Raw genomic sequence first — 58498 nt, 5'->3', positions numbered from 1 at the left:
ACATGGGTTCTGATGAATGTTTCTGTCACTCTGCCCCTGCTGTTACCTCAGGTCAGTTTTTCAGAGTGGAATAGGCTTTGGTTTCTAAAGATGTTTTGAAGTAAGCAGGCCTAAGTAGGCCTGATTTGGGAAACAATAACTTGGAAATGGTTTTTGGATGGCCATGGAGGGAACTGATGGTGATGCACTTGAATGAGGATGTCCCCAGCAAATTCCACTTGAGATACACCTTTAGGTTTCAGAACCACAGTATTTCCAAAGATCTGTTCGAGGAAGCTGACTTAGACTCAAAGACAGACCTGGGAGCCCTCTCACTTCACTCCTAGTTATGTGATGAAACGAGGAGAGGTGCAGCCCTAGTGGGTGTTCAGACAGGGTTGCAAAAAAGGCCTGTTGTGGCCCATGTCTTTCTGCCCCAGTCCTTCAGTTCTTCCTAGAAAGAATCTCAGAGTGGTGGGGAAAAAAGTTGAACACTTGAAGTTCAGGAGAGTTTAATATTCTAGCATACAAAGGCATTTGTGTTACTTTCTTTCTTATCTACCTATCTATATATAAGTATAAAAGCTTTATATGTATTTATAAAAGTTCATAAAAACTCAGAGCTATTACTTTTGTCTCCTACTCTTACACAACAGATGCTGGAAGTCTAAGCATATGGAAATGAAACCTCGAATAGTAAAACAGGCCAATGAATCACTGATGCACAAGACTTCCAACCACTCCTGCAACAAAAAGACACAAAAGTTCTCATTTCTCCTTTTATACTAAATTAGGATATTACCCAAAGTAATACCCTCTCTCTACAGCTCACCTCAATTATTCCTTGTATGATTGCCTCTAAACATCCACTATTTTTTTTCACTTTTTTTTTCATGTTTCCACTGGGAAATCACAACAGACTTGAGTAGTCATCACTCTATTCATAGAATAAACTCAGGATGGGTTTGAACAGTGCAGATGAATGTATTTCCCTAAATAAGAGGAACTCCATGCTTTAATAAGGTAAACATTGTTAACTGGTGTGTTAAGCAGCAACATGAAAGCACCAAATACTGTAACAATTCTTAAAAGTTAAAGGTAAATTAAAATCCCCTCAAATGAGGTGGTTAAAAATAAAACCACCACAAACAACATGGCCCAAATCACTAGGAAGTTCCGAGAGCCAGTGTCCAACAATGTCCAAACTCACGAGCACACATTCTGTATACAAAATGTTTAACAATTGCAAAAATGAAGAGGAACCATGTCTGTATCTTTCTCTTTACAGGGAATCTTTACTGTTAATTACAAGAATGCAGAATTTCTATATTGATGCAACCTGTTTACTGACACAGCTTCCCAGGTGGCCCAGTGGTAAAGAATCTGTCTGCCAATTAGGAGATGCAGATTCGATCCCTGGGTCAGGATGGTCCCCTGGGGAAGGAGATGCAATCCACTCCAGTATTCTTGCCTGAAAAATCCCTTGGACAGAGGGGCCTGGTGGCCTACAGTCCATGGGGTTGCAAGAGTTGGACATGACTTGGTGGCTAAACATTTACTTACACAGCCAAGGAGTTCCTGAAAAAGTATTAAAGATGTATTACATCGTAGAAACTCTGTGATCAATAATGACATCACCATTCGCTGAGGCGCCTACCCTCAGTGAAAAGATATATATACACCCCAGTTTCCCTATTATCTCACATTATTTTACGTTCCATCAAAGCCTTCATTTCCTAACCATGTCTCTTTTCCCACAAAAATATCATCGGGGCTGCAAGAACTTGTCTCATGCTGCTGTACCCAAGCCCTACAGTGCCTTATTACCTCTGCTAATGGGGCACCTGGGCTCCAAAGTGCACAGCAATATGTGTGTGTGTGTGCTTAGTCGCTCAGTCGTGTCCAACTCTTGGCGACCCCATGGACTGTAGCCTGCCAGGTTCCTCTGTCCATGGGGATTCTCCAGGCAAGAATACTGGAGTATGTTGCATGCCCTCCTCCAGGGAATCTTCCCAACCCAGGGATCAAAACCAGGTCTCCCACACTGCAGGCGGATTCTTTACCATCTGAGCCACCAGGGAAGCTGAGGGATGTTGAAACATTAGCATCAAGAGTATGGTCTCTTTACTGGAACAGTGTCTTGTCTTTCTGTCTTGCTAGGTCTGTGTTCTCTCATAAGTTATTGAAACTTTGCCAAAATAAATGAAGCAAAAGAGAGATGAAGGGAAAAACAAGTAACAGTAATTGGAAACTCCAGCATCTCACTTCAATATTATGTTCACAAGTAGGCAAAATATCGACATGAAAATAAAAGACGTGTGAAACACTATAAGTACATCTAATGTGATTACAGAACACTGCCCCTTGTGTCAAAGAAATCCATAGAGAAGTGCTAAAAGATCTCAAATCAATAATCTTACCTTGTACCTTATCACACTTGAAAGGATGGGCAACCAACACCACCATTCCCAAGGAGATGAAGGAAATAAAAAAAGATAGAGCAGAAAATAGAGAATAGAAACAGCATGCAGAAAATCAAGAAAATAAAAAGTGGGATGTTTGAAAAAAAATTGACAAACCTTTAGCTAGACTGACAGTGAGAAGACTCAAATTCCTAAAATCAGACACAGACTTTCACCAACCTTACAGCAATAAAAAGGATTATAAAGAAATTTAGGGGAATTCCAGTGGTTAGGACTCTGTACTTCCACCGCAGGGGTCGGGGCTTGATCCCCGGTCAGGGAACAAAGATCTCAAATGTCTTGCATTGCAGCCAGTAAAACAAAAACATTATAAAGGAATTCAATGAACAACAGTATCACAACAAATTAGATAACTTAGATGAGATGGACAAACCTCTGAAAAATAATACATTTTACAGAAAATAAGGAAAAAAAGGGATTTTCTGATTGTAAGTGTAACAAGTGACCTGGTTGAATTACTAACAAAAAAACTACTCAAAAAGAAAACCCAGACCTAAATGGCTTTACCATAGAATTCCCCAAAACATTCAAAGTTTTAACGAGTTTTCAGAAACCCTCCCCCCAAGTAGAATCAACACAACACTTGAGATTCATTTTATAGGACCAGTATTACTCTGATTCTAAAACCAGACAAAAATGTTGCCAAAAAATCAAGAAACCAGTTTTCCATGTGAAAATGGATACCATCCAAAAATCGACAATACTAAAAAATACAGTTCAGCATCTTTAACCACAACATGATTAAGTTGGATTTACTTCAGGGATGCTACTGCCCACCAGCCTCCTCTGTCCACGAAATTCTTCAGGCAAGAATACTGGAGTGGGTTGCTCTGTGCTCCTCCAGGGGACTTTCCCTACCCAGGGTTCAAACCTGCGTCTCCTGTGTCTCCTGCGTTGGCAGGGAGATTCTCTACCATTGAGCCAGCTAAGAAGCACTTCAGGGATGCTAGGATAGGTTTACACCTCAAGTTCAACTTATGCAATAAAATGTATTAATACAGTAGAAAGCAAAAATGGCATGATCATCTCAGTAGACTTATATAAAGTATAATTCACCCTCAAACAACATGGGTTTGAACTACACATGTCCACTTGTATGCAGATTTTTTCCAAAGAATATACTGGAAAAAACTTTGGAGATTTACAACAATTTGAAAAAAACTTGCAGATAAACCTTGTAGCCCAAAAATACTGAAAAAATTAAGGAAAAGCTAGTTATGTTGTGAATGTATTAAATGTAGATACTAGTTATTTTGTCATTTGCTACCATGAAATATACATATATTTATTATAAAAAGTTAAAACTTATCAAATCTCATATACATGTGGACCATACATGGCACCATTCACAGTTGAGAGAAGTGTAAACATATAGTATCAATCATAACTGCATAAAAATAACTATAGTATATACTTTAGAATTGTAATAAGTTCTTTTTTGGCTGTGCTGGGTCTTCGTTGGTGCCTGCCAACTTTCTGTAGTTGTGGTGAGTGGAGGCTACTCTCTAGTTGCAGTGCACAGGTTTCTCTTTGTTGTAGCTTCTCTTATTGCAGAACACAGGCTCTAGAGCACAGGTTTCATTAGTTGTGGGACCAAGGATGGAATAGTGACTCCCGCATTGGCAGGCAGACACTTAACCACTGGACCGCCAGGGAAGTCTTACTGTAATAACTTTGTAGCCACTTCCTGTTGTTCCTGTGGTGAGCTCAAGAGGTGCAAGTATCCATAAAATACCATGTGATGCTAATCATCACTTGAGCAGTTTGTGTCTCTCCAGTAAATTTCATATGGCAGTATGAAGTGTTCTCTGGTGGTTCTTGAGTCTTTTTCATCATGCTCAGTGCAATACTATAAACCTTGGTTAACACCACAAGATCCACAGGAAGGGTCACTAGTGATGCTGAAAGTGCTCCCAAGAAGCAGAGAAAAGTCATTGTCAAATCCAAGCTTACACTGCTCGCTGCATGACAGGCCAAGAAATCAAGAGACAAGTTGTTGGAGCAAGGAATAGCAACTTTATTCAGAAAGCCAGATGACTGAGAAGATGGCGGATTAGTGTCCCAAAGAACTGTCTTCTCTCACTTAGAATTCAACCTGCTCTTATACTAAAAGTGTTGAAGTCAAACATTTCCTGGTTCTCATTAGGCTCTCAAGGGGATGTGTTAATTCCTTCCTTCCTGCAGCCATTCACAGGTGACCCTGATCAAGATGTTTTCTGTAAGCTAAATAGATGTTTTAGCTTAACGCTCATTACACAGCCCAGGGTTCCTAGAGATGAGCCATTATGTATAATTTAAGCTTTATAGGCAACATCCCTTTAGTGATTAACTTGTCCTGATCAGGATGTTTTCTGTAGCTAAACAAAGGTATTTTAGTTTAATGCTCCTTACAGGTGAAGGCAGGGTTCCCAAAGATGGGCACTTATGTATATATTTGTAGGCAACCTCCCTTTAGTGGTTTTTGTTATTTAGTCCCTCAGTGGTGTCTGATTCTTTGTGACCCCATGGGTTGCAGCATGCCTGGCTCCCCTGTCCTTCACTATGTCCCAAAGTTTGCTCAAACTCACATCCTTTGAGTCGGTGATGCCATCCAACCATCTCATCCTCTGTCACCCTCTTATCCTTTTGCTCTCAATCTTTCCCAGCATCAGGGTCTTGCAGGAAATGTATGTCTTATTTTACCTCATAAAACTATTTAGATAAATTCATTATATAAATTCATAATTCATTATATATTAGAAGTTTTGAACCAGTATATTAAGAATAGCAAAAGTTTTCAAGTGTATGGTACCTTTCCAAAACTTTATTGTTTCTTGTTATATTGGTGACAATAGTAACTGAATTGCCTTTGGGATATCATAGCCGTTTACATTTCAAAATCTCTAGGCACATACTACGAAACTAAAATTTCCTTCTCACATAACATGTATACTTAAGAGTATTATTGAACACATCGCACAACTTCTGGTTGATGAGAGAAGAATCCATTTTCCCAGGCCAGGGCTGCAGGGTTCAGACTTCCCACCAGACATGTGCTTGGGAGGCTATGGGATTCTTTAGCTAAAATACCACATGTATGGAGGGGGAAAGGGGATGGGTGTACGCCTCGACGCTGTCAACGAAGATAAAAATGGGGCCAAAAAAAAAAAAAATGGGGCCAGAAGGTTTATTACACATGGTGAGGATATTTTTCAGTGTGTTTGAAATCGAGTGTATCATCGGTGGCTTCACAGTCTTTGCGAACTATTTTACCGATGGAGGACCTCAGATCCTCTTTTTCCAGTTGGCTTTCTCTTGCTTTGGACAAGAACGTCGGTTCTTCTGGAATCCGACTCTGGAATTCCTTGTGCACACCTGTGTCCCCACGTTCTGAAGTATCTGAGGAAGTTGCCACTGTCCCTCTAGGACAAGTAACAAGAGTGGTTTAAAAACAAAAGTCCCTGGAGGAGGGTAGGTTTCCACCCACCTGCAGAAGCTGATTCTGCTCAGCCACGTGGCCTCCGGACCAATTATTACTCAGGAAAAAGGGGGCGTTGCTTGAGAGCTGTCCAATCAGGAGCGCAGCAGGGGGAGGTGGGTGGGGCCACGTCCGGCAGACCGAGTGGTCGCTCCTGGCAGGCTCTGCGTGGAGTCTCACCAGCGTTGAAGTAGCTCAGGTTAGTTCGCTGCAGCTTCATTACCGCTGTGAGCTGCAGAGGCCGCGTGAGTTTAAGGAATGACGCCGGAGAACCCCAGAAGGCGTGAAGTGGTGAGTATGCTGGGCGACGTGTGTCGGTACAGAGAGGCGGGATAGGGATGATGAGAGACAGTCGGCCTCGGCGGGACCGCCTCCCCGTACGGTCCACTCCGGGGTTTGTTCGCTCGAGGCCACCTGGGGGCGCCTCTCAACCTCCGTCCACTCTGGCTCCCAGCGTAGGGGTGGGGCCGGCAGCCGGGACCTCGGGCTTCCCGTCCGATCCCTGCAGGCTGTAACTTCAAGCCCGGAGCCTCTATGGGCAGCTTTGCCCGCACAGCCCCACGTCTCCTCCAGAATGTGTGGTGACCCCGGGGAGGGTCATCAGGGGACCATCGTGATTTGTCCTCCGTGGCTCGTGCGTGGGAGGAGTTTTGGTCTATAGGATTCTCCAGTCCCTTCTTTCTACCCAAAGGGGACCCGTTTTCTCCTGAGTTTTCCAAGTTTGGAGAGCAGGGTTTCAAATCCTGAACTCTGTCTCCCCAGATTAACTCTTCCTACGACTGGCAGTAAATCCCTAAATTTCCAAGATCCCTCTCACATTCCTAAAGCCAACTCTCTCTCTTCAGTTCACAGCATCTTTATCAACTATTAGTCTTTCGTGGTGTATTTCAAACAGACATCATATTTTAATTGTCTATTCTTTCTCTGCAGAGTTGCAGGTGGCTCTCTTTTAAACATTTATATTTGCTGTGTATATTTTCCATGAGAGGAAAGCTGAGGATAAACACCTGGAACCACGTTGTATGAAATCCTTGTGCTTTTCCTCCCAGGATCTCTCCTGGGTGCAAACGTCCTATGGGAAGTCTTTTCGGTGGATGTTCCCCTTTGGAAATGTTCCTGGGTATTCTTACCTGTCAGCACTACCCCTCCCCTGGTCTGTCACCCTGGAAAGATTTATTCATTTATGTGAGCCTCACTTATTCCAAAAATTAAAATTTATGTAACCAGTGGAGACTGAAAGATAGTATAAAATATTTCCAGAGAGGCAAGGAATAGGTGAACTTCAGAAAAAAGAAAATGTTTTTCTGTTACATTGTATTAAAAATTCTTGTTTCTCTTTTTCTTCCTCCAGGGAACAGGTGTAGTAATTTTCTGAGGTCTGTTTTTGTTTTGGGGTTTTTTTGTATCAGCTTTGGGGTTTTTTTGAGGGGGTTCAAATGCAATTCCAGGGCTTAGGCTCGAGGTGTTCAAGTACAATTTTTTATTGAAATGAGTCGAGGGATGAATTGGGGGATTGGGATTGACATCTTTACACTACTATGTATGAAATAACTGATGAGAGTCTACTGTATGGCATAGGGAACTCTCCTCAGTACTCCATGGTACCCTAAATGGGAAGGAAATCTAAAAAAGAGAGGATATGTGTATTTGTGTAACTGATTCACCTTGCTGTACGGTAGAAACTAACCCAATATTGCAAAGCAATTATACTCCAATAAAAATTAATAAAAATAGGTAAAGGTAAAATGAAATGTTCTAGAGAAATTAAACAAGATTATTGAAATATAGTTGATTTTACAGTGTGTTTCAGGTATACAGCAAAGTGGTTCAGTCATGTATATACATGCATATATGTATATACGCATGTATATATATTCTTTTTTAGATCCTTTTCCATCATGGGTTATCAAAATTGAGTGTAGTTCCCTATGTTCTACAGTAGGCCCTTGTTGATTATCTATATAGAAGTGTGTATACTTTAATCCCAAACTCCTAATTTATCCTTTCCCCAATTACTTGTTTGTAAAACAATTTCTTGCCATGGAAATAATAATTCACATTTTCCGAGAGTAATAGATACTTATGGGTTTCTTGTTGACCTAGAAGAATATAATTTTCTTCCCTCCTTTCTACATAAACACCAGGTTTGTGTGATTTTGCTGGAATCACAGCTCACACCCACAATGGAAGGAGCCCTTAAGCTGAGAGAAACAACAGAGGCCTGGAAAGCTGGGGATACAAGTGCACATGGCACAAGGGGTTTGTGGGGAGAGAGGGTGTGGTGACTCCCTTTTGAAGTTGTTAACATGGTCCCCCCCAGACTGTTTCGAGTCATAGGTTGGAGTTTTGCATTCACAGTGTAGCTGTGCTCAGAATGTAATTTGTCTACACTGAGAAAGTTTGTGACAGTCAGGAGTTCTGAGTCCTGGGTTGGGTTCCTGCATGCATGCTCAGTAACTCAGTTGTGTCTGACTCTTTGCAACCCCATGGACTGTAGTCCACCAGGCTCCTCTGTCCATGGGATTCTCCTGGCAAGAATACTGGAGTGGGTTCCCATTTTGTCCTCCACGCGACCTTCCCAACCCAGGGATCGAACCCGAGTCTCCTACATCTCCTGCATTAGCAGGCAGATTCTTTACCACTGAACCACCTGGGAAGCCCCATGTCCTGGGTTAGGGGTCACAAATTTGGGAGTTCATTTGAGTCAGTACCTTAAATTGGATTCTTCTGAGTTTTCTCACTGGGGGAACAGATTCCTGAGAAAGGGAGTGGTCCCTTTATTCCCTAGGGAGAGTAGGGCATGTGGCACTCCCAGGGTTCATTCCTGTGGCTGCTCCATTCCTACCCTCCTTCACCAGGGACTGACCTGGTCAAGCAGTTCTGTCTTAATCAGGAGAACCTGTGTGCATGCGTGCTTGCTCAGTCGTTTCAATTGTGTCTGACTCTTTGTGACTCTGTGGACTGTAGCCCCCCACGCTCCTCTGTCCGTGCTCTAGGCAAGAATACTGGAGTGGATTGCCACGTCCTCCTTCAAGGGATCTTCCAGACCCAGGGATTGAACCTGAGTCTCTAATGTCGCCTGCATTGGCAGGCACGTTCTTTACCACCAGTGCCACCTGGGAAGCCCCCAGGAGAGCCTGGCATGTATTAAATTTTCTGAGTGTGGCTCCGTCTGTCCTGTAGGACTCAGGCTGCTTATCTGTGCTGATTCCAATGTTTGTGTGTTTTTTTTTCCTTTGGATTCTTCTATACAGTAAACAGTGCAGTCCTTTGGCTCTAACTTCCTTTAACACTTTGTAATTAATTCCCTGCGTGGGAAATAACATTTTTTAGTTTCTTGGGCTTTAAAAAATCAGAGTTGATTGAGAGAGATGATGTCAGTAAGGCAAGACAATTGTGGAACTAAATAGAATCTTTGTTCCTTTTAGGGAAGAGAAGTTCAAGATGTGAGATGAATGTGCTTATGTTTTCAGGTATGCGTTTTGTTTTACGTCAGTGTTTGTGCACATCTTTAGAGTATATTGCAGGATTCCCTGATGGCTCAGTCAATAAAGAGTCTGCCTGCAATGCAGGAGACCTGGGTTCAATCCCTGGGTTGGGAAGATCCCCTGGAGAAGGAAATGGCAACCCACTCCAGTATTCTTGCCCGGAGAACTCCATGTACAGAGGAGCCTGGCGGGCTACAGTCCATGGGGTTACAAAGAGTTGGACTCAGCTGAGTGACTAATGCTTAGAGTATATTAAAATTTAAAAGGCTAGAGCAGGGGATTCCCTGGTGGTCCAGTGGTTAGAGGCTTTCACTGCCCTGGTGGGAGTTCAGTCCCTGCTCAGGGAACTAAGATCCTATAAGCCATGCAGTGTAGCCAAAGAAAAATAAAAGCTAAAGCAGTGGAATTTCTATCTTCACTGATGTGAGGACAGCTAATCAAAGCTTACATCAGGGAGAGAGGTTAAAGAAGCAGAGGACATTTATATATCTAGGGTTAATTCATGTTGATGTACGGCAGAAACCAATACAATATAGTAAAGCAGTTATCTTTCACTTAAAAATAAATTTTAAATAAAAGCTTATGTCAATCTTTGAAAATTCTACTGTGTTTAAAGAACTAAACCCAAATCCTTGTTGCTTTATAGTGTATTTATTCCTGAAAATACTTCTCCCCCCTCCTCGATGTGAGATACAGAGAAAGTGCAAACTGGGATGCACCTTAACCTTTTAGTTAGCAAGGATGTGGAATTTTCGTTCTGTATGGTTTATACTTTTGTAGCCATTAGTGTTTAAAGGAATGGCTGTGGTTTCCTATGTATTGTTGTTGTTTAGTCTCTAAGTTGTGTCTGACTTTTTCTGACCCCATGTACTGTAGCACACCAGGCTTCCCTGTCCTTCACCATCTCCTGGAGTTTGCTCATGTCTATTGAGTCAGTGAGGCTATCTCACCATCTCATCCTCTGTCATCCTCTTCTCCTTTTGCCCTCAGTCTTTCCCAGCATCAGGGTCTTTTCCAGTGAGTCAGCTCTTTGCATCAAGTGGCCAAAGTATTGGAGGTTCAACTTCAGCAACACTCCCTTCCAGTGAATATTCAGGGTTGATTGCCTTTAGGATTCACTGGTTTGATACAAATGTTAAAATTAAAGGCAGGTTATGAAATAGTAAAACATGGTATATATATTTGGCTCTGTTTATTTTCAATAAACCTGTGAGATACAAAGCCTAACTTAAGCAAAGTCACTTCCCACCTATCCTGGCCCCCTCCAGCTGTGTTCCTCCAGCCACTGCAGATACACAGTTCTGATCATTTCTTGAGCTTCCTGTTAGTGTTTCTTTACATAAAAGCAAGCCATTGTGAATGCATATTTTCCATACCCATGTTTGTCCTTGTAATGAGTGGTCAGACTCCATATTTTTAAAAATTTATTGAAATACAGTTGATTTACAATGTTGTTAATTTCTGTTGTATAGTGAAGTGACTCGGTTATATATATATATATATATATATATATATATATATTCTTTTTCACTATGGTTTATCCCAGGATATTGAATATATTTCCCTGTGTTAATATAGTAGAACTTTATTGTTTAGCCATCCTATATATCAGGGGTCCCCAACTACTGGGCCTGATGACCTGAGGTGAAGCTGATGTAGTAATAATAGAAAAGTGTACCATAAATGTAATGGGCTTGAGTCATCCCAAAACCATCCCCTCACCACCCCAGTGCATGGAAAAGTTGTCTCCCACAAAATCAGTCTCTGGTGCCAAAAAGATTGGGGACCACTGCTATGTATAATAGTTTGCATCTGCTAATCCCAGACTCCCAATCCCTCTCTCCCCCACACCCACTCGCTCTTGGCAAACACAGGTCTGTTCTCTGTGTCTCTGCAGACTCCACATTTCTTTGAGGTTTGCTGACAGCTTACACCTTACCGCTCTCTCTTCCTGCTGTGTCCACCCCTGGACAAGCTGATGACAAAGTCTGTAGTCCTCTGGCATTAGCTTCACGCTCCAGCCATACAAGCCCCTGTCTGTATGCAGAACCCTTGTTCTGGCCCCACCCCAAGATTATTTGCTTGACCAAAGAATATTCTGACCCTGAACCTTAGCCTGGGCCTATCTGTAGTTCCTTGCGAAATCCAGTTTTAGCTAATAAGTAGTTCCTTAGCAAGCCCAGAAACCCCACTAATAAGTCAGTTAACCCAGAGCTCCCCAGTTCCTCATATCTGATCATTTTCTGTGTCCAATTGGGTTCCTATGCCCCGCCACCGCCTCTCAGGTGATGTGTACTCACCCTGACCTGACTTCAGTAAGAATCCTGTGAGGTCAGTGTATCCAGAGCCACTAATCCCTGTTTTTCCTTCAAGTAAGTTTCTATCCACTGACCCCAAACCTTGCTCTCTGGCCATGATTCCCCACTTCGACATGCTGTGTTCAGAGCTGAGCGCAGTCTCATTTCTCACCTGCTGTGAAATCTCAGCCCAGCGGTGTCCATACCTGTCCCAACGGTTCTGGATAAAATCCACTTTATCCTGTTTCTGTCATTGAATGGTTTTTTCTCTAACACCCCCTAGCCACAATCAAAACCCAGGCCAGGCCCCCATTCCTTGCCTGCTGAAGCCATTTCAGCGCTGCTTGAAAGGCCAGCCCTACCTACCCCCTAAGACCTCAATTATGTGAGTTATAGGCTTTTTAAATATTTTTTTATTTTCAGCTACGCTGGGTCTTCATTGCTGCATGCAGGCTTTCTCTAGTTGCAGCCAGTGGGGGCTACTCTGTAGTTGCTGTGCGCAGGCTTCTCATTGCGGCAGCTTCTCTAGTTGCAGAGCACAAGCTCTAGGGGTCATGGGCTCAGTAGTTGGGGTCATGTGGCATATGGAATCTTCCCAAATCAGGGATCAAACCCGTGTCCCCTGCATTGGCAGGCGGATTCTTAACCACTGGACCGTCAGGGGAATCCGACTTTCTTTATATATGTTTTTTTTTTTTTTTCCTTTGGCCTCACCGTGTGGCATGTGGGATCTTAGACCACGGATTGAACCTGCGCCCCCTGCGTTGGGAGCACAGAGTCTAACCACTGGACCACCAGGGAAGTCCCAGTCATAGACTTTTTCCTACCTTGAGTGTGTGTTTGCATGCCACACCAGCATCAGTCTCAGCGTGGGAACCACACCACTGTAGGTGACGATGACAGTTGCTACCATGAGCAGCGTGGCCAGGCATGATCCTCCCCTGGGGGTCCGTCTTCTCTTGCTCTGACTTGCTCACCTGCTCTGCTTTTTGATGGCGGCTGGTGCTGTGGGCTGCTCGGTGCTGGTGAGCTGGGGCTGGCCACTGTGCTGCCCCATGTTCCATTGTCGACCCCACCAGGCCTCCGTTTTAGGATCAGCAGATGAGAGTGGCAGTTTCAATTCCTTGGCTTTGGGGAGCAGTAGTATGGCATTGAGCTTCCCTGGTGGCTGCCAGAACCCACCTGCCAATGCAGGAGACTTGGGTTTGATCCCTGGGTTGGGAAGCTCCCCTGAAGAAGGAGATGGCAACCAAGTCCAGTGTCCTTGCCTGGGAAGTCCCATGGAAATGGCGGTTGCAAAAGACTCGGACACGACTTAGCGACTAAACAAAGTGTGGAATTGGGCTCTCATCGAATTAGTCCTGGGTCGATATCTTTGCCGGGATCTATCTGTGTGTTCGAGTGAAGTGTGACAGAGGCAGGGTTGACTGGCCCTGATGTACCAGTGAGGGGTGAGAGAGGGACTTCGCTCTATGCAGGAGGTGGTTTCAAGGAGTTTTGCTCCTGAAAGAACAGTCATTTGAAAAGAGAGCGGGACTTCCCAAGTGGTCCAGTGGTTAAGACTCCCAGCTTCCACTGCCGCGGGTGCAGGATCAATCCCTGGTTGGGGAACTAAGATCCCACATGCTGTACCATGCTAAGTTGCTCAGTCATGTCCGACTCTTTGGGACACTGTGGACTGTAGCCCACCAGGCTCCTCTGTCCGTGGGATTCTCCAGGCAAGAATACTGGAGTGCGTTGCCATGCCCTCCTCCAGGGGATCTTCCCAACCCAGGGATTGAACCCTGTCTCTTGCATCTCCTGCATTGGCAGGGGGGTTCTTTACCAGTAGCACCAATGTGGCCAAAAATTTGAGAGAGAGAGAAGAGAGGGGGAAAGGCAGCAGACAGTAGTTGGCAGGCTAAAACCGTACTCCCCTAACACAGAGGGGTCACTAGCGCCCTTAAGTTCCTCCTAAGTTTCTCTGCCCCAGCCTCTATTGCAGCAAAGCTCCTGACCCTCAGAGTTACAGGGGCAACATGCTGTGGCACAGCCAAGGGGTTAGTTCAAACTGACTTTAAACCTCGGGGCCCTAAGCCCTACACAGCAACAGTTGTCATGAACGAGACCCCTATTCCTGCTGGCACATATGTGAGCCCCTCAGGAGGGAAAATCTTATAAATACCGCAGTGGAGATGTCACTGTCTCCCCTGGAGTATGTTCAGTGACTGAAAAAACAACACAGGGATGGACAGGAGAGAGGAAACAGAGGAAAAATACAGAAACAAGGGTCCACAATTGGACCCAACTGGAAATCTAAAATACACTAAAAGACTTTAAACAACCCAAATGATAAAGGGGTACTTTTTGGTTTCTGAGCCCCTACAGCAGAGCTTCTGAATTAATTTGGTCGTCTGCTGTGTTGCATTGATTCACAAACCATCATGCAAATAATCAGTGCTGGATTTCCAGTTATTTTAGAATCCCAGTAAACCTAAGCAGGACTTTCTTTGGTGGCTCAGTGGTAAAGAATCCACCTGCCAATGCAGGAGATGCAGGTTCAGTCCCTGTTGGGAAGATCCCCTGGAGAAGGAAATGGCAAGCCACTCCTGTATTCTTGCCTGGAAAATTCCATGGACAGAGGAGCATGGCAGGCTACAGTCCATGGGGTCGAAAAAGAGGCAGACACAACTGAGTGACTAAACAACAACAACAAACTTAAGCAAGGAACTCCCCATAATCTTTGAGGAATTACTGAATAAGCATATCTTACTTTAATGATTGTCAGCCAACTCTTCTCTTGCCTAAATTCCCCCATGGTCATAGGATCGATTTTCCTAAAGTATTCTACAGTGAACAGGAAAGCTCTGGACTAGTGATTCACAAATTAAAATTAAATACTTTTTGCTAATTCCAAATTGGCTTGGCAAAATAGGACCCCACAGTCTACCCCCCAGGTAACTTACATTATTGTGCTCATGCTCCGTTGCTCAGTTGTGTCCAATTCTCCATGACCTCCATGGACTGTAGCCTGCCAGGTTCCTCTGTCCAAGGAATTTTTCAGGCAAGAATACTGGAGTGGGTTGCCATTTCTTTTTTCAGGGGATCTTCCCACCCCAGGGATAGAACCTGAGTCTCCTGCATCTCCTGCATTGCAGGGAGATTCTTTCCCTGCTGAGCCATCGAGGAAGCCTAAATTACATATGTGCCAATGAAAATTAAACAGGGCTTTGAAGGACTGAAGACCATTACAAAAAAAATTATTTTTTTTTTGGCCACACCATGTGGCACACAGGATGTTAGTTCCTCGCCCAGGGATCGAACCCGTGCCCCCTAAAGTGGAAACGCAGATTCTTAACCATTGGGCCGCCAGGGAAGTCCCCACAAAAATTATTTAGCAAAGAGGTGATTACTCCCTGTACTTCTCCTTTTCACAGCTGAATTTGACCTGTTCTTAAATCTGAAAAGACTGAATGACACCTCACAGTGGATTACCGAACACTTGAGGCTGCGGTCACACCAAATGAACCTGTGTACTCAGTCCCCAACATTGTGGAAATTACTGACTCCATCCAGTCAACAGGTGGCAGATACCCTCCTCTCATCGATTCAGATAAATTTGTTGCCTATTTCAACAGCTTCTTTGCTGCACTTGGCCCTCACCTCTGAAGGGACGTGATACACCTTGACCTGGTTAGCTTTGGGAACCTCAGCACCGTTGCCACTGCACACGGTCTCTGCAGGCAGGATGTAAGCTGCATCCACCTCACTCCAGGAGCACAGGTATGACATGACATTGATGACATTCTCCTCTGAGGAAGTTCATTTGACATTCAGGACATTGCAGATACTGGAAAAAGTTGCTCATGAAAAGTGCATGGGTCATCAGCCCATCCATAAGTAAGGCCCTGACCCCTTGGTTAAATTCCTGAAAATTATGTGGTAAATAAACAAGGGGCTCTTTCCTCCCTGACACGATGAAAAAATAACAATTGTCCCTCTCTGCACCCACAGCAACTCCTAGGTTGTTTTGATGTTTGGAAGGCAACATATTCTTTTTTTTTTTAATGCAGTTTATTTATTTAGACTCAGCTGTGCTGGGTCTTTGTTGCTGGGCAGGCTTTTCTCTAGTTTTGGCGAGCAGGGGCCACTCTCTCTTATGGTGCACAGGCTTCTCATTGTGGTGGCTTCTCTTGTCGCAGAGCACAGGCTCAGTATTGACGAGCACAGGCTTAGCTGCTCCATGGCACATGGGCTCTTCTAGGACCAGGGCTCAAACCCATGTCCCCTGCATTGGCAGGCAGATTCTCCACCACCGAGCCTCCAGGGAAGCCCCTGCTAATAAGACCCTCTTGAAATACGATGAAGCCAAACCTGAGCCTCTGGCTCAGCCTCCTGTAGGATAAGGCTCCCTCCCCTCCTCCAGTCCCTTTCTAGGTACCGTAGTTTTGGAAGAGGTCACTTTTCACCATTCACAATGTTACTTGTAGGCTTGTTGTGTGTGACTTTTATCATGTTCAAGTGTATTCGTTCTGTACCTAATTTGTTGAGTTTTTATCATGAAAGGACGTTAAATTTTGTCAAATTCTATTTCTGCATCTATTGAGGTGATCATATAATGTTTTTCATCTTTTAAAAAAAATCTGTACTACTTTTTCTTTTGGCTGTGCTAGGTCCTAGCTGCGGTTTGTGGGACCTTCACTTACAGCATGTAGGCTCTTTAGCTTCGGCATGCAGGATCTAGTTCCCTGACCAGCAATCGAACCAGGGCCCTTGCGTAGGGAGCTCTGAGTTCTTAACCGATGGACCACCAGGGAAGTCCCAATCGTTATTTCTTTAAACAAGCTTTCTACTATTCTCCCTCTCTTCTCCTTATGGGATTTCCATGATGCGTATATCATGTCTTTTCTTGCGACCTCATGGACTGTAGCCTGCCAGGCTCCTCTGTCTGTGGGATTCTCCAGGCAAGAATACTGGAGTGGGTTGCCATTTCCTTCTCCAAGGGGTCTTCCCGACCCAGGGATTGAACCTGGGTCTCCTGAATTGCAGGCAGATTCTTTACCAACTGAGCTACAAAGGAAGCCCATGTCTTTCATTGATGTTCCCTGCAGTTGTGAAAGTGCTACACTCAAATGTCAGCAAATTTGGAAAACTCAGCAGTGGCCACAGGACTGGAAGAGGTCAGTTTTCATTCCAATCCCAAAGAAAGGCAATGCCAAAGAATGCTTACACCACCGCACAGTTGCACTCATCTCACACGCTTGTAAAGTAATGCTCAAAATTCTCCAAGCCAGGCTTCAGCAATATGTGAACCCTGAACTTCCAGATGTTCAAGCTGGATTTAGAAAAGGCAGAGGAACCAGAGATCAAATTGCCAACATCCACTGGATCATCGAAAAAGCAAGAGAGTTCCAGAAAAACATCTGCTTCATTGACTATGCTAAAGCCTTTGACTGTGTGGATCACCACAAACTGGAAAATTCTTCAAGAGATGGGAATACCAGATCATCTTGCCTGCCTCCTGAGAAACCAGTATGCAGGTCAAAAAACAACAGTTAGAACCAGACATGGAACAATGGACTGGTTCCAAATTGGGAAAGGAGTACATCAAGACTGTGTAATGTCACCCTGCTTATTCAACTTGTATACAGAGTACATCATGTAGAATGCTGGACTGGATGAAGCACAAGCCGGAATCAAGATTGCCGGGAGAAATATCAATAACTTCAGATATGCAGATGGCATAAAGCAAAGAAGAATTAAAGAGCCTCTTGATGAAAGTGAATGAGGAGAGTGAAAAAGTTGGCTTAAAACTCAACATTCAAAAACCTGAGATCATGCATTCGGTCCCAGCACTTCATGGCAAATAGATGGGGACACAATGGAAACAGTGACTTTATTTTCTTGGGCTCCAAAATCACTGAAGATGGTGACTGCAGCCATGAAATTAAAAGACCCTTGTTTCTTGGAAGAAAAGCTATAACCAACCTAGACAGCATAGTAAAAAGCAGAGACATTACTTTACCGACAAAGGTCTGTCTAGTCAAGGCTATGGTTTTTCCAGTAGTCATGTATGGATGTGAGAGTGGGACTATAAAGAAAGCTGAGCACTGAAGAATTGATGCTTTTGAACTGTGGTGTTGGAGAAGCCTCTTGAGAGTCCCTTGGACTGCAAGGAGATCCAACCAGTTCATCCTTAAGGAGATCAGTCCTGAGTGTTCATTGGAAGGACTGATGCTGAAGCAGAATCTCCAATACTTTGGCCACCTGATGCAAAGAGCTGACTCACTGGAAAAGACTCTGATGCTGGGAAGGATTGAGGGCAGAAGGAGAAGGGGATGACAGAGGATGAGATGGTTGGATGGCATCACCATCTCAATAGACATGCGTGTGAACAAACTCTGAGAGATGGTGAAAGACAGAGAACCCTGGCGTGCTGCAGTCCATGGGGTTGCAAAGAGTTGGACACGACTGAGCGAATGAACAAGTCTTGCAAAACATCTCCGGGAAGGTCCAGCCTTTGGAAGGGGTGTGTTAATCTTTTTTTTCTATTGTAACCGTTCACAGGTGGGCAGAGTGAGATTATTATCTCCCTGTTAGCTAAACACAAGCACTGTAGTTTAACAGTCAGACTTCCTGGTAGCTCAGTTGGTAGAGAATCCTCCTACAATGTGGGCGACCTGGGTTCATTCTCTGGGTCTGGAAGATCCCCTGGAGAAGGAAATAGCAATCAACTCCAGTATTCTTGCCTTGAGAATCCCATGGACAGAGGATTCTGGTGGGCTACAGTCCATCAGGTAGCAAAGCATCAGCCACGACTGAGCGACTAACCCATGTATACAAAGGGGCAGGGTCCTTTGAAGCAGGCCATTATGTATGACTGTAGTAACAACAGCAAGGAAAAGCAAGTCAAATAAACCATTTCCATCATAGAGTCAGAGTTGGCTTTTCCCTGCAACAGCTGGGGATCAGAATTGTCCCTTTTCCCCACTATATGCTGTCTCATTGACTTGTGTTCTTCCTCTAGACGTAAATCACCCAATTCAGTCACACAGTTTGTGAGGTTCCTGAAGGGGAATATAGGGATGAGGTATGGTCATCTGTTAACTTCTTATTCTATTTATTCATTTCTACTTTTTAAAAAATTTATTTTTAATTGGAGGATAATTGCTTTACAATGTTCTGTTGGTTACTGCTCTGCAGCATGAATCAGCATGAATACATACATCCCCTCCCTCTTGACCTGCTTCTTTGATTTACAGAAGGAGCTGACAAACTAGTCAAGGTTTTAAGTGATTAAATATTGGAAAGGTGTGCTTGGACGGGAGATGAGTAGGGCATGGAGGTGCCTCGTTTAAAAGTTAGTTCCATTATAGCTTTGCTGAAGTGACAAGGAAAGGGACTTTCTGCTGAGGGCATTTTCCTATAAAGAGCTGTCTAAACTATCTCCTGAGGATGTCTTTTTAATCTTTTCTTGTGCCTTTGAATTTTTTGTCAGATACTGGACAGGTTGTACTGTGAACAGGAACTGAGGTAAATAGGCCTTTAATGTCAGATTTGATGTTTATTTGACTAAACTTAAGTTCTGCTGACTATTTGTTGTCACTGTCAGAGGTAAAATATCCTCAGCTATCCTTGCTTTTGTCTCCCCTATCTACCTTGGGGGTACCATGTTAGTCGCTCAGTCTGACTGTTTGCAACCCCATGGACTTTAGCTCTCCAGGCTCCTCTGTCCATGGGGTTCTCCAGGCAAGAATACTGGAGTGGGTTGCCACGCCCTCCTCCAGGGGATCTTCCCAACCAAGGGATCGAACCCAGGTCTCCTGCAGTGCAGCCCTTTAGAGACTTCTAAATAAGTTCTGGAACAAACCATTGTTTTCAAGTTCCCTACTGTGATTAAACATATCTCTTCTGATGTAGTGGTTTGTTGTGACTAAGAGGAAAGTTTTATCATCCCATGATCTGGTCTCAGTATTTTAATGAGTATGTGTCCCTGGACTCTGCCCTTCTCTGGTGTGATAAGTAAAATGTTTGGTCTTTGTCCACAGTTCTTAGCAAAGATTTCCCGAGGCCCTTGGACTCTGAGTGATACCTGTGATGTTGTTTTTAGTTGCTAAGTCGTTTCGGACTCTTTGTGACCCCATGGACTGTAGCACACCAGGCTTTAGTCCTCCACTACCTCTGGGAGTTTGCTCAAATCCATATCCATTGAGTCAGTGAGACTATCTAACCATGCCACCTCTATCAGTGATAGGAGCATCCTATGTTGTAATGAGGCAACTGTTTCCAGGCCCCTGGATGGCTTCAGGGTAGGGGTTTGGTCACCAGGTGACCAAGAAGAACTTTCAGCCCAGTTCCCAGCCTCCAGAGAGGAAGGAGGTGCTGGAGATTGAGTCCTTCTCCAGTGGTCGACATAAGAAAACTCTATGGAAACCCCTAAAGCTCGGGATTCAGAGAGATCTGACTTGGCAAACCCATCAGTGAGCCAGGAAGCTGTCATGTGTGGAGATAACATGGAAGCTCCCTGCCACCCCCACCTCCACCACTTTGCCCTGGGCACCCTTTCCATGTGGCTGTTCCTGATAAAAGAGTCAGAAATGATGGATCTCACACACACACTGTCTCAAACATAAATACCCCAATAGAAGGACTTCCCAAGTGGCTCCCCTGAGAGCCCGCCTGCCAATGCAGGAGACACAGGTCCGATCCCTAGGTCAGGAAGATCCCCTAGAGAAGGAAATGGCACCCCACTCCTGTATTCTTGCCTGGCAAATCCCATGGACAGAGGAGCCTGGCAGGCTGCAGTCCATGGGGTCACAAAAGGGTCAGACACGATTTAGTGACTAAACAACAACCCCAATACAAAATAAAAAAGTTTTAAAAAATCAAATAAACTGGTAATAATAAGTAGTGCTTGTCTTCATTCTGATAGCTGCTCTAGACAATTAACAAAGATGAGTTGTTGTCCAGGGAACCTCGAAATTTGTGGTGGGTCAGGCAGAAATGTGTTTAGCCCGGCCCCTGCCCACCATGCAGCTGGCATCTGACGGTGGGTACGGTCATAGGATTCAACCCATAAACTGTGGAATCTGATGTTAATTCTGGCTAGTTTGTGTCAGACTTGACTTGCACTGCAGGACACCCAGTTGGTGTTGGAGAATTAGGATTATTTTGGAAAACATACCGTGTATTTGCTGAGAGGTCAGCAGAAAGACTAGTGGGGAATCTAGTTGACTCTCTGCCTCCACCATAGCACTATCCTCTGGCACTGGTAGGATCCCAGTTGGTTAGCCTCTAATGAAATAGATTCTTTATTTTTTAATTTTTATTTTGTATTGGGGTATAACTGATTAACAATGCTGTGATAGCTTTAGGGGAACAGCAGAAGGACCCACCCATACATGGACATGTATCCATTATCACTCACACTCCCCTCCCATCCAGGCTGCTACATAACGCTGAGCAGAGTCCCTTGTGCTCTATAGCAGGTCCTCGTTGGCTGTCCATTTTAAATACAGAAGTGTGTATATACCCATCCTAAACTCCCTAACTATCCCTTCTCCCTGTTTTTCCCCCCAGCAACTATAAATTCATTCTCTAAGTTGAAACATGTTCTTTTGAGGACAGGACTTGTTAAGAAGAGCAGGATATTGTAGGCATATTTCAAAATGGCTATGTTTCCATCTCTTTCCAATTTTGGAGACAGCACTTCACCCTGTGACCTCAGTCCTTTGATTGAAGAAGAGTCATGGATTTTTCAGTTTCTTTGCTTTTTATAAAAGTCTGTTTGTTGAGGATGGGACTGTAACCTTTTAAGCTCCTTATCTACCGATCAGAGGTCTCTAACTCCATTTTTTAATGTTTGACTGCTGGTATCTTCTTCCTGAGTGGAGAAAACCCAGTTCTTCCTACCTGGGCATCTCCTCTACTTTTACCCAGAACTCTTCAGTCCTGACACTTCCAGTCACCAAATATGTGAAGGTTTTGCCCCCACAATAAGTAATTCTCTGTGACACCAGTGGGGTGTCCTACAACTTAATCCTAACACTATCTGCCCGGGGACAGCATCAGATTCTACAGGTTAAGAGCTAAGTCTCGCAAAACTGTCAGCACTGCCCCCCCACACACAATTTCAGATGCCAATCAGAAGGAGTAGGTCCCCAGATTACTCACAACTTCTTGTCTGACATGGCTACAAATCAGAAGTTCTCACAGGCCCCTCCTTGGGTTTTGTTTGCAAGAGCAGCTCACAGAACTCAGAGACACAGTGAAGTTAGTAATACATTTACCAATTTATGAAAGGATATGATGAATGATACAGGTGAAGTGATACATACGGTGAAGTCTGAGAGAGTCCCTTGGAGCTGGGGTGCATCACCCTCCCAGTACATGGACCACCAACCTGGAAGCCCTCTGAACCCCCCCATACCACTGGGATTTTATGGAGGCTTCCTCACGTAGGCGTGATTAATTATTAACTTCATTTTCAGCCCCTCTCCCCTTTCCGGAGGATGCGGGTGTTGGGCTGAAAATTCCAAGTTCCTGATCATGACTTGGTCTTTCCAGTGACTGGCCCCTCACCCAGCAGCCACCCAGGAGCCCAACCAGAGTCACTTGAATAGAACAAGAGATGGTCCTAGTGCTCTTATCCCTTAGGAATTTTTTAAAAATATTTATGTATTTGGCTGTACCGGGTCTTAGTTGCAGTATGCAGGATCTAGTTCTCTGACCAGGGATCAAATCAGGCCCCCTGCATTGGGAGTGGGGAGTCTTAGCCCCTGGACCACCAGGGAAGTCCCTCCCTTAGGAATTTACATGGTTTTAGGAGCCCTGTGCCAGAAACGAGGGTCAGAGACCACGGTATATATTTTTATTATGTGACAGTTGAAAACTTTAAAGTCTTACCCCTTCTTCCCTTTTTGCCCCAAATCTGTATAAGGTGGTAAGAAAGGCGGTGTGTGATCTGCCACCATAGCCTACACCCCTAAGCACAGCTTAAAAGAAGAAACAGGCCAGACTCCTCTCCACCATTCAACCAACCCTTGGGTGGAGGTCCACGTTCCACCTTTCTCTGTAGGTTACAGAAAAAGTAACTTGGTATTTATATATACTGCAGTACTGTTATTTAGTCCCTAAGTTGTATCTGACTCTTGCAACCCCATAGGCTATAGCCCGCCAGGCTCCTCTGTCCATGGAATTCTCCAGGCAAGAATACTGGAGTGGGGTCCCATTTTCTTCTCCAATATATACTTTAATAAACTGTACTTACTTGCTCTATTGATAAATCCTCCAGATCTTTCCATAGCAATACACTTTGTTTATAAAAACTACATATGATGATGAACTCAGGGAGCCTATCCTTTCTCAGTTGACACTTGGCTTCTTACTGATTGTTGTTGCCAAAACCATGAATGAAAACTCAGATTGCCACTTTATAGGACAAACTAACATACAAATTTTGTTTGTTGCCAACCTTAATTACTGCTTAAAATTTTTATCAGCATGCAGAGCAATTATCCTTCAATAAAAAAAAAATTATCAGCAAATATATTTAGAAAAGAATATACAAAATGTTTCCTGGCAAGATTTAGTGATAATTGAAACATTCCTGGAATCTTCATGAAAATTCATAAATGACCTGTGGGCGTTGGTGAGAGGGTCCCCAGCCTTTCATGCCTCATTCATCACCGACCTGCCCCTTACATGATGGCGGTTGTGATTCTGTTTATTCTTCCATACCTTCATCATCTTTTATTTTTCACTCTGCAATGTTCTTTCAGGTTTGCCTCCTTTGACCTTTCAACGAATAAGTATGAAAGAAATTACATTGAAAACGTCTTCCGGTGGTTTCTCGGTCTGTGTTTCACACATGCCCTGAAGCTTCATGGCTGGTCTGGGATTGTGGGGTTCGCCCTCCCACTTGAGCCAAGTGCCCCCGAGTATGGGGTGGGGTGAGGGGGCTTTTCAGTCTTCAAACGAGGGAGGGTAGGTAGGGAAGGATGGGTCTCTCTCATAGCAAATGGTCAAAGATCAAAAGTGGGGCGAGACTCATTATCACAAACGGTGAGGCCACTTCTCAGTGGCCGTTTTGGGGAAGAAGTGTCACAGTTCCGTGAGGGCCTCGCGGCCATCTGGTTCAATGCAGTGACCACGGAGGGGACAGTTCCGGCCTCCCTACCAGGTCAAGGTCCGAGCAAAGACGTGACCTCCGGCCTGCTGTCACTCAGGCACAGCAGGGCGGGGCCTTGCGAGCTGTCCAATCAGGGGAGTCGCCGGTTACGTACGTGTGAGCGCCTGTAGGCGACGCTCCAGTGTCGGGCGTGGGTGGCGTGGACTGCGTGCTGGTTCCCATTCACTCCCGCAGCGCAGCAGATCCCCTCTCCGTGTCCTTAAAAGGCTCCAGTGGCTCCGCGGCATCCTCTGTCACTGTGACTTGTGCTTGCCGCGGCAGTCGTGGAGTGGACTACTGGGAAGCCAAGAAACCAAAAAATGGTGAGCTGGGGGAGCCGGGTGTTGGAAGGCAAGGGCTGAGGGACCTGCTGGAACTGGCCGTGGTGGGACCCGGGCCTCCTCGTGGTCAACTTCGGACCCGCAGACCCGAGTCCACCCACCCCGAGCGCGGCATGCAGCGCCCAGACTCAGCAAGCAGTTGGGACCCGGGGCGGCCTCTTAGTTCACCGCTGCGGCTGTGTCTGCTCCAGACGGTGTGGTGTCCACGGAGAGGGTTGTAACGGGACAATCGTGACTCAGTATTTGGGGTCCCTGCATTAGAGGAGCAGCGGTCTATGAGGTCCCTCCTTTCTCCCCGGGGTGGGGGAACTCTTATTTCCCCTCACTTTTCAAATGTATGAAGAACAGTGTCACAAACTCACGATCCTGTCTCCCTACTCCAGCTCGTCCCAGGGCAGGAAACAAATGTCTAAATTTCCAGATCTTTCCCGGTATTCCCAAACGCCATCTTCCCCTTTTCAGTTCATAGCTTCTTTATTAACTACTTGCCCTCCGTGGTGCATTTCAGGCTACGCAGTATTTTAAATTGCTTATTATTAATCCACAGAGCCATGAATGACTCTTCAAAGATTAGTTTTTTTGTCTGTGTATGTTTTCCATGAGAAGAAATCAGAGATTAACCACCGGGAACTACGCTGTATTTATGTCTTGTGCGGTCCCCTCCTTACTCCGCCCCACAAGCTTTCCCAGCCACAGACATCCTATTTTGTTTAAGCCCTTTGGGTGGAGGTTCCTCTTGGGAGATTCCTCGGTGATCGGTCTTTTCATCATAGTTCCAGGTCAGCCTTGTCCCTCCCTGAGTTTGTGACCTTATTCACTTTTAAGCCTTTATTTAGCTGTGTGGGTCCTAGTTTCGGCATGTGGGATCTAGTTCCACGACCAAGGATTGAACCCGGGTCCCCTTCAGTGAGAGCACAGTCCTAGCCACTGGACCACCACGGAAGTCCTAAGTCTCCATCTTTAGTAACTGTAAATGTATTTAATCAATAGATCTTGAAAGAGAGTATAAAATATTTCCAAAGGGAAAGAAAGAGGTGAATTTCAGGAAAAAAATTTCACCATTCCATTAGTTACATTTTTTTCCTTTTTTGTCACATAACTGACTGTAAGTAACATTCAAGATCTTTTTTTTTCTTTTCTCCAATTATTATTTACAGTTTCTTGCCATGGAAATGATAATTGGCTGACATTTACTTTCTGAAAGGAATAGATATTTATATTTTCTTCTTGAAATAGAAAAAAATGCCTTACAGTTTTCCTCCCTTCTTTACACATAAATACTGGGTTGAATGGTTCTGTTGGATTATTCAAACACTGGGTATGTGTCATTTAAAATATCAATGGAGTTCATGGCAATGACTATGGGGAGCCCAGACCTGTGGTCAGTATTTCTAAGCTAAGGCCCCCTTGAGCCTGCAAAGGGAAGTACTCAGAGGACCAGTTGTTCTGTCTGGGAAGTCTTCCCCTGCAAGTGCCCTTCCTGCTCTCACCAACCATGGAAGGAGCCTTTACAGTGAGAGAAGATACAGCCCTGGAAAGGTGGGGATGCACTTGTGACAGTGGGGGATACGGAGTGACGTCCTGCTGCTGCTGCTGCTGCTGCTGAGTCGCTTCAGTCGTGTCTGACTCTGAGAGACCCCATAGACGGCAGCCCACCAGGATCCCCCGTCCCTGGGATTCTCCAGGCAAGAACACTGGAGTGGGTTGCCATTTCCTTCTCCAGTGCATGAAAGTGAAAAGTGAAAGTGAAGTCACTCAGTCGTGTCCGACTCTTAGTGACCCCATGGACTGCAGCCCACCAGGCTCCTCCGTCCATGGGATTTTCCAGGCGAGAGTACTGGAGCGGGGTGCCATTGCCTTCTCCAGTGACACCCTGAGACCCTAACTATTGATTACCTGGTTGAACTTTGCACTGTAACTGAACATACGAACTACTCAGAGTAACTTGAGTGTGTTGAGAAAGTCTGTGAAGGTCAGGAATTGTGTCTCCTTGGACAAGAGTTTGTGAATTGGCGAGTTCATTTAAGTTAGAACTTTACATTGAATCTGGCGAAGAGTTTTCTCACTTGTAAGAATTGAAGCCTGGAGAGGGAGCATTTGTTGGAGCCTCCAGAGTTCATTTCTTGGTTGTTCAGGTGACTGACCCTCATCACTGACACACTCTCGGTTCAGTCGCTCAGTCGTGTCTGACTCTTTGTGCCATTTCCTTCCTTGGCAGTATGCCAAGTTTCCCTTTTCTTCACCATCTCCTGGAGCTTGCTCAAACTCATGTCCATCGGGTCGGTGATACCATCCAACCATCTCATCCTCTGTCGTCCCCTTCTCCTCCTGCCTTCAATCTTTCCCAGCATCACAGTCTTTCCTAATGAGTCAACTCTGACATACTCTAGGGGTTGTATTCCCACAGTGGGAGATCTGGACCTCGAGCCTGGGAATCTGAGTTTCTTCTGAATTATAGGGAAATAGGCTGCTAATCTCACTGATTCAAATATTTGCATTTCTTCCCTTGTATACATTTATATATTGAATATTTCAGTTTTTAAAGATTTTTTTGATGTGGACCATTTTTAAAGACTTCATTGAATTTGGTACATTGCTTGTTTCATGTTTTGGTGTTTTGGCCCCGAGGCATGTGGCATCTGAGCTCCCAGACCAGGGATTGAACCTCTACCCCCTGCACTGGAAGGTGAAGCCTTCACCACTGGATCACCAGGGAAGGCCCTGTTGCAATTCTTTAGTTTCCCGTCATAGTCTGTGACATTATTTAATATTGAGTGTATAGTATTTATGATTCTCAAGCTTTCAATGTATGTTGACAGAAAGACAGTGGGAGTAAGACAAAAAACTCTGGAACTAAACAGAATATTCTTTCCTTTTAGGCAAGAGATCCTCAAGATATGAGATGGGTGTATTTGAGTTCTAAGGTGGCTTTTACATTTGTAGGTCAGTTTTTTGTATGTGCATGTCCTTAGAGAACTTTGAAATTTCAGGTGTTACAATACTGCTGAAGCAAATGAATTCATGAGGAAGACTATTCAAAATGTACATAAATCACTGAAAATCCTAGTATATTTAATGGATTAGATGCAAATTCCTCATGCATTACCTGTTACTTATTTCTGAAATAGCCCCCAGAGTGAGCTTTAAGAAGCTATGATGCCTTTTCATTTTTTATAGTTTAAACTTTTATAAGGGTTAGCATTTAAAGGAGTGAATCTTAGAAGGGTTTCCTCTGTAGATAAGTAAAAACTAAGCTTAAAAAGTTCAAAGCAAAAGTAAGTTAATTAAAATAAAGGCTATTAAATATAAAGATATGGTATATGCATATTACTCAGTTAATTTTAAATCATCTTGGGGAGGTTAGCAAAAATCTGTAAGATAAGACTGTCAAAAGTAGATTCATGCCAGGGCATCCTGGCCCCTCAAGTGGTCTTGTATCAGCCACTCCCAAATAACCAGTGTAGATCATTTTAAGGCTTTAGTGAAATTTTTTTTTTCTTCACAAGTTTAATTTCTGGCCACACTGTGTGGCATGTGGGATCTTAGTTCCCCCACCGATTGAACCCATACCCCTTGCGCTGGAAGGCAGAGTTTTAACCACTTGACCACCAGAGAAGTCCATTTCTTGAACATCTTGATTTGGTGTTTCTTTATCAAAAAAGAAGCAATTGCAAATGCATATTTTTCTTTCCCACCTTTGTCTTTGTCATGAGTAGTCAGACTTTTTTTTTTTTTTTGGCTGTTTGTTTCAGTTTAAGCCCCACTGATCTGTTAAATAACAAAAATACAATTGAATAAATTTTAAAGGTTTACTTGGTTTTATTAAGTGATCGAATCAGACAGCATCTCATCTAGGGAGTGGGGAGGTGTCCAAATGGAAGGCTTAGATGGGTAGAAGGCCAAAGGGATAAGGAGAGAGTTAATTATCTTGCTTTGAGGGATGATAACCTATATGGCTGATTACCTCATTGGCGCTGGCCAGAAAATTAAAAGCAAAAATAAGCTCAGACTGGTTTAAGATGACATTCTTGGGGGAGATTCTTTGGTGCTCAGCCTTCTTTTTTTTTTTTTTTTAGTTCTACCATTTTATTGCTACCAACCCATTTCCCTCCACCCTCATGCACACATGCTCAGTCATGTAATCCCATGGACTTCAGCCCGCCAGACTCCTCTGTCCATGGACTTTTCCAGGCAAGAATACTGGAATGGGTTGCCATTTCCTTCTCCGGTGCTCAGCCTTCTTTGTGGTCCAGTTCTCACATCCATACTACTGGAAAAGCCATGGCTTTTGACTATACAGACCTTTTTTGGTAAAGTGATGTCTCTGCTTTTTAATACACTGTCTGGGTTTCTCATAGCTTTCCTTTAGGAGTCTACTGTTTCTTTTTAACACCTTCCTCTTCCCTTTGTGCCCCAACCTGATGAGAAGTCTGGGTCCTCCGCTCTAGAGATGACAGGAGATTCTGGCCACACAAGCTCCTGGCTTTGGGCAAGAACTTTTGCCCCAGTCTCACCCTCCAAGCACAATGAACACCCAGACCAGGCTCCTTTCTGAAGCCATTTCACTGCTGCTTGAGAGGAAGGAAGATCTGATCCAGTGAATCAAAAATGAAATTTTAATTTCGTTTCTGCTGCTGGAAAATTATATTGATAAATGGAACCCCACTGATCTTTATTGCTTACTTAATATGGCCCAATGTAAATAGGGTTTTGCAGGATGGAAAACCATTATACAAACCTGTTTAATGAGGAAGTGATTAACCCCTCCTTTTAATTGGCATATTTGGTCTGTTCTCAAACCTGCAAAGAATGAATGACACCTCACCTTGAATTATGGCAACCTTGAGACTGTTGTTTCACCAAATAAGCCCCAATTCCCAGCCCCCAGCATTTTGGAAATGACTGACTCCATCCACTCAGCAGCTGCTAAATATCCTGCCCTCACAGATTTGGCTAAGTCTTTTCTGTTCTGTGTCTATTTCAGCAGCCTCTCAGCACACTTGGCCTTCGCCTCTGAAGGGGCATGGGAACCTTTACCTGGTCACCCTCAGAGAACCTCAGCACCATTGCCCCTGCACATGGTCTCTGCCGGCAGGGTCTGACCCGCATCCATCTTGTGCCGTGAGCATGAGTGACGTGACATTAATGACATCTCTTCTGAGGACATCAGAACATGAGAAATGTTGAAATATATTTGAGCCCACTTAAGCTATTACTTGTAAAATGGCCCACCTGGAATAGTTCTCATTAAAAAAACAAAAAGGCTGTGGACTCTGGTGAAAATGCCAGATGACAGGCACTCGCCTCGGTGCCGTCAGACCCTGAGTCACAGTAGAGGCTTCGGGGACCTCCGCTCCTGCCTCTGCAGTTCCCCATCAGGCCTGAAGCTGTCCACAGGTTTCTAACCAAGCACCTGCCCTGGCCCTGCACGGCAGGCTGCTTGAGCTGCAGTTAGGTCTCCTGACGGAGCTGTGCTGAAAACAGACAGCCCTGAACATGGGACCTCCCATCCAGATTCCCGTTACGATTTGGAGCCTGTAAACAGCACCCCAAGAGCTCAGCACAGCTGTGGGGACCCCCCTGAGACAAGATACAGCTGACCCTGGGACCCCCACCATAACCTACCTGCAGGAGGGGGTGGAGGCCTCCCCCTCCTGGGTCCCTTGCCAGGTGCTAAAGGTCATCACCCCTTCTCAGACCCCTAGGTTCCCTGTGGGCTCCTTAGGATTCCCTGAGTGATGAGCAAGGGGAGTTCACAGACCTCAGAACGACATCTCCACATTCATACATGATCCAGGTTTTCACCCCTTCGTTGGACATGCTGCTAAAGGAGGGGACTCAAGGGTCCACAATGGACCCAACATCAGCCTGTCGTCTTAGCCCTAACCAGCAGTTGGCTTGGAAAGCATGTGTTTACAGACCCCTGGGCAATCGCCTAAGAGTGTGTGATAAAAGAATTCTGGGAATCTCTTGCCTAACAGGTATCCACAATATACATCAAGGTAACACTTGTGTGTATATATACTGAGGCCTCCCCAGGACACACTTACCCACATCAGAGCGCATCCGTTGGAACACGGCATTTGGTGGAGTTTTAATTCTCTGTCTGCAGGGTGCAGGCCTTTATGAGAGTGCCATTGTGACTGAAGTAACTTCAAATCAGCTTAACAAAGATGGCCTTTTTCAATCACTTGAGATGAATATTAATGCCTTTTTTACTTCATCTTCTTTTTTCCCCTGATAGATGTTACCTTTCTCTACAGCAGTTTTAGGTTTATAGAAAGCTTTATGTTATCTTTCTCTACAGCAGTTTAGGTTACAAAGTACAGAATGGTCACACTTAACCCCTCTGCCATCACATAGTTTTGCCCTGTTTTTTATGTCTTGTATTATTGTGGTACATATTGTCCCATGGTTTTTTCCCTTTCCAGAACTCTGGTTGGAATAATACAGTATGTAGCCTTATCATGTTGGCTGCTTTCACTTAACAGTATGATTTTAAGGTTCTCTCTGTCTTTTTGGTTTGATACCTCATTTCCTTTTAACAGTGAATAACATTTCATTATACTGATGTTCCAGTGATTATTTTTCCATTCCTCTGTTGGAGAATTTCTTGTTCACCTGTAAGTCTTGGCAATCATGAGTAAACCTTTTATAAAAAAATTCACACACAGGTATTTTTATGAATGAAGATGTTTTGGGTGGTGTGTTTTTTTTTGGCTGTACTGGGCCTTCCTTGCTGCACCAGCTTTTCTCTAGCTGTGGAGAGCAGGGGCTACTTCTAGTTGCTGTGTGCAGGCTTCTCGTGGTGGTAGCTTCTCTTGTGGCGTAGTCTGGGCTTTAGGGCACTTGGCTACATGTGGCTCCCCGGTCCTAAAGCACAGGCTCAGTAATTGTGCATGGGTCCAGTTGCTCCGCAACATGTGGGATCCTCCCACACTGGGGATCGAACCCGTGTCTCCTGCATTGGCAGGCAGATTCTTTACCCCCGAGCCACCAGGGAAGCCCCTGTGACAGTAAGTTTTCAACTGATTTGGTAAAATACAAAGGAGCCTGGTTGCTGGATTACACGGTTAAGTATCATAAGAAACTGCGCATTTTCCCATGTAGGCATACTGTTTTCCATTCCCACCAGCAGTGAGTGAGGTTTCCTGTCACTGCACATCTTCTCCATCCTTTAATAAAGCTTATTCTCAGTTGTTTTTTTTTTTAATTTTAGGTTTTGTAGTATCTAGAAATATTCTTTTATTTGCAATCATGACATAAGACATGAGCATCTTTTATGCTTACTTACCATCCACATGTCTTGGTGAAGGGTATGTTCTGATATTTTGTCCATTTTTAATTGTGTTGTCTGTCTTACTGTTGAGTTTTAAGAGTTGTTTAGATATTTTGGATGCCAGTCTTTTATCAGATAAGTGGTTTGTAGAGACTTTCTCCCAGTCTTTAGTTTGTTTTCAGTCTCTTAACCCTGTCTTTCATAAAGTTGTCATTTTAATGACATCAATTTACTGATTTTTTTTTTCTTTCATCAATCCTGCTTTTGTTGTGTTGAATCAAAAAACTCATCACCAAACTCAAGGTCACCAAAAAAACTCAAGGTCACCTGGATTTTCTCCTGTGTTTTTTTTCCCAGTATTTTTTTTAAATTGAAGTATAGCTGATTTATAATGTTGTAGTTACTACTGTAAAGCAAAGTGATTCACTTACATATTTTTTAATATCTCTTCCATCATGGTTTATCACAGGATAGTGAATATAGTTGCCTGTGCTTTATAGTAGAGCTTGTTGTTTATCCATTCTATACGTAAAAGCTTACATTTGCTAACCTTAACCTTGTAGCTTATTTATTTTATACATTTGTACCTCTTAACCTCCTACCCTTATCTCCCTTCCCCACTTCCCGTCCCCACTGGTCACTGCTAGTTTGTTCTATCTGTGAGGCTGTTTCTGTTTTGTTATTTTCATTTGTTTCCTTTAGATTTCACATGTAAGTGAAATCATACAGTATTTTTCTCAGTCTGACTGACTTACTAAGCATAGTACCCTCCATCTATCCATGTTGTTGTAAAGAGCAGAATTTCATTCTTTTTTATTGCCAAGAAGTATTCCAGTGTATATATGTACCACATCTTTATCACTTAATCTGTTGATGGATGACATTTAGGTTGCCTCCATATCTTGGCTGTTTTAAATAATGCTGCTATGAACACTGGGGAGTGTGTATCTTTTTGGAAGTGTTTTCATTTTCTTCAGACATATACCCAAGAGTGGAACTGCTGGATCACGTGGTAGTTCTTGGGCTTCTCTGATAGCTCAGTGGTGAAGAATCCACCTGCCAATGCAGGAGATGCAGGTTCAGTCCCTGGGTTGGGAAGACCTCCTGGAGAAGGAAACGGAACCCACTCTGGTGTTCTTGCCTGGAAAGTGCCGTGGCAGTGGAGCCTGGCAGGCTGCACTCCGTGGGGTCGCAGAATCGGACACGACTTAGTGACTAAACAACAGCAGTAGTTTTAAGTTTGTTGAGAAACCTCAACACCGTTTCCCCTATTAGTTGGCACTAATTTACACTGCTACCAAGAGCGTACAAGGGTTCCCTTTTCTCCACACCCTCACCAGTTTGTTTATGGTCTTCTTAATGGTATCCATTCTGACAGGTGTGATGGGATCTCTGATTGTCTCGACTTGCATTTCTCTGGTGATTAGTGATGTTGAGCATCTTTTCACATGCCAGTTTACCATCTCTGTGCCTTCTTTGGAAAAATATCTACTCGGGTATTTTGCACATTTTTAGAAAGTTTTGGTATTTTTTGGCTGCACCATGCAGCACGTGGGATTTTAGTTCCCTATTAGGGATTGAACCCATGCCCCTGTGTTGGAAGTGCAGAGTCTTAACCACTGGACTACATGGGAAGTTCGTCTTTTGCTAGTTTTTAATCAGGTTATTTTTTTTTCTGGGAGTTTCTTCTGTATTTTAGATATCAGCCCCTTATCAGTCATTAACATTTGCAAATATCTTTCTAATTCAGTACATTGTCTTTTCATTTTCTCTGTGGTTTCTTTGTCAATGGCAAGTTTGATTAGGTCCCATTAGTTAACTTTTGCTTTTGTTTCCTTGACCCTCACCCTCTGTTCCACATTTATCCCTATGCATCTCTTCCATTTGGCTGTTCCTGAGTTGTATCCTTTATCATAAACCAACCATAGTAAGCCAAGTGTCCTCCTGAGTTCTTAGAATTATTCCGGTAAATTAGCAAACTTGAGGGAGTGTCAAGGGGATGTATGAATGTACGGGCAGCTGGGTAGAAATGTCAGTAGCCCAGGCACCTTATTTGTGGCCAGCAGCTGAAATGGGGGCAGTCTTGGGGCAGTGAGTGTTCAATCTGTGCCGTCTAACGCCAGCTCCAGGGAGCGTTAGTATTGACCTGAGTGGGCGGACACATATTTTGATGACACAGAGTTGGAGCAGTAGTGTTAAGAGATGCCACATATTTGATGTAAGGAGCAGGGAAAAGACCTATCACTGTCACAAGCTCTCTTGTCTTCTACTCCGACATTTGGAGAGCAGGAATATCCTGGGCATATTTTTAAATGGCTGCTTTTTTGTCTCGCTGATTTTGGAGACAGCAGTTTCCCCATGACCTAAATTCTCTGATGGTTCTGGGTCTAAGAAGAGTTGCTGGTATTTAGTTAGTTGGTTATTATCTTGTGAGGATGCTAATGCTAGCTTCTAAACTCCTTACACGACTGAAGAGGAACCAGAAGTCTCTGACCTCAATTTTTTTTTAACTTTTTATTTTATATTGGAGTACCGCCAGTTAACAAACACTGTTGTGATAGTTTCAGGTGAGCAGCAGAGAGGCTCAGCCATACACACATACGTCTCTGTTCTCACCCAGACTCCCCTCCCATCCAGGCTGCCACACACAGAACATCGGGCAGAGTTCCCTGTGCTACACCGTAGGTCCTTGTTGGTTTTCCATTTTAAATATAGCAGGGTGTACATGTCCATCCTCGTCAGCAGACAGCTTTGTACTTTTATCCCTCCTTATTCCACTTTGTGCCCCACATCTACAAAATGCCAAGAAAACCTGAGGGTTCCTGCCTTTGGTGCTGGCAAGCGAGTAAGTCCATGGTAGTTTCTGCCCGGGAGTATGCAAACCCTCACCCTAACCTACCCTCTAAGCTCAATTAAAAAAAAAAAAACCAGGCCAGGAGCCTTATCTTGCTCTCTGAAGGCGTTTCCCATGCTTGAGAAGCCCACCCTCCCCCCCAGACACTTCCGTTATAAAAATAAAAAGCTCTTGACATTGAGTGCATGTTGTCATCAGTCTGTAGCATCTGAGCCAGATCTCAGATGCGGTCCACATGCTTGTGCAGGAGACTGTAAGACTTACAGAAGATGGAACATGGTTTTTGTACTGCAACACTGCTTAATTATTCTATTGAAAAATCCTAAAAAAAAGAAAAATCCTTCACATCTTTCTATACCAGTTCATGTCACCTTTTATTTGTTTATTAAATACACAGATAATCTATTTTGGCTGGCTCTTCCTTGCTGCCTGTGGGCTTTCTCTAGTTATGATGCGAGGGGAACTTCTTTAGCAGTGCGCACACCTCTCACTGTAGTGGCTTCTCTTGTGGAGTGTGGGCTCTAGGGCACGTCGGCTTCAGCAGCTGCAGAACGTGGATTCTAGCGCATAGGCTCAGTAGTTGTGGCACACAGGCTTAGTTGCAGCATGTGGGATCTTCCCAGATCAGGGGTCTGTGTCTTCTGCACTGGAAGGCAGATTCTTTACTAAGCCACCAGGGAAGCCCCACCCTTTATTTTTAAAAAGTAAATGCTGGGGTGAGATTATGTAACCAGTTCTTTCAAAATAGACCTCTGTCTTGTTAGTTTTTGCTGCCAGTCTGAGTTAAAACTCAGATTGCCACATCACAGGTCAAACACAGTAAAATTATGTTCTTCTCCAAACTTCATTAATTCCTTTTTTAAAAAAAATCATCATATGTATTCCAAAAAAGAATGTACAAAATGCTTTATTGGGCTGTCTAGTAATAAGAGTTTAAACATCTTTGTAACCGTGCATTCATAAGTGGGCCTTTGGGCAGTTTTTAGAGTCTCTGATGTTCTGCTCCCAGCTCATCTCCATGCTGCCGATAGAGGATCTGTTGACTGTTGAGTCATACCTTTACCATCTGCTCTTTTCACTACACAGTGTTGCTGTAGTTTTGTCTGCTTTGACCTGTCAATAAATATTAATTAAATTACATTCAGAATGCTTTTTGGTTGCTTTTAGCAGCAGATGTTTGATACACACCTAGTGTCTGAGACTGTGGGCCAGTCAAGGTACTCATCCATTGCAGTGGTCGTGGGGTTTGGGCTTTTTCCAGTTTACTTATTTATGTATTCTTTTTGGTCATGCTGAGTGGCTTGTGGGATCTTAGTTCCCAGGCTCTTGGCAGTGAAAGTGTGGAGTCCTGACCACTAGACTACCAGGGAATTCCCCCTAGTTTAATTCTTAATCTCATTGAAAATATATTTTCTGTATCCTTGTATCCATCTCCAAGTATAAATACACGTAAATTCTCTGGACACTGGAGGACAACTGATGGTGATCAAGTTCAGATTTATAGGAAACGGCAGTGGGATGCATCAGTTGATGCTTCCTCTGTTCATGCCTAATTTACATATTTGTCATCTATGGTCGTCAACACTTGGGATTATTTAGTTAACTAATTTTTGTTCTTCGAGTGAGATATAATCTGCTTGACATGTTACCTGATTATTCCCTATTACTAAGCAGATGGACATTTTTTTCATGTGTGGTCTCTCATCGTCTGTTAAACAGGTTTTGGTTATTTTCCCATTATTTTAAAACTATGGTGTCCATCTTACTTCATATACTAACCTTTTAACATCACATGTATTTTCTTCTATCTTTTGTTTTATAACTCCCTTAGTTTTAATATGTTTGCATTGAAAAAAATATATATGTTTGCATTGGTCAGGCTCTTGCTTCAAGGCTGTTTTTTCTTTTTCTTAAATGAGAAAGTTCTCCCTATTTTTGGATCAATGAAGCATTTACCTGTGACTTCTAAAAGTGTCCCAGTTTTATTGTTCACATTTACATCTATAATGAATTGGCTATTGTCCATGGAATACAGGGGAATGATACAGTGCATTTCCCAGTTACATAACAAATTGTTTTAGATATATTCCTGCAGTGGTAACATCAAGGACATCTTTCATATTTTCATCTATCTCCTTTAATGTTATCCAACAAAAATAAAATTTTTCCATGAAGATTATTAAATACCTCATTCATTCTTCTTTAGTACCTAATTAAATGTGTTCTTAAAGAAGCCAGATGCAAGCTTCTAGATATTCTTTCCTAGTGTAATCACATAGGAGGGGCTCAATCCTCCAAGCAGCAGGTTGTGACAATACATGTAAAATACTAGCTCATTAGAAACAATACCCAAGAGTGATTTGGGGGGCAGATCACATAAGTACTCTCTGCTGAACATAACAAAATTCAGACACTGAGAATGAAGAGTTTGTGATGTACTATAAACAGCTGAGATACACCAAGCCAGTCTTACCAGTTAGGTTGGTGAAAATGAAGTGAAAGTGTTAGTCACTCAGTTGTGTCTGACTCTTTGAGACCCCCATGGACTGTAGCCCGCCCGCCAGGCTCCTCTGTCCATGTAATTCTCCAGGCGAGAATCCTGGAGTGGGTCATTGCTCCCTTCTCCAAGGGATCTTCCTGACCCAGGGATCAAACCCAGGTCTCCTGCATTGCAGGCAGATTCTTTACTGTCTGAGCCACCGGGGAAGCCCTGGGTTGGTCAGGTCACTTACAAATCCCGGTTCCCAGATAACCAACGAAGGACAAAGACTGTGAGCAGGCATTGCTAAGAATCAGCCCTCCCAGGCCTTCTAGTGCGACTCTCTTCTGCTCACTTTGTAATAGGACACCATTAGGAGCAAGCACTGTAGACCCACTATAGAAAGAGTAATTAGAGCTGACCCAAGCAGGAAGTGGTTACTTCCTCACGAGTTTAACAACATGAACACGTGAAAATTATTTCTCCATTTCTTCTGTGATCACTGAAAGTCGTACTGTTCCATAGTGGTAGGGTCCAGGGCACCTTGAGGGAAATGTTACACAAATGAAAGAAGTGTTTCCATTTTAAGACCATCAGTTCCTGAGAGAAAAACAAGAAATGGGGATTTCTTGTTCTGTTCCTTAACTGAATGAAGAAATCCTACCATTGTAATGACTGTGCGGGAACCTTCTCGCTGTCCCGTCCATGTGGATATCAGTAGGTTGTTTAGTGGTGACCTTTTACAGAGACCAGCGTTTAGGGAAATTACATGGCTGAGAGATTCCTCTGCCCAGAGGCTCCCCTGTCACTTTCCTGTGCACCACAGGAGGTCGTGGAAATGAGAGCAGTGGGGAGGCTGCCTGTTGAGTGAGTGGCTGGTTGGGAATCACTGCCTCCTAAAACTGGAGAAGGGAAACTTTATGTTCTTTTAGAGGAAAGCACTACTGAACCGTTTGTATTTCATAATGATGGGCACATTCACCATCAAGCCATTGTGGTCTTCAGTGGACTCCCTTGCAAATTGCAGTTCTTATTCAGTTCCTCAAGGTCCAGGGTACATTGTTATGATTTTGCCAGAAAAGGTTCTTCTGGCTTCTTATCTTCTCAGTGTATGCACATAGATGTGGTAAAGATGGTGTGAAGCTGCTCTGAGGCCCATGAATATACAGATTTTGTGTAAGTTACCATGCCTTCTCTCATGCCTGAGCACTAACTTCAGAATAGCTTCCTAGTCCCATGAAATAGGACTGTGAAATAAAAAGGAATAACTGAATCTCTGTCAAGTAAGTAAAAGGTAATACTTTCCCACAAGATTATTTTCATTCATTATCTGACCACTACTACATTTTTTTTAATTTGGCTGTGCTGGGTCTTTGTTGTAGCACATGGGATCTTTACTTGTGGCATGTGGGATCTAGTTCCTTGACCAGTGACTGAACCCATCTCCTGCATCAGGAGTGTGAAGTCTTAGCCACTGGACCACCAGGGGAGTCCCCTGCATCTGACTGCTTCTAGTAGCCTAGATTACTTCAGGACAGTATGGCCAGCTAGGCCTAAACATAAGCTGGATTTACATAGGACTCTTGACCTGTCATGTTTGATGATGGGAGTAGAAGAAAAAACTTCCAGCTCTTCACTGTTTTTTCCCATTAAAACCTCGTGCCTAGGTGACCCTGTGCTTAATGGAGTAATGTGTGATATGGTAGGTATTAAAGGAGATGAGTTTTTCTCATGCAGAACTGACAGTCTTAAAATGGAAATATTTCTTTCATTTGGAGTTCACATTGCTCCAGCATGCTCCCGACCCTACCATTAGAGAATAATAAGACTTAAGTGATCATAGTAAAAATTTAGAAATAATTTTCATGTATGTGTTCATGATGCTGTTAAGTTTGTGAGGAAGTGGTAGAGAGTAAGAATTTTCATTACCAGGTCACAGAACAAGTAAATTTCATAACAGCAGCACATGTAAACTTATGGATGGACGACAGATTCCCAGTACTGTCCATCTCACCCATCTTCCTGTACACATATTTGTGATGTTTTAGGACCCAGTGGCCTTTGAGGATGTGGCTGTGAACTTCACCCTGGAGGAGTGGGCTCTGCTGGGGCCTTCGCAGAAGAAACTCTACAGAGATGTGATGCGGGAAACTTTGAGTAACCTGGCCTTAATAAGTAAGGATGATGACATTCCTTCACTTAGAGAACAAGTGCTTCCTGCCCATCAGTGTTGTTCTCAGATTTGGAACGGGGAAAGGGAAATCTTTGGTAAATAAATCATAGTTTGAGGTCATCATAGACCTGTGAAGTAATAATTTTCCTATAATTTACTGATCTTTTGGGGTCTGCATTTTAGGGGATAAATGGGAGGACCATTACACTGAAGATCAGTACAAAAACCAGGAAAGAAATCTGAGGTGAGTTGTACTTAACATGGGAAGCAGTGTCCCACATGGGAATCTCATGTCATGAAAATCTAAAAACAAGTGGAAACAAAAGGGCCCAGTTTCAAATTTATTTGTCAGAAAATTTTAACCAAAAATGTTTTCTTTTTTTTTTTTTCAAAAATGTTTTCTTATGTCATGGATGTTGTTTCCCAAATAGTTTACTTTGACACATATTCAGAGACTGCATATATAAATATCACTATGATAATAGCAGTGGTTGAGCTTTCTTACAGAGCATTCAGTATATTCACTTTTAAAAACTATATAGTAAAAAAAAAAAAACTATATAGTGCATAAAACCCTACACTTTCCTTGTAAATGGGAAAAATGTAATACTAGTATTTATTATAAAATCATTAAAAAAATCATTAACAGTGTGTTTCTAATTTCTTTTTTAACAGAAGTCATATATTACAGAGACTCTGTGAAAGTAAAGAAGGTAGTCAATGTGGAGAAAACAGCAGCCTTATTCCAAATCTTAATCTGAACATGAAAAATTCTACTAAACCATGGGAATGCAGTGTGTGTGGAAAAGTCTTCATGAGTCGTTCATCCCTTAATAGGCACCTGAGATCTCACACTGCACCCAAACCATCCAAGTATCAGGAATATGGAAGGAAGCCTTATAAATGTAGAGTATGTGGGAAAGCCTTCAGTTATCTCCAGCCTTTCCAAAAACATGAAAGTAATCATGGTATAGAAAAATCCTATAAATGCAAGGAATGTGGGAAATCCTTTAGATATCGTCAGTCTGTTCGAAAACATGAACGGACTCACACTGGAGAGAAACCCTATCAGTGTAAACAGTGTGGAAAAGCCTTTCGATACCATCAAACCTTTCAAACACATGAAAGAACTCACACAGGAGAGAAACCCTATGAATGTAAGCAATGTGGTAAAGCCCTCAGTTGTCCCAGTTCCTTTCGAAGCCATGAAAGGACTCATACTGGAGAAAAACCCTATGAATGTAAAAAGTGTAGTAAAGCCTTCAGTTGTCCCAGTTCTCTTCGAAAACATGAGAGAACTCATACTGGAGAGAAACCTTATGATTGTAAGGAATGTGGAAAAGCTTTTATTTCTCTTGGAAGTTTTCAAAGACACATGATAACACATACTGGAGTTGGACCTTACAAATGTAAGGACTGTGGGAAAGCATTCAATTGTCCCAGTTCATACAGAATACACGAAAGATCTCACACTGGAGAAAAACCCTATGAATGTAAACAATGTGGTAGAGCCTTCAGTTGTTCCAGTTCATTTCGAACACATGAAAGAACTCACACTGGAGAGAAACCTTATCAATGTAAGGAATGTGGAAAAGCCTTCCATTGGCTCACCACTTTTCAAGTCCACGTGAGAACTCACACTGGCGAGAAACCATATATATGTAAGCAGTGTGGTAAAGCCCTCAGTTGTCCCACTTCCTTTCGAAGACATGAGCGGACTCACACTGCAGAGAAACCGTATGAATGTAAGCAGTGTGGAAAAACCTTCAGTTCTCCTCTAGGTCTGCAGATACATGAAAGAACTCACACTGGGGAGAAACCCTATAAATGTGAGAAATGTGGGAAAGCATTCGTTTCTCTCACAAGCTTTCGAAGACACATGATGACGCACACTGGAGATGGACCTTATAAATGTACAGAATGTGGGAAAGCATTTAATTGTCCTAGTTCATTTCGAATACATGAAAGAACTCACACAGGAGAGAAGCCCTATGATTGTAAAATATGTGGTAAAGCCTTCAGTTGTTCCAGTTATGTTCAAGTACATGAAAGAACTCACACTGGAGAGAAACCCTATGAATGTAAGGAATGTGGGAAGGCATTCATTTACCGCACAACCTTTCGAGGTCACTTGAGAGTGCACACTGGTGAGAAACCATATAAATGTAAAGACTGTGGGAAAGCCTTTAGTCGACCCAGTTCATACAGAAGCCATGAGAGAATTCACACTGGAGAGAAACTTCTTGAATGTAAGCACTGTGGGAAAGCCTTCAATTGGCCCACATCCTTACATAAACATGTCATGAGAATGCACACTAGATAAATTATAACTGATAAATACAGCAGAGTTTTCTAGCTTAACACACACTTTCAAAGTCTTGTTAAAACTACTAGAGATAAATGCTGTAAAGTGTAAATAACATGGGGAAGCCTGATGTGGATTAATTCACATATAACAGTACTCCAGAAAATTCACATGAAAGAAATGTTTTAAAAGTTAAAAATGTATCCTCTTTATTAGTGGCTTGTTCTGAAACTCAGCCTTTAGTTATGGATTCTACTTGTTAACTTTGCAACTGAAGACTGAGTTGAAACAATTCTGTAAGAACTCTTTAAGCAATAGTACTTAGCAAGCTTAGTGGGTAGTATTTTTCCTTAAACTAGCTTATAGAATTTTTGTCTTTCCATTTTGAAAACTGTTGGCACCATGGGTGAACTGGAATATAATGTAATGTGCCAACATTATATAATGTGCCAAAATATATAACTTTTAAATTGTTCTGTAAGTAAAGGGGTCATGGAATAATGACACTGGTAGTTGTTGGGATTTTCCTATTGGCTTCCTGTGGCAGGTACTGGGTATTTCTTACCCACTGTAAATATTCCTCTTTCATTAGAAAACTTTTGTCAAAAGTATCTTTTTCCATTTTCCTTGCTAATAAATAGTTGGCATAAAGTTGTAAGTATGCAAAGTTTATCATAATCTTATTTGACTTAGTTACACCTTTTCTCTCAACTCTTGTCATTCCATCTGACTGTGATTTGGGTAATAGGCTTCACATTAAGAAAAGAGACCCATGTTGACATCACCTGCATACTTCAATGAAGCAGCTTTACATTGTTTGTGAGCTTGGTTATTTTATATTTAAATTTATAACTACAACACCTTTGCACTGTAGTGACATTTTTTCCCCCAAGAGCACATTAAAAATCCTCCTACAGTATTCTGATATCACCATTTAGGGTCTCTTTTACCCATAATTCAGTTAGAATAACTACATGATATCTCTGAAGTCAGCTAGTGGCATTACCATCCCTCCATTCATATTCAGCACCTACTATGTGCCTGTGCTGTGAATACAACAGTGAACATAACTGATGTGGTTTCTCCTCTCACAGGGTTTCAAGTCTATGAGATTAAAAAGCTAGAAATGTCATGCTATTAACATTTAAACTTTTATTTTTGTAATAACACTAACAGACCAGTAAGTCTTTATATTTGTGGAAAGAAGAGAGACCTGTGACAGGACCATAAAACGTAGAATTGGAGATGGTCTCTTGGAGTGTGTTCTGTCAACATGAGTTAATATGCTGTGACCTACATTTTCTAGAACCTGTTCTTTTTAGGGTTCCATGTTAGAATTCACCACTAGCCTCCCTTGCATGACATCTGGAAAGCAAAGTGAAGAAGGCCTTAGTTTTTGAGCCACATAGGAGTTTCATATATACCTGGTTCCAGCCCGTTTTCCTGATTCTTGGCCTAGCCAGTCCAAAGTATCCTGGTTACCCCCACCTACATGACTTCCCCTTTCTCAGACCTGTTCCACAACAAAGATCCACCACAGTTTGGATTCTCCTGTAAGTGCTCATGTGTCCACTGGGCAACAAATTTAAGACTGTTGTGGTTGAGAAAGTTTTGTGACGCACTGACTCCCCTCTTCTCTATATTGTATTTGTATAAGGTCTAATTTGTGTAGAAAATACTTGGTTCTGTTGATCCTGCTAGTGACCGAGTGCTCCTGATTCCACAACAATAGCTATGGTGGTGCACTCAGAAGGAACCACATGATCCTGCTGTGTGTGCCTCTGTGCGCTGCTCAGTGATACCTGTGACCCAGTCCTTCCATTGAGAATGAGCACCTTCCTCTTATCACATAAACTGTGGCTACTTCCAGTTACTCATAGTTAGTTGAACATAATTCCTCAGTACATGTTCAGTTATGTTTAATTGTATGTGACTGAAAACGATGTTCCTTTTTTGTTTGTTTTTTAGGTCTAATGCTTCTGTAGATTTTTCTTAAGAGCTGTTTTATTAACTTGCAAAAAACTGCTATACTAACAAATATTAGGATATATTGAAACATCCCATTGTAATTGTGGATTTTTACATCAACTTGGTGTTTTTGTTCAGGTTAATCGTTAAACATTTTGACTCAGTATTACCATGTATATTTTTCTTTAGGAAGATTTTATTTTTCCATAGTTACAATTTTTTTCATGAAATGGATTTCTCATTTGTTCTTAATTAAAGTTTTCAATCTTTTTTTGTTAGTGCCTTCTTGCCAGAAACTACCAGGTTGAAGGGGATATGTGTATACTTGTAGCTGGTTCATTTCACTGTACCACAGCAGCTAACACAACACTGTAAAGCAACTATACTCCAATAAGAAAATAAAATTTAATTTAAAAAAAACCACCAGGTCCACACTTGTATTCAAATAGAAGGGTGGAACAAATCATAATAAGGATGGCCACAGACCATAAATGATAATAGGTTGTATCAGTAAGAGACTGTCCAAAAAGTCATCTTACAGGATTTAGACTTGTGTTAGGTATTATCTCCTTTTCGAAATTTCAAATCAACTGAGGCTTTATGAGTTTTGATAAATTGTCAAGAACACAAACCTAACAAGGGATAGAGACAGGGTTACTATCCTAAGCAAGGCTTTCTTGCTCAGAAACCATGCTCTTGATGCTCATTTTTCAGCATCACTCTTCTACTAGGCACTGTAGGCTCAGAACATACACAATTTAGCATAGATAGGGCGCTGTGCACTCCAGGCATATGGGCATGAAACAAGTTCTTGAAATGCTGGTGCTCAAATTTCTGGGGGAAAGAGATGGTTAATATAACAGCACAGTCTGGGTTTATAAATGAAAGTTAGGGCTGTGAAGAAAGTAAACAACGCAGACTTACATGGTGGTATAATGGATAAGAATTTGCCTGCCAATGAAGAGGGTGTGGGTTCAATCCCTGGTCCGGGAAGATCCCACATGTCTCAGAGTAACTAACCCTGGGTGCCACAACTACTGAAACCGGCACGTCTAGAGCCTATGGCACCACAACAAAGAGTAGTCACCACTCGTCGCAACTAGAGAAACCCTGCGTGCAGCAACAAAAGACCCAGAACAACCAAAAAAAAATTTTTTTTAAGTAAACAATGCTATAGGATAATAAGGACACTGGGACTGTGTGTCTGTGGAGGGCCGGGGCCTCAAAAGTGAGGATGTCATAACAGATCATTTTTTATTTCCACCATCTTGCATCTTAAACACTCTTTGAGGAACTGCTTGGGTGCAGATGTAAAAAGGGGGGGGGGGGGGCAATATTGACAGTCCTGCAATCCTGGGATTAACAGTAATAATTTTCCATAAAGATAGAGACATGGTTCATCTTCATTTTTGCCATAGTTAAAATTTTTACTGCATGCAATAGTAACCATGAGTCTTCATTGCATGTGATAGTAATCATACTGAACAGAATGAAGAACTAAAGACTTGGAGAGAAAGGACTTAGCCCCCAACAGGCCTTTCTTGCAACCCCACCTTAATTAGGAAGCACCCTCTAAGGCTGCACCTGCCCTCTGCCTACACACAATAGGAGAGAAGTGAGAGGGCTCTCAGGATCTGTCTTTAATTCAAGCATATTTGCACCCTTTATTGCATATCATTAGGCCACTGCCAATGGTCTAGCTGTCTGGTCTCACCACCAAGAACAACTTCTTATCCAAGGTCACCCCTTTACAGATTAGAGCTCATAACATCTTGCCTCACAATTACCCAAACATAAGTTCAGGTCACAAACATCCATGCACATAATAAAACCTCAGAGCTTCAGAGGGTCATTTCAGTACACAAGAAACTGACTTGAGTTTCTGAGACACATACCTACATCTCAGACCTGATGCTATATATGACCTTGGCCCAAATATGTTAGCAAATCTGGAAAACTCAGCAGTGGCCACAGGACTGGAAAAGGTCAGTTTTCATTCCAATCCCAAAGAAAGGCAATCCCAAAGAATGCTCAAACTACTGCACAATTGCACTCATCTCACACGCTAGTAAAGTAATGCTCAAAATTCTCCAAGCCAGGCTTCAACAGTACATGAACCATGAATGTCCAGATTTCAAGCTGGATTTAGAAAAGGCAGAGGAATTAGAGATCAAATTGCCAACATCTGTTGCATTATCAAAAACACAAAAGAGTTCCAGAAAAACATCTATTTCTGCTTTATTGACTATGCCAAAGCCTTTGACTGTGTGGATCACCACAAACTGTGGAAAATTCTTAAAGAGATGGGAATACCAAACCACCTGACCTGCCTCCTGAGAAATCTGTACGCAGGTCAGGAAGCAACAGTTAGAACTGGACATGGAACAACAGACTGGTTCCAGATTGGGAAAAGAGCACGTCAAGGCTGTATACTGTCACCCTGCTTATTTAACTTATATTCAGAGAACATCATGAGAACACTGAGCTGGATGAAGCACAAGGTGGAATCAAGATTGCCTGGAGAAATATCAATAATCTCAGATATGCAGATGACACCACCCTTACAGAAGAAAGAGAAGAAGAACTAAAGAGCCTCTTGATGAAAGTGAAAGAGAAGAGTGAAAAAGTTGGCTTAAAGCTCAACATTCAGAAAACTAAAATCATGGCATCTGGTCCCACCACTTCATGGGAAATAGATGGGGAAACAATAGAAATAGTGACAGACTTTATTTTTGGGCTCCAAAATCACTGCAGATGGTGATTGTAACCATGAAATTAAAAAACACTTGCTCCTTGGAAGAAAAGTTATAACTAACCTAGACAGCATATTAAAAAGCAGAGGCAGTGGGCGGAAGTGGCTGTTGGAGGCTTTAAGGTAGCTTTAAATTCCTGCTGTCTTGGCAGCTTATCCCTTTCAGCTGGAGACGGGCTCCTTGCGACTGATGGCTGTGGACGTGAAGTCGCGAGCGAAGCGTTATGAAAAACTGGACTTCCTCAGGGAGGGACAGTTTGCCACGGTTTACAAGGCCAGAGACAAGAACACCAACCAAATTGTCGCCATTAAGAAAATCAAACTTGGACACAGATCAGAAGCTAAAGATGGTATAAATAGAACAGCCTTAAGAGAGATAAAATTATTACAGGAGCTAAGTCGTCCAAATATAATTGGTCTCCTTGATGCTTTTGGACATAAATCTAACATTAGCCTTGTCTTTGATTTTATGGAAACTGATCTAGAGGTTATAATAAAGGATAACAGTCTTGTGCTAACACCTTCACATATCAAAGCCTATATGTTGATGACTCTTCAAGGATTAGAATATTTACATCAACACTGGATTCTGCATAGGGACCTAAAACCAAACAACTTGTTGCTAGATGAAAATGGAGTTCTAAAACTAGCCAATTTTGGCCTGGCCAAATCATTTGGGAGCCCCAGTAGAGCTTATACACATCAGGTTGTAACCAGATGGTATCGGGCCCCTGAGCTACTGTTTGGAGCTAGAATGTATGGTGTAGGTGTGGACATGTGGGCTGTGGGCTGTATATTAGCAGAGTTGCTTCTAAGGGTTCCTTTTTTGCCAGGAGATTCAGACCTTGATCAACTAACAAGAATATTTGAAACTTTGGGCACACCAACTGAAGAGCAGTGGCCTGACATGTGTAGTCTTCCAGATTTCGTGACATTTAAGAGTTTTCCTGGAATCCCATTACAACATATCTTCATTGCAGCAGGAGATGACTTGCTAGATCTTATACAAGGCTTATTCTTATTTAATCCATGTACTCGAATTACAGCCACACAGGCGTTGAAAACTAAGTATTTCAGTAATCGGCCAGGGCCAACACCTGGATGTCAGCTGCCAAGACCAAACTGTCCAGCAGAGGCTCTAAAGGAGCAGTCCAATCCAGCCATGGCAACAAAACGGAAGAGAACAGAGGCCTTGGAACAAGGAGGATTACCCAAGAAGCTAATTTTTTAGCTACAGAGAAAACTGGACAATATTCTATTACTGAAGGAAACAGTGAAAAAGGCACAATAGTAAACATAAAGTAAATGCTTTAAAAGATATTTGTAAATATTCTACACATGTAAAATATGTAAAACTGGGTTATTTTTATTAAATGTATTTTAAAACAAACAAACAAAAAAAAAGCAGAGGCATTACTTTGCCAACAAGGTCAATATAGTCGAAGCTATGGTTTTTCATAGAGTTGGACTGTAAAGAAAGCTGAGCACTGAAGAATTGATGCTTTTGAACTGTGGTGTTGGAGAAGACTCTTGAGAGTCCCTTAGACTGCAAGGAGACTCAACCAGTCCATTCTAAAGGAAATCAGTCCTGAATATTCATTGGAAGGACTGATGCTGAAGCTGAAACTCCAATACTTTGGCCACCTGATGCGAAGAGCTGACTTATTTGAAAAGACCCTGATGCTGGGAAAGACTGAAGGTGGGAGGAGAAGGGGATGACAGAGGATGAGATGGTTGGATGGCATCACCAACTCAATGGACATGAGTTTGAGTAAACTCCGGGAGTTCGTGATGGACAGGGAGGCCTGCAGTCCATGGGGTCGCAAAGAATCAGACACGACTAAGTGACTGAACTGAACAGGACATTCATAAAACAGAAAAAACATTGAGAGGTCTCTGCCCTAAGGACCTAGATAGAATGCTGGGACCCCCTCTATGTTGGCGAACTTACCAACAAATGCACCTTATTCCACATTTTAAAACTCCACTGGCAATAAAATTGATGGGCTTACTTCCCAAACTAGGGGTGGGAGGTCCATAGAGCTGATGGCAAACAAACTTTATAGGACTCCCCTCACACCTTTTGCAGGAACTACTCGTTATGCTCTGGCCATGGCAGATGCTTGTATAGGCATATTACTCATCTGTGTCACCAGATTTCTGAGGCCAAAAGGCAAGAACTCACCAACATACTCCTACTGCCTTCAGTGTTCCAACATTTTTGTTGTGTTCAATTAATTTTTTAAAATATGCAACATTGGGCTCTTCTAAAAAGGTATGGGGGGGTGGTCTGGAAAAGATTACTACTATCTGCACCATTATGAAAATTAATGGAAACTGCTGCTTCCCCAGGAGGTACCTGCCTCTTAACCAGTTAACCCATGGAGCCCCTGGTAAGAGAACCACTCCACAGGGCTTTCTCCTACTGCTCTCTTCCAGCGTTCAACCATGACCCTGATAACCACCCCTTACCTTTTTTTTCTTTTTTTGCAGGCTGTTTTATTTTTAATTTTTATTATTTTTTCCATTTATTTATAACCCCTTACCTTTAATTATATGCCAATGTCACTCACTGTAACATAAGTTACATGTACTCATCATTTCACACCCTCTGACGGGAAGAAATTTTCACATAATGAGGTACAGGGAAGTCATTAGGGCATACATGATTTAACTTGAACTTCATGCTAACTGAAATACTCTGTCTTGGACTTCGCTGGTGGTCGAGTGGTTAAGACTCTTTCTGCCAATGCAGGGGACACAGGTTCAATCTCTGATCCAGGAAGATCCCACATGCCACGGGAGAGCTCAGTGTCTACACCTCAGCTACTGAGCCCACACTCTCGAGCCCGTGCTCTGCAACAAGCAGAGCCGCTGCAACAGAGCAGCCTCTGCTCGCCACAACTAGAGAGCGCGCGCCGGCAGTGCTAAGACCCAGCACAGCCAAAACTAAATTAATTTAAAAAACATTGTCTTATAGCCTGTCAAACATACGTTGTATATCTGCTTTAGCTATTATAGAAGCATGTCCCTCATCTTCCAGTCATACAAAAGATTAAGTCAGAACCCACCACCGTCACCCACTGAAGGGTACTGAGGATGGGAAAAACAGGATGAAACATTCTATGCTTCGGATAAAGGGGCTCCTAGATAGTTAAGATGCATATTTAAGAATTTCAAGGATCCCAGATTCCTGCATCTCCCCATAGATGAAAAATCACTAAAAGCATTAACTCGAGATGTCTGTTCTTTGTGATTAGCAGTAATCTTTTACCAAAACATATGCTTGTCTACATGTATTTCCCAGCCAAAAAAAAAAATATATATATATATGTACTGGTTCTCCACTACCTCTTAGTAGCTCTGAGGGGGCTAATCCAGAGAGTTGTTTCCTGGGCTACAGTCCTCAGTTTGGCTTGAATAAAACTTTTCTATTCTTATTATAGATTGTTTATTGATTACTTGCATCAACACCTCCAACAGCATAACCTGACCTGCCCATATGCCTAACACTTCACAACTCCACCAAGATAATGTTAGAGACCCTCCACATTTCAGATAAATTTTAGCTAATGCTGTACAGTGGGGGAGGGAGGCTTCCCAGGCAGTTCAGTGGTAAGGAATCCACCTGCCAATGCCAAGGAGACATACGAGACACAGGTTCAACCCCTGGGTCAGAAAGACCCCCTGGAGAAGCAAACGGCACCCCACTCCAGTGTTCTTGCCTTGGAGAACCCCAGGGACAGAGGAGACTGGCAGGCTACAGTCCACAGGGTTGCAAAGAGTTGGACACGGCTGAGCACACATGCACCATCACCCACCATACAATGGGGACCTTAATTAAGGGCCAGCCTACAGTCACTCCTCGTACTTCTATTAGGGGAAACACACTGACTGATACCACCCACCCTGGCCAGGTACCACACTAGCCATTTTCATGCGTTATTTTATGACAGGAGGTCCTGGCAAGGAACATGGAACTAACAAGCCACCACCGGCCGCAAGAGTTCAGGAAAGGTCAAAATGAGATGCTACGTGTCTTACCACCTCCCAGAGTCCTCCTTGCTGGCATCCATCTTGGCTGAGCAATATGTGCACCCCCTGGAAAGACCCTGAGTCAGAATGATTGGCTGGAGACAACTCAGAAACTAATCCCATCACCATAAAACCCGAGACTGTGAGCCATGTGTCACAGCAGTTCTCCTGGGTTTCCTTACCCTACTGCTTTCTGCCCAGGGGTCCCTTCCCAATAAAGTCTCTTACTTTGTCAGCACATGTGTCTCCTTGGACAATTCATTTCCAAGTGTTAAATAAGAGGCCACTCTTAGGCCCTGGAAGGGGCCTCGCTTTCTGCAACACTTCTGTTTGTATTCCTCCTTTACACATTGTAAAATACTCTATGCTGTTTAGGGCAATTTATGCCATATTCTCTAAAAATCTCCACCTTTCTATCAACACCCCAAACTTTCTTTAATATGTCAAAACATCAGAGAACTAATTGTAAGTATTTTTAAATTTTCTGTGTATTATGATATTTTGGTATCTTACAAAACCTTTCTGGCTGGGAAGAAACCATCCCTTCCGGGGCTGGACATTTTAAGAGAGAGCAAAGAGCCCAGCTAGAAGCATGCCTTTGATGTGCAAACTAACAAATTCAAAGCCAGACCTCCTCCATCTGGCCTGTACTCACCCTCTCCCTCCCTCCCCAGCAATATTTCCCATCTTAATCATCCCGGGGCCAGGGCCAGGCATCTAGGGACCACCCCTGTGGTCCAAAGCCCACCAAGATTATTCAAGCTAGCCAATCCTAAACGGCTCACTCTGCCCTGCCTCGCTTCCCAATAAAGGCTGCCCCCCAACCCCGAGTCTCTCGCCTCCTGACTGCCCTTGTATCTTTCCCACGTGGCCCTGCATGGGACGTTGTGGCCTGTGCATGCCTCCTGTCTCTAGGACATGTAGAGTGTGAGCGCCCCACTACAAGGTACATTGTTTACTGTAACATAAGCACCTGACTTGAAGCTTTAGACAGCTGAGGCACCCATTTCAAAGACATCAGTTTTCATTTGAGCTATTTTTACTTTAGACTTGGGGCCTTAAGAGGCTCTGCTGAGGACCAAGGTGGGGGTGTGGTCAGGGCAGGAGACATAGGTGGCAAGTCCTCACTAGTTTGGCTTCACTTGAAAAAATGGTTTCAAGAAACTGCCAGTGAAATGAAAGACTGAATTACCCAATCGTGAAGAAAAGAAACTTGCTCTTTCTGGCCACAAGGTGTCCTCAGGCATCTGAGAACCTAGTGCAACTGTCTGGAGGACTGACCCAGAGACACATGCTATATAGGCTGATCGCCTATTGATCTAAGCACTGGGTGGTTTTAGACTGTTGGAGGGAGAAACCCAGACATGTAAGAGTTGAACTGAGTCAAGGGTAACTCTTTGGGGAGTCGGACTAAGAAGCTGAACGCATTTGATTCATCATACTGTCCTCAGAGTTGTTCAGGGGCTTCCCTGGTGATCCAGGGGCTAACCCTCTGCTCTCCCAATGCAGGGGGGTCTGGGTTCCATGCCTGGTCTGGGAACTAGATCCCACATGCTACAACTAAGAGTCTGCACGCAACTCAAGAAGAAAATGGCCACCCACTCCAGTATTCTTGCCTGGGAAATCCCATGAACAGAGGAACCTGGCGGGCTACAGTCCATGGGGTTGCAAGAGTCAGACGTGACTTAGCAGCTAAACTACCACCAAAGATCCCATGTGCCTCAATTAAGACTTGGTGTGGTCAAAACAGATAGATAGAAATAAATATTTTTTTAAGTTGGTTAGATCATATCTAAATTAGGCAACCAAATCAAGAATGGGAAGTCATGCCTCAAAAGCCCAACAGCTCCTTGACAGACAATCACCTATGGGAACCTCAGCTGTGTTTATATGTAACACTTAAGGATCTGACACTTCCAAGTATTTTTTTTTTTTACTTCCAAGTATTTAAATAAATGGCAAGTCAAACAATAACTTCTCCCTGAGATGGCCCAAATGAGGCACTTTTGACTTACCTAAATTGGTTTATTTGGGCGCTCAATTAGAAAAAGCTAGTAGGGACTTCCCTGGTGGTCTGGTGGTTAAGAACCTGCCTTGCAGTGCGGGGCATGTGAGTTTGATCCCTGGCCGGGGAACTAAGATCTCACATGCCTCGGAGCAACTAAACCCACTGCAACTACTAAGCCCTCACGCCACAACTAGAGTCTGTGCACCGCAAGGAAAGACCCCACACTTTGCAACTACAACCTGATGCAGTCAAGTAAATATTTAAGTATTCTTTTAAAAAAGAAAGCAAACAGGTAGGCAAAAATCTGTCAGTGCAAACAAAGGTCGAGAGACACTATTTTTGATTATTTCAAAAGATTTGAAAAGACATTGCAAACAACACTCTAGCGTGGCTCCAGAGAGTTTTCTGGACCATCGGAAAGATCCAATACTATGCTCTATTTCTTTTTTTTTTCTCTCTAACACTATTTCCTTTTAAAGAAGGATTAGATGAAGAATAGGCATGACTGTTTAAAAGATATGAACTTGATTAGCCTACTCTGCATTCTAAGGTGTTTGTCACTACTGGTGACCAACTCGCCAAAACCTTACAGAAAGGAGAAAAAGAAAGCTGCCACATTATGAAACCACCCGGCCCAAATTTCAGTCCATTTTGAAAAGAATCACATCTGTTTTTAATGCAAAAAAACCTGGACATTTTAAAAGAGACTGCCATGTGCGACTTCCCTGGCAGCCCAGTGGTTAAGACTCCAAGCTTCCAATGCAGAGGGCTCAGGGTTCAATTGCTGGTCAGGGAACTAAGATCCTACATGCGGTGTGGCAAGGCCAAAAATAAAATTAAAAAAGACCGCCACAGGTTTAAATTAGATTCAGGACATGATGAGTTTAATATGGAACAGGGTGCTCTAAGGACTATGAGAAGGTATTCCCTCTCCTCACAAACACCTCAGGGGAAACTGAAATAACATTCAGAGGGGCAACTTCTAAATTCTAAGGCCCTTGTAGACATGGGGGCAACCTTATCCATTCTCAGCCCTACCCTCATTCACTGCCCTCTCCCTCAGAGTAAACAGTCAATTCAAATGACAGGTGTTTCTGATTTACCTATGCATTTTAAAATCAGAAACATAATATCCCAGTTAGAACTATCTCAGGAAGACAGGTGTTCCTTTTGGTGAAATGCACTCCAATTCATTTGATAGGATGAGCCCTCTTAGAGGCATGTAATGCCCATACTGCCTGAAGGGTGAAGTGATTTTAGAGTTAGAAAACTCCAGTGTAGACCAGAACATAATGACCGAGAAAATGATGGCTGGGAAAACAAAAGCTCAGACAGATAAGGGGAAATGGACGACTCAGTTACAAGTGCCTGAGGAATTATGGTCATTGTCCTCCTCAGAATTTGGGAAAATCAAGTCAGCCACTTCAATCAGAATAACTACTGATGGGGCTTCCCTGGCGGTCCAGTGGTCAGGGTGCCTCACTTTCATTTCAGGGGGCACGACTTTGATGCCTGGTGGGGGTACTAAGATCTAACATGCTGCTCAACAGAGCCAAAAATAAATAAAAAGCAACTGAAAAATAACAACAATTATTGACAATCCCAAGCCTCTACCCAGTATTTGGCAATAACTAGTTTTCTCCCTAAATATTTATTTACTTGCCTGTGCCAGGTCTTCATTTAGGCCTAGAGAAATCTAGTTCCCTGACCAGGGATGGAACCTGGGGCCCTTACACTGTGAGTGCAGGCTTAGCCACCGGGGAAGTCCCGACAAAACCTATTTAGACCAGAGGCATTCTTGTTATTCAGAAATTCCTTGAGAACGAACTTACAATTCCTCATACTAGTCCTTGCAATAGCCCCATTTTGCTGGCAAGGAAGTCAAACGCAAAAGGACCTGAGGGTTATAAGTAACACTGTGATTCCTCGCCGCCCTGTGGTTCCCTCACACCTCACACCCCACTCTCAGCCATTCCAGCAGACATCTGTTATATTGCAGTAAGAGACCTATGCAGTGCATTCTTTATTATTCTGGTGTAAAAGAAAAGCCAACGGCTTTTTGACTTTACATGGGGAGACCATCTGAACACCTAGATGCCACAAGAATATATTGAAAGCCCTACTTATTTTTCTCAAATACTTAAAGCTGACTGGGCTGATGGACACTTTCCTAATGACTCTCTTAACTCACTATGTAGATGATTTGCTTTTGTGGTATAGAACTGAACAGAGAAACTGCGCTCTGTTACAAGAGTTAGCCTCTAAGGGACATAAGGTGTCCAAAGAACTGTTAACTGACTTTCAAAAAATTAAGGAAATCCTGGCTTCCTTGCTTCCCAGAACAAAGCAGCAGCTCAGAGCGGCTTCCCTGGTGGTTCAGTGGTTCAGAATCTGCCTGCCAGTGTGGGGGACACAGGTTTGATTCTTGGTCCTGCAATAAGAGCAGCCATTGCAATGAGAAGCCCTAGCACCACAACTAGAGAGTAGCCCCCACTAACTGCAACTCAAGAAAGCCTGCGCACAGCAGCGAGGACTCGGCACCGCCAAAAATAACTTTTATTTTAATTTGGAAAAAAAAAGAAACAGCAGAGAGGATTTCTAGGTCTGACTGCATACTGTAGGAACTGGGTATCTAATTTGTCCCTCATGCCCCAATTCCTCTATGTGTTACTAAAATTCTAACGGAACAGTTAGACTTGAACTAACATCTAAAGTCTAACGGCTGCATGGTGCTGGGGCGGCGGTGAGGAGATACCCCACGTCCAAGGACAAAGGAGAAGTCCCAGCAAGACGGTAGGAGGGGCGAATTCAGGTTTAGAATCAAACCCCATTCCCACCAGAGATCCTCAGAGGGCTCAAACAAGCCTTGTGCACACCAGGACCCAGACACCCCACAGAGACAGACAGAACTGTGTTTGAGCGTCTCCTGTGGAGATAGGGGTCAGCAGTGGACTGCCGCAGGGACCGGGCTCTGGGTGCAGCAGACCTGGGTATGGCATAAGCCCTCTCGGAGGAGGTCTCCATTAACCTCACCATAGAGCTGCCAGAGGAGAAAGCAATGGCACCCCACTCCAGTACGCTTGCCTGGAAACTCCCATGGAAGGGGAGCCTGGTAGGCTGCAGTCCATGGGGTCGCCAAGAGTCGGACACGACTGAGCGACTTCACTTTCACTTTTCACTTTCACGCATTGGAGAAGGAAATGGCAACCCACTCCAGTGTTCTTGCCTGGAGAATCCCAGGGACAGGGGAGCCTGGTGGGCTGCCGTCTATGGGGTCGCACAGAGTCGGACATGACTGAAGCGACTTAGCAGCAGCAGCAGCAGAGCTACCAGAACTTACACAGGACTGGGAAACAGACTCTTGGACAGCACAAACAGAACCTTATTTGCACCAGGACCCAGGAGAAAGGAGCAGTGACCCCACAAGAGACTGACCCAGAATTGCCTGGGAGCACCCACGTCTCCAGCAGAGGCGTGGGTCGGTGGTGGCCTGCTGCAGGGTTCGGGGGCACTGAGTGTACTTGCATGGGATCTTTTGAAGGAGGTTGCCATTATCTTCATTATCTCCACCAGTTTGGCCCCAGGTAAATAGCCTGGAGGGAACACAGCTCCACTCAGAAAATTGGATTAAAGATTTACTGAGGATGACCCCACCCATCAGAACAAGACCCAGTTTCCCCCTCAGTCTCTCCCATCAGGAAACTTCCATAAGCCTCTTATCCTTCTCCATCAGAGGGCAGACAGACTGAAAACCACAATCACAGGAAACTAACCAATCTGATCACATGGACCACAGCCTTGTCTAACTCAATGAAACTATGAGCCAAGCCATGCAGAGCCACCCAAGACAGACGGGTCATGGTGGAGAGTTCTGACAAAACGTGGTCCCCTGGAGAAGGGAATAGCAAACCACTTCAGTATTCTTGCCTTGAGAACCCCATGAACAGTATGAAAAGGCAAAATGATAGGACACTGAAAGATGAATTCACCAGGTCGGTAGGTGCCCAACACACTGCTGGAGATCAGTGGAGAAATAACTCCAGAAAGAATAAAGAGACGAAGTCAAAGCAAAAACAACACCCAGTTGTGGATGTGACTGGTGATGAAAGTAAAGTCCGATGCTGTAAACAGCAATAATGCATAGGAACCTGGAATGTTAGATCCATGAATCAAGGCAAATTGGAAGTGGTCAAACAGGAGATGGCAAGAGTGAACGTCAACATTTTAGGAATCAGTGAACTAAAATGGGCTGGAATGGGTGAATTTAACTCAGATGACCATTATATCTACTACTGCGGGCAGGAATCCCTTACAAGAAATGAAGTAGCCATCATGGTCAACAGAAGAGTCCAAAACACAGCACTTGGATGCAATCTCAAAGTGACAGAATGATCTCCGTTTGTTTCCAAGGCAAACCATTTGATATCACAGTAATTCAAGTCTATGCCCTGACCAGTAATGCTGAAGAAGCTGAAGTTGAACAGTTCTATGAAGACCAACAAGACCTTCTAGAACTAACACCCTAAAAAGATGTCCTTTTCATCATAGGGTACAGGGATGAAAAAGTAGGAAGTCAAGAAACACCTGGAGTAACAGGCAAATTTGGCCTTGGAGTACAGAATGAAGCAGGGCAAAGGTTAATAGAGTTTTGCCAAGAGAACGCACTGGTCATAGCAAACACTCTTCCAACAGCACAAGAGAAGACTCTACACATGGACATCACCAGATGGTCAACACCGACATCAGATTGATTATATTCTTTGCAGCCAAAGATGGAGAAGCTCTATACAGTCAGCAAAAACAAGACTGGGAGCTGACTGTGGCTCAGATCATGAACTCCTTATTGCCAAACTCAGACTGAAATTGAAGAAAGTAGGGGAAACCACAAGACCATTCAGGTACAACCTAAATCAAATCCTTTATGATTATAAGGAAGTGAGAAATCGATTCAAGGGATTAGATCTGATAGAGAGCCTGATGACCTATGGATGGAGGTTTGTGACACAGTACAGGAGACAGGGATCAAGACCATCCCCAAGAAAAAGAAGTGCAGAAAAGCAAAATGGCTGTCTGAGGAGGCCTTACAAACAGCTGTGAAAAGAAGAGAAGCAAAAAGCAAAGGAGAAAAGAAAGATATACCCATCTGAATGCAGAGTTCCAAAGAATAGCAAGGAGAGATAAGAAAGCCTTCCTCAGGGATCAATGCAAAGAAATAGAGGAAAACAACAGAATGGGAAAGACTAGAGATCTCTTCAAGAAAATCAGAGATACCAAAGGAACATTTCATGCAATGATGGGTTCAATCAAGGACAGAAAAGGTATGGACCTAACAGAAGCAGAAGATATTAAGAAGAGGTAGCAAGAATACACAGAACTGTACAAAAAGATCTTCACGACCCAGATAATCATGATGGTATGATCACTCACCTAGAGCCAGACATCCTGAAACACGAAGTCAAGTGGGCCTTAGGAAGCATCACTACAAACAAAGCTAGTGGAGGTGATGGAATTCCAGTTGAGCTATTTCAAATCCTGAAAGATGATGCTGTGAAAGTGCTGCACTCAATATGCCAGCAAATTTGGAAAACTCAGCAGTGGCCACAGGACTGGAAAAGGTCAGTTTTCATTCCAATCCCAAAGAATGTTCAAACTACCACACAATTGCACTCATCTCATACACTAGTAATGCTAGTAATGCTCAAAATTCCCCAAGCCAGGCTTCAACAATACATGAAATGTGAACTTCCAGATGTTCAAGCTGGTTTTAGAAAAGGCAAAGGAACCAGAGATCAAATTGCCAACATCCACTGGATCATCGAAAAAGCAAGAGAATTCCAGAAAAACATCTATTTCTGCTTTATTGACTATGCCAAAGCCTTTGACTGTGTGGATCACAACAAACTGTGGAAAATTCTTCAAGAGACAGGAATACCAGACCACCTGACCTGCCTCTTGAGAAACCTGTACGCAGGTCAGGAAGCAACAGTTAGATCTGGACATGAAAACAACAGACTGGTTCCAAATAGGGAAAGGAGTACATCAAGGCTGTCAACTGTCACCCTGCTTATAACTTATATGCAGAGTACATCATGAGAAACGCTGGGCTGGAAGAAGCACAAGCTGGAATCAAGACTGCCTGGAGAAATATCAATAACCTCAGATATGCACATGACACCACCCTCATGGCAGAAAGTAAAGAAGAACTAAAGAGCTTCTTGTTGAAACTGAAAGAGGAGAGTGAAAAAGTTGGCTTAAAGCTCAACATTCAGAAAACTAAGATCATGGCATCTGGTCCCATCACGTCATGGCCAAGAGACGGGGAAACAATGGAAACAGTGACAGACTTTATTTTTTTGGGCTCCAAAATCACTGCAGATGGTGACTCAACCATGAAATTAAAAGACGCTTACTCCTTGAAAGGAAAGTTATGACCAACCTAGACAGCATATTAA

General features: G+C 43.3%; 2 protein-coding genes across 3 annotated transcripts; both read left to right on the top strand.

Moving 5' to 3' along the window:
* Positions 1-24017: 24017 nt before the first annotated feature.
* Positions 24018-43634, top strand: LOC133061902 (zinc finger protein 791-like). The gene is made up of 4 exons (XM_061150211.1): positions 24018-24175; positions 38854-38980; positions 39162-39222; positions 39654-43634. Exons 1-4 carry the CDS (start codon positions 24173-24175, stop codon positions 41299-41301), a joined length of 1839 nt encoding a protein of 612 aa, XP_061006194.1. The 5' UTR covers positions 24018-24172; the 3' UTR covers positions 41302-43634.
* A 2467-nt stretch (positions 43635-46101) lies between these two features.
* On the top strand, positions 46102-47378 carry LOC133061225 (cyclin-dependent kinase 7-like). Of its 2 annotated transcripts, XM_061149216.1 has the most exons (2): positions 46228-46353; positions 46491-47378. In XM_061149216.1, the coding sequence occupies exons 1-2, from the start codon at positions 46228-46230 to the stop codon at positions 47232-47234; spliced, it is 870 nt and encodes a 289-aa protein (XP_061005199.1). In that variant the 3' UTR covers positions 47235-47378. The 2 variants fall into 2 exon arrangements, with proteins under 2 accessions (XP_061005198.1, XP_061005199.1); XM_061149215.1 differs by having other exon boundaries at positions 46102-47377.
* The last annotated feature ends 11120 nt before the right edge of the window (positions 47379-58498 follow it).

This window comes from Dama dama, chromosome 9 (assembly GCF_033118175.1).
Source record: "Dama dama isolate Ldn47 chromosome 9, ASM3311817v1, whole genome shotgun sequence".
Classification (NCBI taxonomy): domain Eukaryota; kingdom Metazoa; phylum Chordata; class Mammalia; order Artiodactyla; family Cervidae; genus Dama; species Dama dama.
Note: the sequence above shows the minus strand (reverse complement) of the source record. Positions and strands in the feature narration are given on the sequence as shown.

Coding starts and splice junctions, on each gene's coding strand:
- LOC133061902 (XM_061150211.1), top strand. Junction 38,981..39,161: donor GAGTAACCTGGCCTTAATAA/GTAAGGATGATG, acceptor TCTGCATTTTAG/GGGATAAATGGGAGGACCAT. Junction 39,223..39,653: donor AACCAGGAAAGAAATCTGAG/GTGAGTTGTACT, acceptor CTTTTTTAACAG/AAGTCATATATTACAGAGAC.
- LOC133061225 (XM_061149215.1), top strand. CDS start 46,194: ATGGCTGTGGACGTGAAGTCGCGAGCGAAGCGTTATGAAAAACTGGAC.